Here is a 72,089-nt window from a genome sequence, read left to right on the forward strand (position 1 = left end):
CCGATAAGTAGGGGGCGACTTGACTTGGTATGCGCTCTTAGTATTTTGAATTTCAGTGTTTTAGCGAAGTCGCTTCTTCTATGGCGCGGTATCTTAGTAAAATTTTCTGTCAGAAGTGTAGGAGGCCGCGCTGGCTTTGAAGCTGGCACGCTCTCGAGTTCAGATTTGCAAAAATGAAGTCGAAGCGTGGGAATCGCGGGTGTGAAGGGTGAGTGATGGAGTTTAGGTATAGTGTGAGTTGTGAGAATAGTTTGTATCAAGTTTATATAGGTTTAAAGTTGCTAAAAGGATCGGAAAGTTGCCAAAACTAATTCTGGCGGTTCAGGAAATCCTAAAATTTCCAAACTTCGAAAGCGGAAACAACTCATAACACGGATTCTAATTAAAACCCGGTATCTTTTAGGTTGATTTTATGATAGAATGTACCTATTTAATCTAGATTTCATCCTACAATGATACTTGATCATATTTCTGCCTAAACAACCATATTTTCACCTTGACTCCGCAATTAACTCTAATACGAGGGTTATACAAAAATAATGCTTGAATTGATAAAACCACCCCCAAACAAGTTGGGAAGGTGGGGTCAATATGAAACAACCATGCATAATGAAAATATGCCCTTATATTAAAATTTCATTCGGAGTACCACTACAAAATTCAAATTACGGAAATAAAAGTTACATTACAATAAAAACAACAAAAATAAATAAAACAACAACCACTATCAATCCTCAGACTCTCTAAACAAAGCTCGCCACTGGTGGCGGAGGGCACACTCTCTAGTGGTGGCTCACGGGCTCGAAGGTCCAAAGAAGCGATCGTCCTTCGTCGACGGCGGCTCATGCCTAAATATTTGTGTCCTCGAGGCGAGTGCGTATGAGGTGGGAAGCGTGCAAGCATATCCACTCTAAACTGGGCTGGGCTTCCATCTCAGCCCTCGCCTGCTCCCATCTCTCATCCTCTCTCTGGGTGCGGATCTCGAAGTTGTGATGAATAGTCGCCTGTCGAGTCCGGAGGTCTGTACAGATAGTGTTTAGTGAACGCATGCCCCTATGAAGCACAGCCATGCGTTCTGCGTCAGACCAACACCTCTGGAAGGCATCTGCATCAAAGCAGGTCACGTCCTCCTCATCCTCGGAGGCATCCTCATCCTCCTCCTCTTCATTCTCAGCTCCTCCATCCTCTTCTTCTTCTTCTCTATCCTCAGCCCTCCTCCAAACTTGTTGGACACACTCCCTATAGATACGCGTGTTACGGTGCAGGGTAATGTAAATCCTCTCAGACACCGGAGCTGCTTTCATCTTCAGCATGATCTTGGTGATTAACACAGGAAGAGGTGCCAAAGACCTTCCGACCCCCCTAATCATGCTCAGCAAAAACTCCAGGATACAGAAATCGTGCTTACGCTCTGGAGTACCCATAGGGCGATGGAGGCGGTCGGGACCGATGTCGCTGACCTTGTCCTTCCCTAGGACATTCCGACCCAATCCAACGGGTCGTAGCCGGTGGTTGGTCTGAGGATGCTGGCGAACCACAATGGGAGTTTGTATTGTAGCTCCCCATTGATGATGATGCGCCCATCAATGGCTCTACCCGTCAAACTGGGGCTCTGTAAAGTAGCCTCGGATGGATTCTAGGCGGAATGCCTAGAATCTCGACCAACGATCCGTAGTCAACTCCGCTTCTCTTCTTCCTTACCCATCACAAAATCCTACTCCCCTCCAACTCCCGGTGTTGTAGAACCGTCGGACCAAGTCTTCGTGGTAGAAGGCTTCGGTCGAAAATACCGAAGACTATTCAGTCTCTACTAGCCATTTCATCACCGTAAAAGCGGAGCGAAATGGTCGGGCGATGAAAACTTGCTCGGTATAATTCGGCGTTGTTGAGCCATTTAGTGTTTGAAATGGAGTGAGGGTTTAAATATGATGTGGTGGTGGTGGTTTGACTTGGCCGACTGAAAGAACGGTGGTGGTGGTGTGGTGGTGGCGCAAAGACCAAATTTTGAATTTTTGGTGGTTTTAGTTATTTAAATCGGTGGGGGTTGTGGTGGTTTGGTTTTAGAAGATTTGGGGTTAGGATTTGATTTTTTGGCGTGGGTTTATGGTATTTTCTTTTTAATTTTTATTTTTCTAGGTTTGGAGCTTGTTAATGGCGGTGGAAGATGAAAAAAGCGATGAACTGTTGCTGAAGAAGGTAAAGTGGCCGGTCGGGTTGGGTCGGGTTGCCTGGGTGGGTTGGGCCCAAGCCCAAAATCGAAATTTTGATTTTTTGATTTTTTCGCGAATTTCAAATCAAAATTGCCGCCGTTACCGGTCCGATTTTTGCGAATGAGATATGGAAATGATCAGGAGGAATTTCCTATCAATGATCCATAAAACACTCTATTCCGACTTCGGATGACATACGAGATAGTGGAAAATGCCTCGAAGTGCGTGCATGGCGTAAGTTATCGCGAGCGAATGAACTCTAAATTAATAGATTATGTCAATCCGAATCGTAATACAATAAAACGGCCTAAGCAACTCTAATGGGACATAAAACATTTTAGTATACGAAACACGAACACCCACCCCAAACAATTTTTTTACAACGAAGCTTAGAAAATTTGTTTTAGTAATGGGTCTTTTAAAGTCGATTCGAGACTTCCTAGATTACTATGTTTATTTTTTTTTTTTTTTTTTTTTTTTTTTTTTTTTTTAGAAGGAAAAGCGATAAGCAATAAAGACATAATTCACACCATAGAGAAACATGACTCAAAATCCGAGAAAAACATGCAAGAGTGGAAAGCGTGAACTATGTGAACCGTGGACTTAAGATCGGTACTTACAGCCACACACTCCATAGGGAGGGCCGGTTACCTTAATGGTGCACTCACCAATATATTAAAGTGAAAGGAAGTGCACCAAACACAGAAATTGAGTCGTTTATAGTCGGATACTTTCGAGACTTTATCTAAAACATATGTATGAACATGAAGTTGATCATATATCAACAACCGAAATAGTTGTGGATCATTCCATAAATAAATATCACATAAAACATATCCAAACACAATGAAACACCAATTTTCCCTATGACTCAACCTAGTGAAATGAAAGCGAAGTCGGATTACCCTATTGTGTAACCTATCATGCACCTTATTTTTCATTTTGAATGAGTGGGTGTTCTAGTAAATAAGTGTGGAAAAGTGAATGGTTGTGGAGAATATGGTAGATATGGATAAGTTCTAGAAAGACAGCTTGTACACAATGAGGATGTGGTTTTAGCACGAACTCATTCATTGTGTGTGTAGGGAATTTGTCTCAATTCTGAAAATGAAGGTGTCAAATAGTTTGTCCTTACGAGTATCTGTTTGCTAGGAGGATTTAAAAATTATGAAGCACGGGAGAAACAAAAGGATCGAGTGCAAACTTCGAGATTTCTTTGAAAGGGTGGAAGGAGGGAATCGAGGTGGATGTTGTGCAAGGTAGATCTTGATAGGGTGAATCGTCACCTACTCGAAGAAACTCATCAATTCCTCATCTAGATTGGTCATATCCACATTACTATGGTAGTCCTCTACATCTTTTGAGAAAGTCATCTATCCCGTCCTCATCAATAACATGTGTATCGACTAGTGTAGGAATGAAAATGTTGGAGTCCGACTTTCCAAAGGAAAGAATTTTGGGCATATGACTATCGGGGAGCGTGTTGTTGAAATAATCTCGAGCAAAGCTCTCGATCATGCTAACCTCTCCATCCATAGACGAATCGGATAAAATGTGTCCTTGTTTTAAAAACATTGACTTCAACACAAGATGGCCAAAAGACATGGACATTGAACCATCACGGCAATTAATGGCGCATTGGCGGTTGCCAAGAACGGGCCTTAAAAATAATCGGGATAGAGTCGTTAGCGACTACGTATCGAGGACTACAAAATCACCCGGATAGTAGAAATCACGAACTTTTACCGGCACATTTTCGACTACACCCTTAGGATACTTAATTGACCGATCGGCTAATTGCAGCGTCATTTTAGTGGGTTGCATCTTGTCTAGACCTATTTGTCTATATAAATAAAATGGGAGTAAGTTAACACTAGCCCCCGTGTCTAATAACGCGGTCGTCAGTATAGGAATCTCCTAAGGTGCATTTCTGATGGGGCGACCCGGGTCCTTGTACTTAACAATTCCATTATTTTCAGATAAGGTTGGGAATTGTTCGTTAAAAAAGCGTCTTTTGGTATATTTGTCTTACGCCTAGTAGTACACAATTCCTTAAGAAACTTAGCATGATGTGGTAGCTTTTTAATAGCTTCGAGGAAGGGAAGGTTTATAGTTAGATTCTTGAAAACGTCCCTAATCTCTCCTCGTAATTTGTATCCCTAGTTAACATGGCTAATTTTTGTGGAAGCGGTGGTTTACGTCTATATTTAGCAATGGTATCACTGGATGTTTAACCGTGGCTTTCTCGTTTCTTAGGTTGTGTTGTGGCGGTACCTCTACCGTGGTAGGCTCTTCAGTTTCTATGTCGGTATCTAGTAAAGTAGTAGGTGTGTAGGTTACTCTTGGTGGGGTAACTATAGGCATAGTTACCTTGTTATCAACCACTCTGCCGAGCGGAGAGTGGTGATGGCATTTATCTCCCTACATTTTCAAATTCATTACTAGTATTATCCGTTACCTCAAAGGCTGTGTTTGTTGTTTTAGGATTAGGTATTGCGTGACCTGGCAACACACCTTTGGTTTGGGCTTTATCTTGAGCCAACTGTTGGGTTAAATTATTAACGGATTGTAGAAGTTGTTGGTTAGATTGAGCCATAGTTTGGAAAAGTTTTTGGCTCACTTGTATGAAAGTGTCAAGGCGATCCGGTTGTGTGGGTGTAGTAGTCATGGGTGGTGTGACTGGAACTATTTCACGTGAATTATTTATAGGTGGATTCTGATAATTATTATTTACCGGAACGATACCTCTATTAGCATTATAATTATTATAATTACCTTGACCTTGTGCTTGACCTTGTCGAGGTTGCACTTGGTTGTTATAATTATTAAAATTACCTTGACCCTGTCCTTGTCGTAGTGGAGCTTGGTTAAAGCTATGCGTTGGCCTAACATATTGATTATTGTACCCTTGAGGTGTGACTTGTTGGTTATTTCTCCAACCGAAGTTGGGATTTTGTCTCCAAGGGGCGTTAGGTTCACTATTAATGGAAGAAGCCTGTTCATAGGCTATAGGACAGTGGGAGTCGGGATGCTCAGGACTCCAACAGAAACTACATGGGTTTGAATTTACATTAATGACGGGGATAGGCTTTTGTTGTACAGAAATGGCCTCTACCTTTTTAGTGAGTGATTCGATTAGAGTTTTAAGCTCGAATCGTGTTTAATTTCAAACATACCGTGACCTTAAGCTGTATTAGTAGAACTAGGGGCGGGGATATCATCACTACCCCCAATTATTATTTCCCTTAGTTTGGTCCTCTAAAATTTATAAGCCTCAGGGCTCCTTTACTTAAGAAACTACCCCATTCATTATGTCAAGGACTTCTTTATGGTGATGTTGAAGTCCTTTGAAAAGGCACGAACTAAGCGTGTCTTTTGCTAGGTTATGGTGTGGACACTCTATAAGCGGATCGGTGAAACGATTCCAAGCCTCACGAAAATGATTCATGAGGATTTTGTCGAAAAGAAATGAATCTTGGAAAGCATCTCATCCGTCTTTAGGGGTGGGTAAAATGTTCCATAAACAAGGTGAACAAGTTTAGCCCACGAGTCCACAGAATTAGGTGCTTGGGCGTTAACCAAGGCGCCGCCTTTATCAGCTAAGGTGAAAGGGAATACCCTTAATTTAATTTGTTCCGCACCAACCGTAGGATGGTGGAATGTTGTTAAGACTTGTTCAATCCACGCGTGTGCCGATAAGGTTTTTCATGGTCTAAACCATGAAAAGCGGGTAACAAATTAAAAATATTTGGAGGGATGAAATCCCCCATTTGGTCTGCTAGAACGATGCAAGATTTGGGGCTATCGCTCAAGGCTTTGTAGAAGTCCGAGAGAGGAGTCTCTCTTTCTTCCCCCATTATATCGGTGGTGTGTGTAAAATAGTAGCTAGAGGTGTAGTGTGTGGTATACTAGATAGATTTGTTTGTTGTTGTTGTTGTGTATATACGTTAGGTGTTTTTGTTCTACCAGACCTTAATCTCATGCAAGACTAAGTCGAGCTTAACTAAACATGCAACACTCCAAACAATTCGATATACTAGTATAAAACCTCTAACGGGGAGATCGCGAGGTTTGGAAGAAAGGAAACCTGATTGCGTCCTTGCTTCGCTTATGAATAGCGTCTTGTTTACGCTTTGTTAGGTGTATATAGCGAGGTTAGAACACGAAAAATATGAAAGAGCAAAGTTCGAATCAAACCGGCCGAAACCGAAAAATTTAACCGTATTTTCAAGCTCAGAGGTATTTTCAATTTTGCAGTGTTTTTTTTAGGGTGGGTCGGCGCTTCGGTGTCCAATAACATAGGCTGGTCGAGGCTCAAGGAGAAGGATAGCTTCGATCTAAATTTTGCTCGGAATTTTTCAACTCTAAAATGGACAGCCACAGTATGATTCAAACAAGGGTGGGTGGGTGAAATGGGACTTTAAAAACAGTACTAACACTATGAAAACAATACGAAAGTGAACTAAGATGGCAGCGGTGCCATTTGATAAGAGTGAAATGAATAGTTTACCTACGAAATGAACGATGAATTCACAACGTAAGTAAACTATAACTATTTTTTGTTACTTGTTTATCAAAGTTTTCTTCTACTCTCAATCCTATGAGATAAAGTGGAGTACGAAGTTCGTTCCACTCTTAGTCCTTCCGTATGCTTGTATTCTAGTCTCAATACTCTACTTAAAGTCAATGAGAGCTTTTACGAAAGGGGACTAGACTACGATGCAACTACCCCGAAATGCAACTAGTCGGTTATCGGAATATTAAGGGAATGCTACGTTGATTCGATGTTAAGGAGTTAGAGGGGATTGATTCCACCTTAACTCAACTTAATCCACTAGCGGCGAAGTCGTCGTAATCGAATTGAACTGCTATGTGAGAACAATCGGTTCTTCCTAATCCCTAATTACACATGGCATTTCTACCAATTTATAACTAGCATGTGAACAATTAAACCCATTCTCATGGTGAACTAATTATTTCTGGCGTGGAATAGAAATTACGGCGATTTCTACGATAAACGGAATCAAGCTTTCATCAAGGCTTCTCAACCCCTCTAATGGAGGTTTAGCCTTGAATCATTTCATAATCATTTCCATTTAGATTAAAACTAAACATAATATAAAGCATTAAAATTTACTTAATTAAACAATAATGAAATCTAAATTAATGACTAAAATGAAATAAGAACAAGAATTGAAATTAGATATAGAAATGGAAATGACAAAAATCGAAATTGATAAAGAATACTACTTTATTGATCTAATCAAATTGAAGAGCAAGATTCAAAGGTTTAATCTAATACTGAGGATTTGAAACTAATTAAATAAAACAATTAAATCTAGATCTAGAAGCTATTTTAATGGCTACTTTCTATTCTAAGCTATCTACCTAACCTAACTGCTCGACTCCATTAACACCGAGTCAAGCTTTTGTTTTATACATCCAGATCCAAAATCGTGCATGGGCTTGGAGCCATGTTTTGGGCCGAGAATCGGGCCCAAAACCCAATTCTTTCAAATTCAAAAGGCCTCTTCAGCTGCAGTTGGCTTCCACAGACTTTTCGTCCACTTCTGCTCTTCTGATTGGGTCAAGGCTTAGACCATTGCAAAGCTCTTTCCGAGCCGGTCGTTTTGACATAAGGTAGGCCTCAATCCGAGGTCCGAGTCCAAAGATATGGCATTCGGAAGTTTCTGTGACTTTTGCTCCTTTATCTCGCTAAAGTGGCACATTTACGCACATAATGGACTTTGAAGCCTGAAATGCATAAAAACACGTAATCAGTATTAACTCTTACTTATTATTCACATAATTGGTCTAACAGTATGATTATTAAGGGGTTAAAACTACAGTTTTGGGCTCTTATCAGCCACCACCGTGTCTTTGGTTGTTTTACATCAAACTCGCCTCCCCCACCGTCTACAACCCATTGGTTGTTTCAAAAACTTCAATGGCGCTACGACAAAGAATTTTGCTGGAGCACGCGTTTGTTACCGACAGCTTCGCGCCATTTTACGACGCATAGATGATTAGGAGGGATTGGAACGGACTGTGGTACTCGACTGAGGAGTTCTATCACTATGATTTGGTAGAACAGTTTTATAAGAAGCGAGAATTAGAGGGGAATAAGATTTTCATTAAGGTAGCAGGAACGCGAGGAAGTAACGGGCGGTTGTTCGAAATGTTAGGAATTACGCGAAAGCAACCTAGAAAGCGACCATTCGGGGAATCCGATTATACCGAGTTCCGCTTTGATGAAAGATATCGTCGCCGTGGAGGGTGAATACAATCCGAAATCTCATTCGTCCGCCAATCAACCACGAGAACCAATCAATCGGGTCAGAGCTGTCGCTGGATTGGTAGGAACGCCCTCGGGAAAGACAAAGTCGGCGATATCGGTCCGCAATGTCCGCGTTCTCGGATTTTGCAAACAAATAAGTATAATTTCTGCATCCTCGATTTAATGTTTAATGTGATTAGAGGAGTGGGAAAGAGCTTGGCGCCTCTTCCCGTATTGATCACTAAGATCATGCTCTCTTTTAGAGCTGTCGCAAAATCTGCTCCTATTAAGATCAAATTGCATTCTAATGCAAGTATCTATACGGATTGCATCCAAGAGACTTGGTCGTTGTCCGATGAAAAGGTGGTTGAGTCGGAGGATGAAAGGGAGGATATGACATATCTGGATGACGATGCATTAGATAGTTGTAGTTCTAATTTAGAACGCATGCAAGTGTTGCAAAGTACCTTGCGTTGAGTTTATGGTATTTGTGAAAATATCCGAGATAGACAGATTGTAGTTCGAAATAAGCAAACGAACCTTCAGACGAGACTTGAAATGCTCGAAAGGGATCAGGATGATATCTTGTCTAACTTGGAGACTATCCACCAGCATCACCTAGCCCAAGATTATCGCGATTACTTTCGGGTGAGATGGAAGCACAGCGCTTGTTCCGAATAGAGATGCTACGACGCATGCCACCCGTGGAAGATTCTGTTTTAGCCGAGTCGGAAAGGCATGAGCGTCGTCGCCGAAGGACAGATGGTTCAAGCCAATCTCCATCTCAAGGTCCATCTTCATCACATAACTAGGTGTTCGCCATCAGTTTGTGCTCGTTGTTATTTCATGATTTTGTTTTATTAGTTGGATTTTAATTCAGTTGTTAAATTTAAATATTAAGGTGTTTGTTTTATGTTGTTTGGTTTTAAATTTTAATTTTAATATAATTGGTTATTTTCGAGTTCTGCTTGTTTTTATCATTAATCTCACCTTCCCGACTTGATTGGGGGTGGTAATATTTATACCCGAGCATAATTCGTCGCTATATGATCATCTCTTCGTAAAGTTGTCTTTGGGGAAGGTTGAGAATTTGGCCGATATCGGCATATCTATGATTTTGTGTGGTGGTAGCATGAAATCTAGGAGAGTTTAGAAGTTACTATTCTAAATCCATTGTAAAAGATACTAGGATTTTTAGAAAATCAAAAAGATGGTTTGTTTCCGTTTTCGGGTTTGGAATTTTTCTATTTCCGGAAATTGCCTTAAAACAATTTGGCAACTTGCCGATTCGTTTTGGAAGCTCAGAACCTATTTAAACTCCCTTCATTCTACACTAACAAACCACACTACACCCCACCATCATCCCTCACCTTTCACTCCAAGCTTTTCCTTCTTTTTCCTCTAAACTCCGCTTCAAAGACTTACGCTGTGCCTCGATGAAGCGACGCATACATGTACACTTTCAGAAAGTTTACTCAGAGTGCGACCCGCACCCTCCTTGAGCGCGACTCGCGCCCAAACACCGTAATTCAAAACCCACGAAGCGACCGCTTCAAAGCTGGCGCACCGCCCGCCATCTGTGAACACGGTTCCAATTTTCTGAGGGTCATTCCAGGATTTTTGGAACTGTTCAAAGAGTCATTGAGATGACATCTCCTATAGTCATACCTGAACAGTCTTTCGAAAACATGTTGGGAACCGAGACCTATGGACATTGGTTCGGACACAGGATCCTATAGTTAGGATGGCGTCATCTACTGGTAAGTGATGACGATTCATATTCACCATAGCTTACTGCTTATTTCTATGACCACGTTAAATTCTATTGTAATCAGGATGGAGAACAAGAATTCTCCATCATAGTCGATGACACGACACATAAATTCAATAAAAATGTGGTCGCTTTAGTTTCAAGATTACCAATACCTGATCCTGTTCACACATGGGCATATATGACCGATAATGCATACCTTTATGATTATACATATTTCCATGAGTATTATGGGGGAGGGTATTTCGAGTAATGGACCAGGGGCGATATAGCATTGCCCTTAGTAGCCTTTCCCTAAACGTAGGCACCACCATGTTATTCATCCTGATGAATATTTTGGGGGAATGGCAGTTCATTTCTGCAAACAGTACTACTGGTGACATTTTCCTCGCTTTAGTTGAGGGACGTCGCCGATATGACATTCCCCGAGTTTTAGTCGCTAGTCTTAAGAGAGCCCAAAGCATGAGGCGTAAGTATCTTCTTATGCCTGTTTTAGTAAGCCGCATCATGCGTAGTTGTTATTGTCAGATTCGTGCACAATTCCACAGATTGGAAAAGGGTTGAAGTCATGAGACCCACCATTGGGTGGTTCGCTCATTGCGAATAATGACTTGGCCGGGATGGCAAGTGCAGCCACATTTGGTCGCCCCGTACATCCCATCAGACATAATAACACTTAACAGGTTAGCATTAGTAGATGATAAATGCCGGCAAGCTTGGCAAGTTATAATGGACTGGCAGGATGCAAAGGAACCTCATATCTTTAATGAGGAGGAGCATGTTTAAGCGGGAGATAAGGTAAGTTTTTAAGTTTTGTTATTGTCTGTTTATGTCCCAAGCAATTTAATTCTGTTAACCCTATAATGGGTGGAACTCTTATAGAGTTGCGTCAGTATTTTTATTTCCTATATTTGTATGTTCTAACCTTGTTCCCGAATTTCACGCGTTCCATGGTATTTTTCTACCCTATTTATTTAAATGCTTTGAGGACAAAGCATGCTTCTTATTGGGGGCCATAGAAACACGTGTAATTAAGGCATCTGTTAGGATATAGATATGTATAATATGCATTTGTTTTCAAGTTAAAATTTTCAAAAATATAAATAAATAAGTTTATGTTATACACTTAGGAATATTGGTATTGTTTCTTTCTCTATGCTCTTAACAATCTAGAAGTCTCACGTAGCTTTTGCATCAGAATAATTGTTAGAAACTTAGGTTAATATGTAGGTAATAATCTTTGCATCTATCTATAAATATATTACATGAGTATCTATGATTGTTAGCAGTAAGTTTCTGAAATCTAGGCTAGAGTACTTATTCTACAAATCCTGTGAGAATATAGCCTAAAGCCTTATATGAGCGAAACATTTGAGAAATGACACAAGGGAGAAGTAAAATCCGGATAGAGAAATCACACGTCCACTTGCTTGATCACTATGCCATATTCTAAGCGAGAATTTATGCCCTCTTTGGATCGATATAGCCAGAAATTCAAACCTATGAATTATTTTCCGCTAGTCGCCCCTCTGAGCCTTTCTTTAGCCTTCCATAAACCAAAATTCCTTGACCCTGTTACAAAAACAAAACAAAATAAAAAAAAAAAAAAATCAACCTACCCAATCTAGAATAAGTCTGAGAATAGAATGAGGAAGAAAGAAGAAGAGAAAAACCTATGTAAACAAAAATTAGTTAGTTGCTTCAGAATAAAGAAAAGAAGTTTCCATCAAAAGAAAAGAAAAATAAAAAATAGAAATAAATAAAAACTCCAAAAATAGAATAAAATGGAGTCAAAAGCCAAAGAAAAGAAAAATAAAAAAAATTGCTAAGGATGGAAACAAAGTATAGAAGCAAAAGAAAATAACAAAGTTTTCTCTAAGTTACATAATATGAAGACTCTATTATCTCAGACTTGTCCTTTTGAATATCAATTTCCTTCCTTCTTAAACCATCTCCTAATCCCCATGAACACCTAATAAAGACATCTAGCTCAATTAGGAATAGGTTAGTGTGATAGTAAGTGGCAGATGTGTTTGATCGACTCGGCTTCCTTGTTTGTCATTGAGATTGTAAGGTAAAGTGTGCCCATGCACATTGGAGTAGCTTAAACTTGAGCGGAAAAATCGAGTGGTTTTTGTCTTGACATTTATGTGAGGACCTACTTAAGGGGCTTATTCGAAGTTTTCAGAAATGAACACGCTAGGCATTTCATAGTATTACGATAGTGTATATATTTGTATCATAGATGATTGATTATTATGCATATATTAGTTTAGGTTTTGACTTGGTTATTCTTATTCAATTGCTAGTGAGATGTATAGGTAGTTGAGACATGAATGAGGAAACAATAGTTTATTTCTTAGTCGTTATAGTATAGATGAAGTTTGTGAGTACCTTCATGGAAAACTCTCACGAGGCTATGACTAGATCCACTAGAATTCCTAGTGGTTTAAGGCCTTGTTGCGATATGGTCAATGCAATCACTTCAATAAACGAGTAGTTAGAACTCCATTTTTGGTCACTTATTCTAATTTCTCATATTTGCTTGAGGACAAGCAAAATGCTGTTTGGGGGTGGTTTGATAAGAGCCCAAAACTGTAGTTTTAACCATGTAACAGTCATACTTTTAGACCAATTATGTGAGTAATAATTAAGAGTTAATACTTATTACGTGTTTTTATGCGTTTCAAGCTTCAAAGTCAATTATGTGCAGAAATATACCACTTTGATGAGATAAAGGAGCAATGGTTTGTTGCTAAGGAGTTCAGTGATTAAAGGCCAAGATTCAAGAAGACAAAGCCTCTGTAAAGCCGGTCAAAAGATGAAAAGTCAAAGTCAATGCGGGCAGAAACAGCACTCAAAATCAGCAAAACTTCCGAAGGCTGTATCTTTGGACTCAGACCTCGGAATTGGGCCTACCTTATGTCAAAACGACCGGTTCGGAAAGAGCTTTCCAATGGTCTAAGCCTTGACCCAATCAGAGGAGTAAAAGTAGACGAAAAGTCTGTTGAAGCCAACTGCAGCTGAAGAGGCCTTTTTGGACTGAAAGAATTGGGTTTTGGGCCTGATTCTCTGTCCCAAAACATGGCTCCAAGCCCATGCACGATTTTTGGATCTGAAAACATATAAAAACAAAAGCTTAGCTCTTTGTTAATGGTAGCTAGTTAGACCTAAAAAATATATATAATTCTAGATCTAGTTCCAGTAGAGTAATTAAGTTTAAGTTCCAATTTCAATTCTTGTTTTAGATTAAGTCTTGAATCATTGTTCTTGATTGATTAGATAAATAAAATAGTTATTTTTATCAATTTCGATTTTTGTCATTTCAATTTATAGATCTAATTTTAATTCTTGTTGATTATCATTTCGTAGTTTAAGTAGATTGAAACATTGTTAGTTAAATTAGTTAAGTTAGAATTTTAATATGATGTGTAGTTATAATTCAATGGGAAATGATGGTTGATGTCTCAAGGCTAAAACCTCCATTAGAGGGGTTGATGAAGCTTTGATGAAAACTTAGTGGTATAGTGTAGAAGCATTGTAGAATCTATTCCACTCTAGAAGGTCGTGATTCGCCATGAGAATGGGTGGACGACCTCACATGCTAGTTAGTATTTGGTAGAAATGCCATGAACACTAGGGATTAGAACTCGAAATTCTTGCCGTAAGAACGTGAGAATCGAGATACAAGAATCTATGCTAGGTTATTAAGTTGGATTCGAGGTGGATTCAATTCCCCTCTAATCCTTTATCTAGATTCAAAAACAATCATATTTCCATAGCATTCGTAGTTTAAATTCAACATAATCAATTTCATATTGTATCATAGTATAAAACCCTTTGTAAAGCTCTCATTAGACTTAAGACCGATTAATTAGACTAGAAAACATTCCATGCTAGAGAACTAGGACTGGAACGAATTTGTTACTCCACTCTATTTTGATAGAATTGAGAGCAGAAACTTTGATAAATATAGACACGTAAAGAGTTTTAGTTTACTTACGTTTTGAGTTCATCGTTCATTTCGTAGGTAAACTATTCATTTTATGTTTATCACACTCCGCGAAACGAGATTAGTTAGGACCATATTTTTTGCCACTTATCTGTTTTTATTTCTCATCTTTGCTTGAGGACAAGCCAAATGCTATTTGGAGGTGGTGTGATAAGCACCCAAAACTGTAGTTTAAACCCCTTAATAGTATTACATTTAGGCCAATTATGTTTATAATAAATAAGAGTTAGAAATGTTTACGTATTTTTGTGTATTTCAGGTCTTGAAGTTATTTATATGCTTAAAGATGTCATTTTGCATGGAAAACGACTCAAGATGATTGCTAGAAGAGTTATGTTTAAAGCCCAAGAATCAAGAAGAAAAAGCCTTTTTAAGCCCAGTCAAAGTCAATTCGGGTAGACTAATAACAAAAAGCAATCAAAACTTTAAAAGGGCGTATCTTTGAACTCGGGCTTCGGAATTGGGCCTACTTTATATCAAAACGACCAACTCAGAATAAGCTTTCCAATGGACCCAGACTTTCCCCAATCAAACCTTTAAAAGAAAACATAAAGGGCACTAAAGTAATTTCTAGCAACTTTGGCTCCTTTAGAGTTAACCTAATGGACTTTGGGCTCACATTAGAGACCTAAAGTCTTGCCTTCAGGCCTATGCACAAAAATATAACCCTAATCCTCTCCTATATAAATTGGATTAAGGCTAAATAAAACTTGGCTACTCCTTTTTTAGTTTAGCTGTAATTTAGGGTTCTCTCTCTCCATCTTTCTTTAGAATAGTTTAGTTTAGTATAGTTTATAATTAGGGTTTGTAGCCGTCATTAAAACCATCAATAAAAGCTTAGTTCTTTTACTTTAATGTCTTCTTATTATTGTTTATTTAATAAGAATCCGATGACACAAGGCTAAACCTCCATTAGAGGGGGTTTATAAAGCCATGTGAGGTTGATAGTTAGTAATTTGGTTGTTGTTTTGTAAATAGCATTTCCATTTTGATTCTTATGATTGTTTAGAGATAAAAATTATAAGAGTTGAACTAGAGTTTAGAGCCACCATCAAAGAGATTTGTGGTGGAGTTAAACTTTAATGCTAGTGGAACCTTGATCCGAGACGACTTGGTGTTCACTAGGGATCAAACAAGCGATTCGATAACTAACTAATGGTCAATTGAATCGCGTGGTGGATTGCCCCTCTCTATATCCTTTTTCTCATCATTATATCTACTATTTTAGTATTATAATTTTCTATTTTCCTAGCATATTACTCTCATCATTAGTTAATAGTTGTTTAGTCTAAATTCGTGTCAAGTACATGAAAGCAAGAGTAGATCGAAAACGATTGCTCTCCTATATCAGCACTATTTTGAGAGTGTTAATATGATTGATAGAATGATTTTTGTATTTTAAACAACCTGTTTTCACGTCTAATTCTCTTTTCTTGTCAGTAACAATATGCTCGCGCATTACAAATCAACTCGGAGATTAAAAATTCAATCTTTGACATTTATTGTTAGATTTTCATAATCACGTAGTTAATAATCACTATGTCAAAACAGGTGATTTAGGACGGCTTATATCTATCGAGATTGGTCAATCTCGATGGCTACAAATTGTCTCATAAGCCGTTGTTAAAAATGTCGTGGTATTGATTCTCGACAGTTAGTGGTTGTCCATTATTTGAAATACAAAGACAGCTAGTAGCTTTCGAGAAATGAGTTTTGTGGACGGCTACTGGCCGTGGTTTAGGGTTTAAAACAACAGCTTCACACTGTCTAGAGCTGCATCCTGCTCGATCAAAACACGAAACTGAATTGTTTCAATTCCTTATTGTAGACGGCTAATGACAATAGAGTATTTGAAAATCTAATTTATCGAATCCACCTACTGCTTCAATATGATTGGCTACCCAAATAATTTAAATTCAAACTGCACTATAATTAAGAAGCCATAATCAAACTTAAGTACCAAAACATCTTTATATTTATCATTCCATCCAAAATGTTTACATTGCAATACCATATACTATAAAACTTGAAGTCTGACAAAATACCAAAATATTTGAACTCAATCTTGTTGCTCAAGTATTCAATAGCTAGCTAGAAACATTATCCAAAAACCAAAAAACAACTATGTACTTGGATTTACAAGGCACACCAAAAGAAGATAAGTTTTTGTCGATTTAAAAGCTTCATCGATCAATGAAAAACCACGTAATTTTTTGGCCAAGTAATCACGTCACCAAGCACGATATCTCCAAGTCTTCCATCTCCTTCATACAACGGTGCAAAATCATCAAGTATCTCATCGATTCAGACATTATACAAACTTGGAGGTGTCGTTAAATAGGTGCAGACTTCTCCAAGTGCAACCACAATCTTTGTTATGAAACTCTTCAAGTGACAAGTTGTAGATTGATCTCGGATATTGCAAGAATCATCACGAACTAGTGATTGCTGTACTTCCTAAGAAAAAAACAATGAAATTAATGTAGAGTTAGAGACTTTAAATAGATTACTGAACACAAGAACCAAAAGCACCCAAGTTTGTTTTTCCTAAAATTCTTAGAACAAATAAAATCGAACACATGTAGCAATAGGATCCGAACAAAAAAAAAATCAACATAGCAAATAGGACCTGGACAGAAAACCTAAAAGAACACTAAATATGAATACTTAAATGTAGCTATGATAGTTACCATGAATTGTTTGAATGCATCCAGTGAATTAACTAGGCCAAAAAGAACTATTGAAAAGAGTATAAGACAGCGTGTTCACAAAGTCCACAAACAAAAAAAAATGCCTTAATTTTCACTTAGAAATTATCCTGGCCATACTGAACGAAATATATGGCATTGTCTACAAGAAAATACATGATCAACAAAGCATATTCAGTGACAATCCATAGTTACCAGACAAGATAACAGGTGTTGGTAAAGACAAGGCAATCTAAGAATATTGTGTTTGGAAACATCCGACTTCCAATAAATTCTTTCTAAGTCCCTACATTCCATGCACTTCTGTCCATATGTTATGTTGAGTGGTTAACAGACAAATGACACCAGTAGAGAAATAAAACTCAACCTGCAATTCCTTTAATTTCATATCGGGTAAAATTTTAAGAAACTGTCTTACTGATGGTATCTTGTCTCGGGTTAAATGGCATCGACTCCATTTGGTTTCGAGGGTGCTTCCTGCAAGTGTATAAATCGTAACCCAACAATCAACTCTACCCACCAAGTCTTACGTTATTGCGGCACAACCTAAGGTTCCTAAATTATATTCACATTGCAAGGGTATTGGGCACTATGTTTCGGAGTGCAAGCACCTGAAAATCGCACTAGACAAGGAGAAAACCAAGAGTTCTACAGTACAACACTTTAAGCCTTTAAGTCGTTGCATCAATAAATAATCTCCCCGGTTCGATATTGTCTTATTTATAGGAAGCAGAAATGAAAATAATATAGAAAGACTTATTGGTAGGCCGAGGTTTGGATAAAGATAATGAATTGCATACAACACCTCTCTTCTTAGTCCGGAGTCTATCAGCTCCAACACACGAAAGCATGTTAATCCACAACAAAATAGGGAAAATGTGCACTTTAACTCTCAAATGAAAACATCTTTCCCAGCAAACTTAGTCATATACTAGTTACAAGCAATGCCATGACTTGGGGGTACATGGTACAAACAAAGTAAAGTTTTGGTGCATGCAGAAAAACAGTTCTTCATGTTAGAGCAGAAAGAAATCTCTATGCATTAAGAGATGGTATTGATTGAGTTCAAACAGCCAAGTTTCACTGCGTTAAAGTTCAGTTTATTTTCTTAAGTTAGTCCTAAATCATAATAAACTATGTTCAAGCTCAGTCGTCCAGTAACAAGAACAAGCTTGGAAAGGTAGAACGAGCCAGAATTGTTCACCTCATTTTCTAACCCATGTCGTCCAATTTTATAGTGACTCTATAGAAGAAAAGTTCACAAGATTTAATGATATTACTTCGTATCTCCGAATTTCAATAAGAGATATACCTGAAATTTTGACACTAATTGTATGACATTTGATAATATCACTAGTATCTCAATTTCCAAACCTCTAAAATGTCAGTCGCAATCCAGATTTTCAACTATAATAATCCCATGCATGGAGGCCATACAGAACTACGCTGTAAGTATTCCTTCGACTAAATAAACCCTATAAAAACAAGAGAATTAGAATCGTTGTGTACTGTAGTTGGAAAGTGTACCCATCTCGCCATAAAATGCTCGAAGGAAATACTTCTCAGATTCACAAATATTTTACTAGTTTGCTCCAAAAGCATAGAAGGGCATTTATTATTGTAATGGCCTAATGGAAATCCATTGCTTTGCCCTCAAATTGTTGTCTGTTATGCTCCAACCATAACCCCCACATGATCGCAAATGACACCATATTCCAAAGTATGTTGCGATCTGTTAGAAAAATGCCCCGTATAGCACAGAGTAAAGAGATCCACCACCCAACAAGGACCGACCCAACTAGACCAGAATTATCATAAAATACGACCAAACTTGCCAAGAAAAGGGACAATACAACTATACAAGAGTAAATGATTAACTAACTCTAGAACTGTAGCACAGGGAAAAAAAAACTGTAGTACAGAAAAGACACTGATCCTAAGGTTTGACCTATGGATGATATTCAAGTTTTGCTCTTATTTTGTTTTGCAATCTTCTTTTAGCTTCAATCCAACTTCTCTAGTAATTATTGAATCATCCAATTATTAAAAATTTCTGGGGAACAAAAGGGTAAAGTTTTGATATCTACTTCCGGAAAACGCTGAGACAATGATATAACTTAAAGGAGTGTCTTACTTGTATCTTGACATCCACTTGTCCACACTATCTATTACTCCTGTGCCAGTTGTTTTGGCTACTGAGGCGTTTGTCAATGATTTGTTGTTTAGGTAGATATGCACTTTTAGGGTGGCTCAAATGCGCAGCGCCGGACTAGTGAGGAATCTCAAAAGTCGTCTCATGCTAAGCAAAACAACTCTGAGAATTTCTGGTCCTCTATTAATCTCAATTCAGAATCAACTGAACTACCCTGGCCAAGTGTAAGTAAGAGTTTATTATGTCTGAAGTGACAATCGGAGAAACATGATTCATTTAAAAGTTACAAGATCACCCTACTTAAATTTCTGTACTGATTAACCCTGCTTAAATTCAGGTTTGTGATCGTAAAATTCAATAAATAGCAGCCCACACCTTGTTCCTTTTTAGGTTATTTTTCAAGTTATCATTGTTACCAAAAATAGCTTTAATACGTACTAGAAAAATGTACACGTATGTGCAAACTTAAATGAAATACTGGTTTTAGTTGTTGTCATTAGATCAAGAAAATAAAATAGAAAATAAGCAATTTGTTTCTTAGTTGGTATTTTTAATCAACAAAATGACTCATTTATTGTGCTCTTGTGCTAAAATATGGAATAACTTAATGACCAGTCAATTGAGATGTACCTCATTCTAAATAATGGAAGTCAGATGGCATTCGAGGTAAACCAAAGCCAGCAGGTTGTATAATGGAAGTCAAATGGCGTCCTCCTGATATTGGGTTTGTTCAGGCCAAAACAGATAAAGTGCCTAAGTAAAAATATCATGGCTCTTGGCATCCAAGAAGCTTGGCATTGACACCAGGCACAATCCTGTTCGCCGCCTTCCATCTAACATAATCAATGCGAGAGAACTTGGTGAAACGCCATCCACTTCTTCCTAACTTAATAAGGGTTTGGGAAGACAAGACATATGCTCTGTTCATATTCTTAGTCTAGACATAATTAAATTAACAAATTATTACCTGAGATGCATTTCCAAGCCCTGAAGATTGTCGCTTAAGGTCTGCAACTTCATCCTCAAGTATCTTTATGAGCCTTATGCGCTTCATCAAGTCTTTCCATGACCGCCTCATAACCTGACTCACTGCTTTCACGCGCTCTCTTCTCTCTTTGAGCAATCTCCTTATAAGGAGATGAAGCATGGTAAACAGTCTTTGTGACACCACCACCTAGACCGCAAACACGTCCCCTTCCATCACGACCAATAACCTATTAAGCAAACAAAAGTTTAGGTAGAACTTTGAACAAAACCCATTTGAAAAACCAAAACAAGATGAGAAGCATCATACCATTGCAGCGGGGTCATTGTCTAGATCCTTTTCCACTATGTCAGGCTCTACGCTAACAAGTCTGTTAATTTCCTCCTACAAAAGAAATCAAAGTCACCATTTCTTAAGTACATAATAGCTGGTCATACAAACATAAGCAATAGCTATACAAATATGTCTTGTTGTCTCTTACAAGAGATTGCCTCGTTTCCGTGTTGATGAAACTCCCATCTCTCCTCGTATGAGTGGCCACATATCCCTGTGTCCTCGAAACCTCACCAGTAGGGCTATCCTTTTTCTATAACATATTAAACAAGTACGTAGATAAAGACTAATAGTTTAGTGTATACGATAAATTTTTAAGCACTAAATAGATGTTTACCAACTGCTCAATAACTGGAGTTGCTCCCATTCTACCAGTTGTATATGGGTTCTTCATGTTTTCCCTTGCCAACTTGCCATTGCATCGCTTGATTTTATCCTCTTCAGTTGAGCACATGTCGACAAATGCCTCCCATTCTTCCTTTTTCACCTTTTTAGGACCATTTCTTTTTCGCTCTGCATCTGTTGGATACATGTCATAAACCTTACGAAGTTCATACTTTTTTTGTTTCCAAGCTGTATTAAGCTTATGAAGAGTGCATTCTTTTCGGATGAGTGGAAGATCAATTTCTTCTTGTAAATTGGACATGTCAAAGTCATTAGTAAACAAATTTGGATGCAAAACAAATTAAATTCAAATGTCTACTTAAATAAAATCAGGTGGAGTGATTTGCACTTACCAAGACATCCTTCCACAACTCATCCTTCGTTAATACTGGAACTTCTGCCCAGTCCTTGTACATAGGTGGGCAGTGTGTCCTAGCCACCTGCCCGACTACTGTGGCATACTTTGCTCGATATTGTCTAGTAGCTTGTCCATCAGCAGTGAACTCCACTTGGAATCTTGGACCAAAGTGAATGAATATACATAAACATATTACAATGCCAATAAGTAAAAAAAGGTAAGAATCTTGGACCTAAGTGAACACTGGGTGATAAGATGATTTAATCTGTTGTTATTGTTACACTTACCAAAGGTGTCCTTTGTCCAGATTAGTTCGGGTTCAAAAAAAAAATTAGACGAAAGTATTTTGGCATGTCAAGGAGAATTCTATACTTGTTGTCCTGAATTATCCGGATGGGTTACTTAACGGGAGGATGGTTTATCAAATGAAAATGAACTCGGTCATGTGCGCTGAAATTCTTCTCCTTCTAAGATCATCATTAAGGACACATAGCTGCACAAAAATTCCCATATTGGTGGATCTTATCCTTCGCCGGTTTCATTAGCGGTGAAAAGTTGCGGACTATTATTCAATTATGTATTTTAATTCATGCTCCAAAATTTTGTCAGAATACCATCTTTCGTAATCAAGTTATTTCAAATAAGTCATTTAATGACACATCAAGTTACAAGTTCAGACCCCAAGTTATTTGCACACCCACTTTTGTTCACTTCCCTAGACCTATTGATCATTCTACTTATATTGTGTGCTAAGATAACTGGGTGGCAAAAATTTCATGCTTCAATGTTTCGCTGCTAAAATCTGTCTAAATGACGTTCTCTACTGAAGCTTAAGATTTGATATTATCCAGTGCAAAGTATTCCTCAGTTCATCCTCGTTGGCTTACAGATAAGAGAAGGATAATAAAAATATCAACTTCTTTTCCTCATCAGTTATCCCATATAAGAAACAAATACAGGTGTACCTATATTAATCACCGAATTCCTATTTAATACTGCAACTAACCACATACAAGTTAGCAGAACAACCAACCAAGTTATTAGTGTTAACACAATAACAAGAACCAAAATCTTCGGTGTAGTTCCCATATAAAACCACAGCAACATGACTCAACAACGGTAAATGAAGATCACAATCCCATGAAGCTAATATTATTTAATGTCAAGAGCAGCAAATAGGGGAGGTTTAAAGGTCACTAAGAGGCTAAGAGCATAGAATACGGAAGGTTTACAACGCCAATTAAGTATGCAATAATCAAATCAAACTTATTACTTTACCTTTTGGTTTCATCCTCGTCTCACTTGCTTCAGAGTCACTTGCTTCAGATTCATTTGCCTCAAATGCACTTGCTTCAGATGCTTCTGACATGACTTCTTTTTACCTAAATATAGAGTTCAACAAAATGGCTTAAATCTAAGGAGACATAATTAAACATCTGCGTCATACATTTAAGGTGACAGAATTAAACTCATCATACAAAGCACGGAATTAAACTCATCATATATTGCACCATTCAAAGAAAAAAATTAGAAAAAAAAACCACTCTGTAACTCACCTGTACCATGCTGAGAATTTGAAATATGAAAAGAAACAAAAGATACTTAATTCAAAAAAGAGATTATTTCTTGATCCTAAACAGACCCCTTGTCTAGCATTTAAAGAAGAGGATAAAAAAAAACAGTTGAAAAATGACCAAGTCAATAATATATTGATAAGTTTCCTAACACGGAGGATTACACTTTTAACTTGATGTTTTAAGATTAAAATTAGTCTTCGACAACTTCTAGAACATCCTCAAGTAAAGTTGTTAACGAAGAATCATTAGCTCTTGTTCTAGCCTCAAAGACCAGTGGGTCTTCGTAAGCATCTATCTCTTACTTAACCTCTTTGGAGCATCCAAGACAACATGCCAATTATATCTACTCAAATCCCTGCAATAAAAAACTTGTTTAGCTTCAGAAGCGAGAATAAAGGGCTCATCAACTACATTTGTATTCCTCATGAACCTCCCAAGATTTACAAATACCAAGTTTGTATCCGGATCAACTATGCAACCATTTGTTTTATCCTCAATTCGCACCCAATCATAGTAGAACACAGTTTTTTTGAATTCTACATAATCAAGTTCAAGAATTCTTTTGACAACTCCATAGTAAGTGACTTCATCATCAACAAGATTCATATCCTTGGCACTTTCCCTAAAACTAGTCACAACCCTCATTGAGACCCCACTACTTTGTGTTGTTGTCATTGATTCAGAATCTGATGTATAAAAAGCATACCCGTTCACTATGTATCTATTATATGACATCGCTGTAAAAGATGGACCATCAACAATCTTCTTGAAAATAGATTCTTCTTCATTTTTTAGCTGTAGTCTTAACCAAGGAATGTAATCTAACTCTTTTTCTTGACTGCCCCTACAATTTTTACCCCTTGATTTATGACTTTGGAGGCATACTTGGTACTTCCTGTGAAAATAATAAAAATTCAGGATAATTGACATGTAGAACTCAAGTATTAACTACCAAAACAGTGGTAAATGCATGACTTAGTTTTCCCACTCAACATTTTTTGGAGAATGCGTCAAAACCTACTTGCGAACTTGTTGATACTCTACATTTGGAAGAACGTATTGCTTTCCCTTTTTATCCATAGGGTGTGCACTTTCGATATCATCATTCATGATCACCCTTCTCCCATTCTTATGGCTTCCCAAGTTGCCATCATGAATGTACTCCATGCAGTACATCATCGCCTCTTCCACAAGGTATTGCTCTTGAATGCAACCCTCTACAAAAGTCTGATTGGTCACATACCTTTTATAAGTCTTCATCATCTTGTGCATGTGCCATTAATTAATAAAAAATGACATACTAATCACATAAAAAGAATATTGTGAACTTTACTCACCTCTCAAACGAATGCATCCACCTATATCTAACAGGTTCACAAATTTGTGCCTCTTCCGCTAAGTGCACAACAAGGTGTATCATTGAAACAAAAAATGAAGGTGGGAGTATTTTTCAAAGACACATAAAGTTTCCACGATGAGTATTCTCATGGTTGAAAGCTTTGCACGACAAATAACTTTGGAGCATAGGATGTTAAAGAATAAAGACAATTGGCGAATAGCTTCACGCAATGGCTTGTGTTTTTTGAATAGATGCATCAATAACACAGGCAATAAATGTTGTAAAAGGATGTGATAGTCATGCGATTTTAGGTTCTTGAGTTGAAAGTCCTCCAAGTCCACATTATGTTTCCAATTTCCACTATATCCAACAGGAACCTTCAATTGGTGCAAAGTTATACAAATCAAAACTTTCTCTTGCCGAGAAAAAGAAAAAACACCTATTGGATAAGACCACTTGTCATTCTTCATTACCGGCCACAAGTGTTTCTTTATCTTCCTAGCCTTAAGGTCCAAATGGGCTTCGAGTCCATCTTTACTCTTACCTGTACCCATGATTGTTGCAAACAGAATTTCTACAACATTTTTTTCCACGTGCATCACATCTAGATTGTGGCAAATAGGCAGATGCTACAGGAATTAAATATGTAAGTGAATATATGGATATGTATACATAAAGTTACATGATATACTACTACACAAATGTTAAAAATACCTCCCAATATGACAATGTAAAGAAGATAGAATCCTTTGAAAATGCTGAATTTTCTAGTTCTTTAATTCTTTTTCTCTTCTTCTTCCTTCCTTCCAGTGTATCCGGCACCTTACCAAACTTGTTCATAATTTGACTCATTTTAATTTTTACTTGAGAACTCTTTAAACGAATAGGACGCTTACCATGTTCTACATTGCCATTAAATTGTGCCCTCTGGACTCTAAAGCGATGATTCGGGTCTGCTAGGAACTTTCGATGACCCATATAAGCAAACTTTTTTCCGTGCTTCAGCCAAGTAGAATTTGTATCTTCACTACAAATAGGACATGCATACCTTCCCGCCGTTTTACGTCTAGAAAGATGGTGAAACGCAGGAAAATCGTGTATCACCCACAAGCAAATTGCCTTCATAGTAAATGTCTCTTTAACATGGGTGTCATATGATTCAACTCCAGCACCCCATAACTATTGTAGCTCTTCGATTAAAGGCTATAAGAAGACGTCGATATTATCCCCTGGGCTACTTAAACCAGGAATTAGAAGTGTCAACATACTAAACTCTTTCCGCATGCACAATGATGGAGGCAGATTGTATGGAGTAATCATAACAGGCCAGCAACTATAAGTGTTGCTTTTGTTCCCAAATGGATTAAATCCATCTGTTGCAATCCCCAATCTAACATTACGTGGCTCTGCAGCAAACTCAGACCATTTAAGATTAATTGAGTTCCACATGGAAGAATCAACAGGATGACGCATATAGCGTTGGTCAGAAACTGCATTTGCTAGCCATTTCATATTCTCTACAATCCATGGTATGCTATACATCTTTTGCAATCTCTTGGTCAAAGGAAAATACCTTAGCTTCTTCCATGGTTTAATCTTAGCCTTCGATTTTAACGGGTTCACTGGTTGCCATCTCTTTTTACCACAAGTGGGACAACTAATCAAATCTTTATATTTGTCACCCCAGTATATAATATAGTCATTTGGGCATGCATCAATAATTTCGCACTTCATGCGAAGAGGTTTGATCAAGTTCTTAGCAGCATAGGTCTTCTCAGGTAGTGTATTCTCTTCTGGTAGAGTCTTTTTAAGGAATTGCAGCAACTCTATGAAGCTACTATTAGACCACTTGTGTCTAGCTTTCATGCTTGATAAATTGTAAAATGAATAGTTTACCTACGAAATGAACGATGAATTCAAAACGTAAGTAAACTAAAACTGATCTTTTAGTCTCTTATGTTTATCAAAGCTTCTACTCTCGATGCGAATTGCACTAAGTGGAGTAGGAAGTTCGTTCCACTCCTAGTTCCCTAGCATGGATTGTTTTCTAAGTCTAAGAAATCAGTCTTAAGTCTAATGAGAGCTTTACGAAATGTTATGCTAACAAGACGCGTTAATTTAAATAACGAGATATAATAAATAACAAGATAAAATATAAACTAAAGTTAATCTACAAAGCTACGGAAATACGATTGTTTGAATCTAGATAAATAAATTTAGGGGAATTGAATCCACCTCGAATCCAACTTAACGACCTAGCGTAGAATGTTGTATCTCAATTCTCACGCGTTCTTCACGGAGAATTTGAAGTTCTAATCCCTAGTGTTCATGGCATTCCTACGGATACTAACTAGCATGTGAGGTCGTCCACCCATTCTCATGGCGAAACACGACCTTCTAGAGTGGAATAGATTCTACAACCAATTCTATACTAACCACTAAGTTTTCATCAAGGCTTCATCAACCCCTCTAATGGAGGTTTTAGCCTTGATTCATCAAACTAACATTTCCCATTGAATCTAAACTAAACATAATGTAAGAAATTAAGATTTACTTACTTAAACAATAATGAATCTAATTTAATGGTTGGAATGAAATAAGAACAAGAATTGAAATTAGATCTAGAATGGAAATGACCAAATTCGAAATTGACAAACTAACTATTTTATTTATCTAATCAATTAGGAACAATGATTCAAAGATTTAATCTAAAACAGGAATTGAAATGGAACTAAAACTTAATTAATTAATAAAACTAGATCTAGAATTCTATATATTAATTTAGGTCTAACTAGCTACTATTAACAAAGAGCTAAGCTTTTGTTTTTATACATTCAGATCCAAAAATCGTGCATGGGCTTGGAGCCATGTTTTGGGCCGGAAGAATCGTGCCCAAAACCCAATTCTTTCAAATCAAAAGGCCTCTTGGTGTAGTTCACTTCAAGAGACTTTTCGTCCACGTCTGCTCCTCTGATTGGGTCAAGACTTGGACCATTGGAAAGCTCTTTCCGAGCCGGTCGTTTTGACATAAGGTAGGCCCAATTCGAGGTCCGAGTCTAAAGATATGGTCTTCGGAAGTTCTGTTGACTTTTGTTATTTTGTTTACTTTGCGTGGACTTTGACTTTTCATCTTTTGACCGGGCTTTACAAAGGCTTCGTCTTCTTGAATCTTGGCCTTTAATCACCGAACTCCTTAGTAACCAACCATTGCTCCTTTATCTCATCAAAGTGGCACATTCCGCGCATAATTGACTTTGAAGCCCGAAATACATAAAAACACGTAATCGGTATTAACTCTTACTTATTACTCACATAATTGGTCTAAAAGTATGACTGCTAAGGGTTAAAACTACAGTTTTGGACTCTTATCAACCACCCCAAATAGCATTTTGCTTGTCCTCAAGCAAATATGAGAAATTAGCATAAGTGACCAAAAATGGAGTTCTATCTACTCTCTCGTCTCACTGAAAGCGATTGCATTGACCATATGCAACAAGGCCTTAAACCACTAGGAATTCCCTAGTGGACGAAGTTATAGCCCTCGTGAGAGTTTTCCAGTGAAGGTACTCACAAACTTCATCTATACTACAACGACTAAGAAATAAAACTATTGTTTTCTCCTTCATGTCTCAACTATCTATACATCTCACTAGCAAATACATAAGAATAACCCAGTCAGAACCCTAAGCTAATATATGCATAATAATCAATCATCTAAAATAAACATATAACAATGAGTAATACTATGAAATGTAATAGCAGGTCCGTTTCTGAAAACTCGGAATAGCGTCCTTAAGTAGGTCCTCACATAAATGTCAAGACAAAAACCACTCTGATTTTTCCACTCAAGTTTCGCTGCTCCAGTGTGCAGTGGGCACACTTTACCTTACAATCTCAATGACAACAAGGAAGCCGGAGTCGATCAAACACATCTGCCACTTACTATCACACTAACCTAATCCTAATTGAGCTAGAGGTCTTTATTAGGTATTGTGGGGATTAGGAGATGGTTTAAGAAGGAAGGAAATGGATATTCAAAAGGACAAGTCTGAGATAATAGAGTCTTCATATTATGTAACTTAGAGAAAACCTTGTTATTTCCTTTTGCTTCTATACTTTGTTTCCATCCTTAGCCATATTTTTCTTTTTCTTTTCTTTGGCTTTTGACTCCCTTTATTCTATTTTTTGGAGTTTTTATTTATTTCTATATATTTTTTTTTTTCTTTTCCTTGGATGGAAACTTCTTTTCTTTTTCTGAAGCAACTAACTAATTTTTGTTTACACAGGTTTTTCTCTTCTTCTTTCTTCACTCATTCTATTCTCAGACTTATTCTAAATTGGGTAGGTTGATTTATTCTTTTTTTTTTTTTTGTTTTGTTTTTGTAACAGGGGTAAAGGAATTGTGGTTTATGGAAGGCTAAAGAAAGGCTCGAGAGGGGCTTACTAGCGGAAAATAATTCATAGGTTTGAATTTCTGGCTATATCGATCCAAAGAGGGCCTAAATTCTCGCTTAGGGTATGGCATAGTGATCAAGCAAGTGGACGTGTGATTTTCTATCCGGATTTTACTTCTCCCTTGTGTCATTTCTCAAATGTTTCGGCTCATATAAGGCTTTAGGCTATATTCTCACAGGATTTTTAGAATAAGTACTCTAGCCTAGATTTGAAACTTATCGCTAACAATCATAGATACTCATGTAATAAATTTATAGATAGATGCAAAGATTATTACCTACATATTAACCTAAGTTTCTAACAATTATTACGATGCAAAAGCTATGTGAGACTTCTAAATTGTTAAGAGCATAGAGAAAAGAAAACAATACCAATATTCCTAAGTGTATAACATACTTTTTATTTATATTTTTGAATGTTTGAAATTTTAACTAGAAAACAAGTGCATATTATACATATCTATATCCTAACAGATGTCTTAATTACACGTGTTTCTATGCCCCCAAACAAAGAAGCATGCTTTGTCCTCAAAGCATTTAAATAAAGAGGGTAGGAAAAATACCATTGAAGCATGTGAAATTGGGGAACATCCGCAAAACAAGGTTAAAACATACAAATATAGTAATATAAAAAAAAACCGGACGAACTCTATAAGAGTTCCACCCATTATGGGGTTAATGTAATGAAATTGCTTGGGACATAAGCAGACACTAACTTAACTAAAACTTACCTGCACCCCAAAGCATTTACTCGTCATCATCCTCCTCTTATATATGGGTTTTCAAGATCCCCGCCATGCCATAACAACTTGCCACGCCTTCCGGTAGGTGTATCATCAACTAGTGCTAACCTCTAGTGTTACTTGGTCCGATGGGGTGTAAGGGGCAACCAAATGGTTGTTGACCTGCCATCCCGACCAAGTCATGGCTCGAATGATCTTACCACCACGATTGGTGGGTCTCATGGTTTCGACCCTTTCCCAACTGCGGTAATCGCGGTACGAATATGGGTAAGCAAGCCAAGATAATGCGGCAAACCAAGACAGGCATAAGAAGGTACTTATGCCTCAAGGTATGGCCTCACTTCAGAGTAGCAACTAAAACTTCGGGGAATGTCATACCGACGACGTCCCTCCCTAAAGCAAGGAAAACGCCACCGGCGGTATTATTGGCGTATAAACCTGCCGTTCCCCTAGAATGTTCATCATGATGAACAACATGGTTCAGGCCTACATTCAGCGATAGGCTTCTGTCGGGCGATGTTATATTGGTCTTGGTCCATGATACAAACACCCTCCCCATAATACTCATGGAAATAGGCATATTCATATAGGTATGAGTAATCGTCATATATCCCCACGTGCATAGGGTGGTCGTAATGGCAACCCGAAACCAAAGCTATCAATTGCTTACTGAATTCCATAGTCGTGCCATCAATAGCAAGGGAAAATTTTTGTTCTCCTTCTTGGGTACAAAAAAGTACTATTATTATAGAAGAATTCAGGTTAGCTTAGGTGAAAAGAATCGTCATCACTCACCGGAAGATGCCGCCATCCTAATCGCACGATCCATTTCGTGAACGATGCTCCATAGGTATCGGTTCCCATCAAGTCTTCAAATGACTGTTCAGGAATCACTATAGGAGGTGTCATCTCAAAACTACTCAGAGAACAGCCTCACGAAAACACGGAAGAAACCTCGAAAATCGGAATTTCCGGCTTACGGGAGGAGGGTGCTGGCGGCTTCATTATATTAAGAAGTCGCTTTCGTAAGTTTTGGAATTACAGTGTTTGGGCGCGGGTCGCGCTTCGTGCTTGCCGAAAGTCGCTCGAGGTTTTTCGATTCTGATGTTGTAGAGGCGAGTTAGTCGCTGCTTTCGCTGGGCGCCGAAGTCTTCGTAGGTTTTTCGATTCTGATGTTGTAGAGGCGAGTCGCTCTGCTTGAAATTGGCTGGCCTCGAAAAAAATTTATGGGTGTATAGTGGTATAGAATAGCGCTTCTTCGAGGCGCGGGCGCTCTCGTAAGTGTAGAAACAGTGTTTACAAGAAAAACAAGCAGAAAAAGCTTGGAGTGAAAGGTGAGAGATGATTGTGTGGGGGGTGTAGTATGGGTTGTGAGTGTAGATTGATGGAAGTTTAAATAGGTTCGGTTTCCAAAACAATCGGGCAAGTTGCCAAATTGTTTTAAAGGCAATTTCGGAAATAGAAAACCGCCAAACCCAAAACGGAACTAACCATAGTTTTGATTTCCTAACAACCCCGGTATCTTTTAAACTTGGTTTAGAATAGTAACTTCTAAACTCTACTACATATCATGCTACCACTACAAAAATCATAGATATGCCGATATCGGCCTAATTTTCAACTTTCCAAGACAACCTTACGAAAGATGATCAAAATAAATTATATTAAAATAATATGAAATCCAAGCAATCGAAAACAAACAACTTAATATTCAAATCTAACTACTGAAATAAAATTCCACTAACAAAACAAAAAAAAACAATGAAATAACAGACAATAACCTGAGTGATGGTGAACACCTAGGCGTGTGAAGAAGATGGTCCCCGGGATGGAGACGGTTCTATGGTGAAGAATGGCTTGAGCCATCCGGCTCAAGGGCGACGACGCTCATGCCTTTCGGTTTCACCAGGAGACGGACTCATCCACGAAAGTGGCATCGCGTCGTAGCATCTCTATCTTGAACAAGCTACCGTGCTTCCATCTCGGTCTTGAGTATCGCATAATCGGGCTTGGTGATTACGGTGGATAATCTCCAAGTTAGACAAGATATCTTCCCGACCCCTTTCGAAAGCATTTCAACTCTCGCCCCGAAAGTTCGCGTTTTGCTTATTTCGAAAAGTACAATTTGTCTATGTCGGATATCTTCACAGATACGATAACCGCATCGCAAAACCAGTTTGCGATTATCATTCGTTCTAAATTAGAAGTATGACTATCGAAATTATCCTCAACCAACTATGTCATATCTTCCCCTTCATTATGCGACTCAACTTCATTCTCTGCGGACAACGCCAAGTCTCTTGGATGCATTCCTTATAAATACTTGCATTAGAATGCAATTTGATCTTAATAAGAGCAGATTTAGCGGCGACTCTAAATGAGAGCATAATCTTAGTGATCAATATTTCATGGGGAAGAGGCCATGCTCTTTTCCCTCCTCTAATCACATTCAAAATTAAATCGAGGATGCAGAAATTACACTCATTCGTTTTGCAAAATCCGAGAACGCGGCATTAATCGAAGTCCAATGTCGCCGACTTTGTCTTTCCCGAGGGCGTTCCTACCAATCCACCGAAGCTCTGACCCAGTTGATTGGTTCTCGTGGTCGTCGCTTAACGCGAATGAGATATCGTGATTGTATTCACCCTCTATGACCGTGATCTTTCATCAAAGCAGGAACTCCGATTATCTTCGATTCCCGAATAAATATCTAGGTGGGTTAAAGGCGTGATTCCTAATAGTTCACCAACAACTGCCTCGTTACTTCCCTCCTCGTTCCTCGCTATCCTAATGAAAATCCTATTTCCCTCCAATTCTCGTTTCTTATAAAACTGTTCTACCAAATCATAGTGATAGAACTCATCCGTCCGAATACCACAGTCTGTTCCAATCCCTCTTAATCATATTGGCGTAAAATGGTGCGAAATGGTCGGCCTCAAATCGTTTCAAAGCAACATTCTTCGTCGTAGCGCCATTGAAGTTTGAACTGATTTGGGGTTTGTAGATGGTGGTGGATGCAAGTTTGATGAAAACCAACTAAACACAACGGTGGTGGTTATGGTAGGTACGGTGGCAGGTTTGAAGACTTGAATTGGTGGGTGTTTTCTTGGTGGAAACGGTTGGAGATTGTGTTGGTGTTTCACAAGGGCGTGGGTGGTCTTTCTATTTTGATGTATTCTATTTTTATTTTTATTTTTTTTATTTTTGGTTGCTAGGGTTTAATTTAAATTAGTGAAGGATGGTTTGAGAAGATGAAGTCGCGATAATGTTTTGATGGATGGGCGCGGGCACGCTGTAGGTGAGCGCGAGTTGGGCCCAAGCCCAATTCGATTTTTCGACTTTAAATGCCGATTTTTAAGCATAACTTCAAACTAAATTTCCCGCCGTTATCGGTCCGATTTTTTGCGAATGAGATATGGAAATGATCAGAGAGAATTTCCAATCCAATGATCCATAAACTACTGTATTCCGACCGTGGGTGACATATAAGATAGTGGAAAACGCCTCGAAGTGCGTGCATGGCGTAAGTTATCTTAACGAATGAACACTAAATTAGATGACGTCAACCCCAATGAACTATACTAATGGACCTAAGCAACACAAATAGAAAGTTCGAGCAATCCGGATGGAAAGACTGATTTCCCACCCCCAAACAAATTTTTAAACACAAAATTTGTTTTAACATGGGTCGTTTAAAGTCAGATTCCCAAGACTTGTTGGATTGCTAGTTCTCTGGGTTTAGATATATATCTATACCTAAAAATGAACACAATTATTATTATTATTATTATTATTATTTTTATTTTTTTTTTTTTTTTTTTTTTTTTTTTTATTTTTTTTTTTTGGAAAAACAATAAGCAAATAAAGACATAATTCACACCATAGAGAAACATGACTCAAACATCCGAGAAAACATGCAAGAGTGGAAAACGTGAACTATGTGAACCGTGGACTTAGGATCCGGGTACTTACTACCACACACTCCATAGGGAGGGGCCGGTTACCTTAATGGTGCACTTACCATTAAATGGAAGTGAAAGGAAGTACACCAATGACAAAGGGTCATTCCTCATATATAGGGTCCCGTGTAAAGGACTTCCTCTATATCAGGGGAAAGAAGTTCGTGAAAATGTTTTAATCGTTGACCGTTAACTTGAAAGGTACTGTTGTCCTTGGGATTTACCAAGGTAATTGCCCCGTAAGGGGTGACTTCAGTAACCAGAAAAGGACCAGACCAACGGGTTTTTAGTTTCCCTGGGAAAATATGTAGAATCAGGCCCAAAACCCAATTCTTTCAGTCCAAAAAGGCCTCTTCAGCTGCAGTTCGCTTCAACAGACTTTTCGTCTACGTCTACTCCTCTGATTGGGTCAAGGCTTGGACCATTGGAAAGCTCTTTCCGAGCCGGTCGTTTTGACATAAGGTAGGCCCAATTCCGAGGTCTGAGTCTAAAGATATGGTCTTCGAAGTTCTGTTGACTTTGTGCTTTGTTTACAATTTTGCGTGGACTTTGACTTTTCATCTTTTGACCAGGCTTTACAAAGGCTTCGTCTTCTTGAATCTTGGCCTTTAATCACCGAACTCCTTAGTAACCAACCATTGCTCCTTTATCTCATCAAAGTGGCACATTTCTGCACATAATTGACTTTGAAGCCTGAAATACATAAAAACACGTAATCAGTATTAACTCTTACTTATTACTCACATAATTGGTCTAAAAGTATGACTGCTAAGGGGTTAAAACTACAGTTTTGGGCTCTTATCAATGCTCAACAACTTAATCGTTGTCGATAATTTCGAATCTTCACCCCGACATGATGGATATATTGGTTTTAAAGCATTCTCCATCAACTTGTTATATTGAACATCCTGCGGTATGGCATTGGGTGAATCTCCATCATCATCTCCATCATCAACTTCGTTAAGACATGCATCTAAGTCAATAGGATGACTTCGTCCAAATGTGTCATCGACCATCTCTTCCATCCTTGGCAACATATTTTCAGGACCCCTAGTAGAAGAACTAGTAGGAGCTTCAACATAGTTACTACTTCTGGAAGATGGCTCTCCATGATGTATCCATGATGTATATGTCTCGTCTATACCATCAAAGATAAGATGCTCAGCAATATTTTTTGATGTTGACTTCCCCCCTAAATTACGACAATTAGCACAAGGACAACAATACCAGTCAAGTTCCTTTTCTAATTTCTCTTGTGTGAATTGGATGAATGATTTAACACCTCGAAGGTATTCAGTAGACAAAGTCGGTGCTTTCATCAAGTTCTTGTTTGGAAGCATTGAAGACATTTTCTAGATAAATACATCAACATATATAATATTAGTACGATTTCAAAAAGAGTATTCAACTTGAAACCTAGGAAAGGTATATATCATAGAAAGTGGTACTCAAATTCTTTTCTGCCTCCTAACACATTTAGCACCCCAACAACCCACCTACCAAGTCTAAATGGTTTGCTCAAGATTGGAACAATTACAGTAACAATGCAAACAATATATATATATATATTGTCCTATATATATAGGACACTTAGTGATTTCATGTTAATAGCAACTTCCTTATTCTCTATGGCCAAGACCAATTAATGCCAAAGAAGTCATATCATATACAAACAAGAAACCAGGTTACTTGAAAATATAAAGTTTGAAATAAACTAATCCAACTCAAACTAAAATCTGTAGATATATATTCTAAATTAGGCTAGTTGAGACATGCAAAAACCTATTCTTAGATAGAGAATTCTTGTTACTATTTTGAGCAAAGCACAAAGAAACTGAAATGCACATGGCTAGTGCAAGGCCCAACATTAGTATCGTTACACTATGCATATAACGCTTATAGTGTCGGCACACCAATTTTCCAAGTTCCAAATATATGTTAGTTTTATTATAGTAATAAGACAGTCCCAATGCAACCACTAATGCCATGACATAAAGAGCCTTATCGAAAAAATTATAAAAATTCATGATATAAAGAGGGCATCAGAAAACTCTTATATAACATAAACACTCGTGTAGGGAGAAACCATCACCATGCCACGCAGTAAAAAACAATAGGACCAAGTAATAAACACAAAAATCATTGTTATACATGATGAAATATCAAAATCCAGCTTGACAATGAACCATTAATTATCACCCCATAAAGCTAGCTCATCTCAATGGAGACAATATAAACAAATGAATACAACAACAACCTAGACCAAATAATATATTCCAAGTTACATCTACTTCTATCATCACTTAATAACATTTTCTTCAAGTACCACATAAAAAAATAGCAACCTTTACCAAATCATCATCATCTATTATAAGTATAAATAAAGTTAAGCCATTTATACCTTGCCTTAGAGAAGCAGTGAGAAAGATTCACCCTTTCCTTGAAGAAAAATTACAGCGGGAGAAGAACCTATCAAATAAAAACATCTCCCAAACTTGTTAAACTGAAAAATAAGTTCTATAACAGTATCTAGACCACCAATTTGGATAGTTTGGGATTGGTCTTGCTATTGATTTGCTTGGACTATATTTGACCAGTTTGTAAGATCATGGTTATATACCTATCCTTTTTAACCACATTAGGCAAGTCTGCCCGACTGCTTGTATAGTGGATCTTAAATGAGCATTTCATGCATATTGGATATATGCCTATATCATCGGTCTATTTTTGCGGGAAAATATGTGGTACAGAGTTCCCATTCAAGTCAGGGTCTCAGGCAGACCAATCAAAATAACATTAGAAGCTAAAACCACTGGATCTGTGATGGTTATTGAGATGCGCATGTAATGAAACAAGGCATATGTTTCTCTAGAACCATCATAGTTCTGACTGCGCCTATACATATTTTGTTACACCTACATTTTTTAATAATCCCATTCTTTAACTATGAAGCAAATTACCTAGAAAAAATTGTTTCATTGGTTAAGGTGCATTATTGTTCAGGTTTAGACAATGAGACCTGAGTTCTATGCATATATATATTCTATATTTCAACTAAGTATCATCTTCTTTAGTTCTTTACCAGGAAAAAAAAAACTAGGTATCAGCTTTAGTTCGGAGGATATAATACAGTGTAATCAGGCCATTGAACAACATACGAATACTTTGCACAAAATGGAAACTCAAAAAGTGAAGAACAAACTAGTAAAACCCATAAGAAAATCACCTCGATTTAACTGAGAGTGTATTAAATTTCGTATACCCCTTCAACCCTAAACTTTTAATTCCTGGATTAAACGACCCAATGTACAAAACGAATTTTCAGTATCAATTTCAGTGAATAGAAATAAATAAAAACCTAAGAGAGAGAAAGTACGTACCTTTGTAGAAACAAATAAGTGAGAAAAAAATAGTGTGATGAGATAATAGTATTTGGGTAAGCTATGAAATTTGAGGGAGAAACACAAAATTAGTCAATTTTTTTGGTGGGAATGGTTTTGAGGTGCTCAAAGTAGAAGTCTCGACAATGTGTTAAAAGGAGGAAGTAGATAGACAAAGACCGACGAATATAAACCAACTGGTAACAGCTGTCTAATACAAGAAATTAGCCGTGGTTTAGACAGTTAGAAGCCGTCCTATTATGGGGCGTCATGCTTGTCATAAATTCTCTCTTTTGACGTAGTGAGTTAAATTACGTTTAGTTAAGTTTTGTTAAACATAGTTACTTTTTGCATTACATTTCTGTCAATTTAGCCCATGAAGGCAAATTTGTAAACCTATTGGCTTTGCCATATTTCGACCCGACTTGTGGGTCATAGATAGATTAAACTTGTAATCGTAAGGAAATGCTCAAATGGTGGATTAACAGGCAAGACACCAAACACTTCGTCAACCCCACCATGTCGCCTTCATCCAAAGGGCCGTGTACGCACACCTTGGGCGGTACTTTCTAAACCTCCCCACTCCAAAGTGTTAGAGGATACTTGCATGTTCAAGTCATGATTGTATGACTATGTGATTTCCGATTTAGTCTTGTCTTTACATTTAACATTAAGGCTAAATCCGAGCCATTAAAGAACAAAAATGGGATTAAACCCCACTTAGAATGGACGTTGATTGCTCAAATTGATACATAGACTTAACTAAAACTTAAAATCAATCAAGCAAAGCCAATCTAGTCACATCCTTCAGGACAAACATTTAGCACGAACATGAAGAGTAGATAGCTACCAGATTCTAGTGGACCAACCACCTTACTCACTCCCCTCCCCCAGAAATACCGAGAGTGAGATTCTTGGTGACACACCATTTGGTGAAGTGGCAATCTTCCCTCTTGATGCGTGTAAAGCCAAAATCCTAGATTTACGCCCAATGTTCGATTCGAATAGAGCATAATATCTAATCTACAGACATTGCATACAAATTTTTCAAAAACTTCAAGGCACAAATGAATTTCTACAGATTGTGCATCATTCTTGTTTGAGCATTCATGGATTACCAATATATGGAACAACCGTCATGGGATTACAATGCAAACACATAACCATATTCTTGTTATGGTAGTTCGTATCATTGGACGTCTCAATGCACATCATATACTGAGGTTGAGTATAGTATGGAAAATCCTTACAATTTTCAATCTCAATTTTCAAACTTTCATAGTACCCAATACACCCCAGAGTTTTCTAATCATGCAAACAATTCATGGAGTTCCATCACAGATAGTCAACCACCATTCATGTATCCATATGGTCAGTCAGAGTGTGGTTTCACCCAAAGCCCATTACCATTAACATCACCATCCATATCTAATTCATATCCCACTCCACTATCTATCACAAACTAACTTTACCAAGAAATGATCGAGCAAACAATTCAAATACAACAAATAACAAAGACCTTCTATTCTCTCCAATCCATTTCAATCAATACCATGTCTAAGACTAATGTTCTTCCCACCAGTCCAAAAACCAACCAACAAGAAGAACAAGGTATTGTTATAACAAAACCAATTGCTAAAGGCCATCTTGATATTTATGACCAATTAAAACCCCATCACCATCCACCTGACTATCATGTGAATTCCAATTTTTATGATAATTACATGCCTAAAGTTACAATTTCTCCCATTTGTCTTAGTACACCCTTAGATGAGAACACTCCGGCAGAAGAAAATCTAGAACATGTGTTGGAAAATGACTCGACACACTTGAACAATGACAAAGAGGACAAAGAAAATCACGTGCATGGAGAAGAGGATATAAATTCTATAGTGGAAAATGGATCTAATTTTAGTTTGGCCGTTAAAGACTTATCAATGGAACAAATTTGTGACATCCTTAATATTGCTAATATGAACCACAAATTTGTGGAAACGCCAAAGCTAGATGAAGAGTTTTCTGAGTCATCAAGATCATATGAAGAACCACCACCCGACCATCATTCCCCCGAGTTAACACCTCTCGAAAGCCAACCTCCATTCATCAAAAATCCACCAAATTCTGAAAACTGGACCACTAAACCATTTCAAAGAAACCTCAAGCTCGCACTTAAGTCAATTGCCTTTGAAATCCTTCATAATTTTCTAAACCCTCCAAGTAAAGAGACTTTGCCTAACATACAAACTCCCGAGACTATTATTCCAGTTGAGAAGAGCCCCGTATTGATTGAAGTGCCAGAAAAAGAGGAAATAGAATCTAAGGTGGAATATGAGTTCTTGAGAGCATAAGATGATCCCCTTATTCAAGTGGTTGAAAAACCCAATTTGACATATGTTGTATCATCTAAGCCTCATGAAGAACAACAACTACCATACTCACACTCTCTTGGACAAGTCAAATATGACGGGTTATTGCATAAATTCCATGATGCATTATATAAGCTTTCTTTTATCATTATGCATATTACACTCCAAATACATCATTTCATTCTATTCGGGGGTGTATGCTTCCATATATTTTTCTATAAAGATCCCCAACTATTTAGACTATTAGTATATAGTTAACAGCATATCATCCATCTGATCAAAAAAATATCATCCATCTTATATGTTTCGACCCCACCAACGTGGCAAACGTCTATTGGTAAGGGTCTCTACCTTATTCGTTTAATTGACAGGGCTAAAGCCCAATTTGCAATACCATGGATCAATGTTTAGTCCCATTAACTCATGTGTCTAAGGCTGAACCTTAGCCACATGGCTTGCCACTAACGTACATTAATTTATGTCCAGATTCATTTCTTATTAGAGAGATAATTGTCAGTTGAGAGTTATATTCAATTACAATTACTTAAGCTACAAGAATACTTGAGCTACAAGGAGTCTCTACTCTACCTATATAAATACCAAACTATTTTTCATACAGAACTACGTTCTTGAGACTTGATCCCATCGATAATTTGGATACGTAGGCAACCGAAAGGTACAGTCTCATCATTAATTTTCTCGATCACCATCGCTTTTCCCACTACTTTTCTACGTTCTTCCTCTTTTTCGTCACCACTTAGTGTTTTGATCATATTTGGTTAAAACATAATTGGTGCCGTCTGTGGGGATTATTCAACACCCTCGATCACGTTCTGCAAAAATTATGACAAATACTAGAAGAGCTCAAGTTCCCGATACAATTATTGTCGATCATCGCGTACATGATGTTCAAGGTCAAGGTGGTGATAACGGACTAATCCTTCCTACTCCTTTTCAACAACAGGTTGCACGTGATCTTACTATTGTTCCACCAATGCACCAAATTATTTAGCATAAAGTTATAGCCTCTGACGATTCTCCATCGTTTGATGCGGATAATGTAAGTCCAATATCTCGCGCAACACTTCTTCAATAGTTTAAGTGTGTATGGAAACAAAGTAATTACTACAAGTGTCGTCTGAAACGAACCATTCTTCTCGAAGATGTCGCAGTTTTTTTGTAATGTCTACAAATCGAATCGCAGAATGGAAAAGTTACATTAGTGCTTACAACATTGTTTCTGACACTCATACAGTTAAAAAGAGACAAACTTTGGTTTGCTAATGGTTGATTTTCTTATTGATGATATTTATCTGTCGAACGCATTACTCGATGAGAAAAACATTGATACCTAATTGTCATTACCTCCCGGGGGCGATGACTGGCAATACTTATTGGCTATATTAATTGATTATTGGATTTACGCCAAAGGTTCCCATAATAAGTCTGCCTCCGATCTTAGTTTTGTCATCTTGAAGCTGAATGAAGACATAATTGAGAGGTCTCTACGTTTGGGTTTTGACGCTTCAAATAATATGGCTGAGTACGAAACTGTTATTTGCGATATACGCACAACTCTTCAGCTGGAGGTGACTAAGTTTCGATTAATTATTCTAAGTTAGTCGCTAGCCACTTTGAATGATAATATGCGGCTCGCAATAATAGAATGGTCATTTATTTGGACTTAATTAAATGAATTGCATGAAATTTTACATCTATCAATATTGTGTAGTATCAATGTTATGATCTAAGACATCTTGATTCTATTGTAACTTACTTGTGGAAATCAAGTTGTCACTGCCAAGACAACACTAGATTAACCACTTATGCTGTCAGATGGTTCCAACGAGCTTGGCACTGATAATGTCTCGGTATCTACCGACGATGATCATGTAGCTGACGATGCTCCAAAATTCCTGATGACCAAAAACTCTATCGCAGTGGCACAAATCTCAATCATACCCTTCGTTGTTTGGGCAGAACGAACGATTTACTAGGCCTCAAAGAAATTCATCCAGGACTATGTGAACACCCCTCGGGGGGCGAAGTCTCACTCACATAACAATGACCCAATAGTATTGGTGGCCATACATGCCAAAGGATGTTAAGCGTTTGTCCGAAAAGTGTATTCCTTGTCAAAAACATGATATATGATATGGGTCAAACTTCCTGCAATGAAGCATCATCCAATCCATAAACCTTGGTCATTTGCAAAATAGGGTCTTGACATTGATGGTTAATTTCCGACAGCCCCTGACAGTGTTTGTTTCTTGCTCGTCGTAACAAATTATTTTACTAAGTGAGCGGACAAAATAGACAAGTTAAACAAAAAATCAGACAAAAATTTGTTAGTCTGTTTCCAATTCAATAGTTTCTTTTCCGTTATTATCTTTGCACTTTTCAAGATTTGGTGATCAATAAAGTCTTTCTTTCACTTCAGTTCTAATGGTATCATTTTGTTTCCATCGCATATGACAAAATCTGACGAAGTTACCACCTTTAGCTTCGTTAGGCTCAGTTTGAACGCTTTTACGCTCGCTTAGTTCGTTACTATCGCTTCGACAAAATCTGACGAAGTTACCACATTTAGCTTCGTTAGTCTAAGTTTGAACGCTTTTATGCTCGCTTAGTTCGTTACTATCGTTACGACAAAATCTGACGAAGTTACTACGTTTAGCTTCGTTAATCTAAGTTTGAACGTTTTTACGCTCGCTTAGTTCGTTACTATCGCTACGACAAAATATGACAAAATTACCACGTTTAGCTTCGTCAGTCTAAGTTTGGACGCTTTTACACTTGCTTAGTTCGTTACTATCGCTACGAAAAAATCTGGCGAAGTTACCACATTTAACTTCATCAGTCTAAGTTTTGAATGCCACTACACCATAAATGGTGTTTAGGAACAATTATAATCGTTTCTTATATTGTTACTAATGCTTATATCCGTTACTTCTGGGGTGTTACAGTCATTTAGGCAAATTTAGTAACGGATATATTCGTTACGTATATTAATTTAGTAACAGTTATATTCGTTGGTAATTATTTTGTAACAGATAGTCAACCGTTGATTGTCCATAGAAATCTTTCATTTCTAACAGATACAAGTGTTAGTGAAGCTTGGGTCCCTTTCATTACTAACATTTAGCGTAACAGATATAACCGTTACTAAAAAATAATCCAGTGCAAAAAAAAAATTTCTAGCGCCAAAAGATTTCCACCCTGTACGGAGCTACATCACATCTGATTATCCACAATCCATCTTACATACAAAAATATTACATTACATTACAACTCAAGTAACAAGTGAATAAAAGAAAACCAGACTCAGTTAATATTATAGAATTAAAGCCACTAATCCAAATCCAAATTTACAGAACAAACACTTGTAAAAATGAATTAACCTAATCGTATCCATCCAAAGTTACAACAACAATTGTAACACAATATAATAGAAACTGACAAACACTAACAAGCTGACACAACTACCAACTCAACCATTGAGAATATGCCGAGTACCAGTCAGAAGTAGCACCACCATCTTCACCCTTACATTGTTCGATGTGTATACCTATTTTTTCCAAAAAAATGACACCTTAATCTCATACTCCCCACATAAAAGAATAGAACACAAAAAATTGAAGCCTAAAATGTAGTTTAATACCACAAAATGACGTAACGGGCATATTATTACCTCAATGAAGACACTAGGATGTGCACAGTTTCGTTTCTCTGATAATCTCAAAGTGTATTATGCAGCAATGTCGCAATATCAAATGTACCTCTCGTATTGCTTTGAGAACAGCTATGTCTGCATTCAAATTCCTGCATGCCAAAGAAGTGTTTATCCATCATAAAGTAATCCGTTGATTACTAACAAATAAGGATACAAGCAAGCAATTAAACTCATGCACCTAAGAAACAACCGAAATTTAGATGTCTAAACTTGTATTGTGAAAAATAAATCTCCTTGTCCGATCACTTATTAAGCTTAACCTACACATAACCAAATCTATTTTACTTAATTCACCTTCCCTAAAAGATCACATGGATTCAGCATGGATATCATGAGTCTGCCATGGTAGAAAAGAAATTAGACAAAAAGGTTCTCTCACCAAGGCTTAAAACATAATCTAAAAAGTACTACCTCGACATTATCACACAATTCTTATAACACCTTAACAACACCTCGTCCTTACCACGATGATTTCCACAACGTATTAGAAATGTAGAACAACTACCACTCAAACACCATAATGCTAATGGGTCATCCATTTTCCAAGTGAATTAAATGCAAAAAACAATATCTAAACACTACCAACAACCCATTTCCTTCATAAGAACAAATTTAGTTTGCAATAATTTCTTTCAGTAAGGCAAGTAATTTCTTTTTTCTAATGACAAAAAAAAAAGTACACAAAAAACTAACCTTTAAGGGTATTAAAAGAACTTCGCTACACACCCAAGATTTGAGCAAGAACAATACCTAAAGGTGAACTTGGATTTCATTCTTCTAAATCTGATGACTCAAAACTAAATTTACCATGTCTAGACAGAATAGATTATATCAACGTAAGAAGTAAATGTACCATGTCTTTGGATTTCATTCTTCTAAATCTGATGACTCGAAACTAAAATTTTGCCTTCTCGTCATCACAGAAATAGTCATTGTTTCCCACACCCTTTAAAACATAAGGAAATTAGTCAGTGTGCCAATTCTTCACCCTCTTCAGGAATGAAATAAGAGAAAGAAAAACAAATATTAGAGGCACACACACACTAAATCATTCATAACAAGTTATTGTAGTGTAAGGAATTTCATGCCGTCATAATAAATGAATACCAAAAGGAACAATACATAATGACGGAATATCAAGTACTCAAATTGCAAATAAAACTAACTAGTGAAACTCTTGAAATTGACATTGATACAAACCCGTTACTTGCTAAATGAAACTGACTACAGTCTATAGACAGTGATATAACCTCGTTACTTGCTAAATTCATTGCAGAATACCAGACTAGCTAGTAACATACTAACATGGTCCATAGACATAGTTCACTGACAAACTAGTGGCATATGGTCAAGTCGCTCCTAAGTTGTTTGTGTATAAAAAATGAAAGCAGACACGACTGGGCCATTACCTCACACTACTCGAGCTGCGTTCACACTAATAAGGCACTCGATGTCTAAATTACTTAAAATTCAAATCTCAGTCTTGGCAATTGCTAGCAACTTGTAAATGATTATTTTTTTTTAAATCGGCATAGTAGATGCAAGGCTAAATACATAATTGAAGTCAATTTTTAGTTCACAGAAAAATAAGTATTTATAAACAAGTTGATACCTTAATCTGTAGAGCACCACATTTTCCAAAGAATCCCAGAATAACTAAAACCCCAATTAATGAAAGGGACTACTGTCCATCACCTGCAAAGATTGCAAAAAAAAAAACTCATTAAAGCAAACAATAACCAATAAAATGACATGGTGTTAAATATGGTGTCATGGAGGGTGACCTAATATAGTTGAATAGGAGCTATAGAATAGAATGGGAGCACAGCTTAGAGGAGTTGCAAGAATCCAGAGCACCTGCAAATCTGCAATCAACTTTAAATTTAGTGAGGAGACATCCATTCATAAGTCAATTAGCATTTAGCTCACATTCAGCATAATTCTTTAAAGTTTCCACAATACAGATGCAATACACAACAAGATACTACAAGTTAGATTTCCAATGTATTCAAAATTCCTTGAGATTTTAGCTAGTCAAACTATTTGATCAAAGTGATATATTTTCTATGTGAATGTAAAGCAACAAACGTATGTTAGTTGTTGAGCAAATATGTTACACATAGTTCTGTACCTTTTCAAACGTATGTTAGTGAAAAGCTTCCTAGCAGCAGCCAATGTACACATCTTAAACCCATACTGTAAAGTGCACAATAATCTGTTATAACAGGAAGTTGAAGCAAGTACCTTATGGTATCAGTAGGTATGAATGATGATGATGATAAGAATGTGTTATTCCAGCCACGGGTAAAAATTAAGTTCTTAGGCAGAAAACAAACCTGAGTATCACGAATTCCTGAACCTCCAGTCAAGAGAACCACAAAATGAAAGCCCTTCATTAGGGAATTCCAGTACCACATCTGCTGAAACATCAAGCAAACATAGAAAATTTTCAACAAAGTAGATGAACAATGAAACTACTTTAAGAGGTGAACAAAAATAATATAAGTACTATTGCTAGAGCCTTCTTCTCTAGATGAGCTCGAGAACCAAATGCGAAGAGAGAGATGACAGATCAAGCGAGAGCTTACCTGGTTCGTCTCCATCCTTAGAGCTCTATAAAAGAAACACTTTTTTACATGAAAAACCACTAAATTATGAGCAGGTTAAGGTGTTTTTTATTTTTGATTAGCCAAGCAATGAAATCATCCCAATCGTGAGCATAAATTTACATTCTAATGTTACAATTCCACACAAAACTTAAATTACCCAAATTTATCAGCAAGCGAAACAAATAAACTTAATTTGACTAGTTCATGGAGCACAATTAAACCAAAAAACTCAGAAATTGACTAGCTAGTTTTTTGGGTAGGAGAGAGAAAATAGATCAAGAGATTAAGAGAGAAAGCATATATAGCTGGTGTTTTTTCATCTTCGTCAACGAGGGTTTGACAGAGGAGACAATACATGGGATAGTGTTTCATGGAGTCTTGTGGACTTGAGATAGACGAGCATTTTTTTTTTCGATAAAATGAGAGACGAGCATGGGAGGGGCACAATTGTTTTATTTACTTTTGTTTATTCTGTTAGTTCCGTATATACCCTTTTGGTCTTTATTTTAGTTTGTTTCCTAACGGACACAATTGTTACAAATGATTTAAATATTGCTTTGATAATAATTGGAAGAATAAATTGAAATATACTAACGGATACCAAAGAACCTCACACTTATGTCCGTTAGAAAGGTTGTAATAGATATATTCATTACAAATGGAAATTTTGCCCTGTTACAAAATGACCCCTTATGGTGTAGTAGCTTTTACGCTCGCTTAGTACGTTACTATCACTATGACAAAATCTGATGAAGTTACCACGTTTAGCTTTGTCAGTCTAAGTTTGAACGCTTTTACGCTCGCTTAGTACGTTCCTATCGTTATGACAAAATTTGGTAAAATTACCTCGTTTAGCTTCATTAGTCTAAGTTTTGAATGTTTTTACGTTCGCTTAGTTCGTTACTATCGCTATAACAAAATATGATGAAGTTATCATGTTTCGCTTCTTCAGTCTAAGTTTGAACGCTTTTACGCTCGCTTAGTACGTTCCTATCGCTACGACAAAATCTGACGAAGTTACCACGTTTAGCTTAGGCAGTCTAAGTTTGAACGCTTTTACGCTCGCTTAGTACGTTACTATCGGTACTACAAAATCTGACGAAGTTATCACATTTAGCTTTGTCAGTCTAAATTTGAACGCTTTTACGTTCGTTTAGTCTAATTTTGTCAAGTTACATTAGCATTGGGGGCGTTTTTCTCTACATGGGGGCATCTCGTTCTATTCCATTTCAACTACGTTAATCAACAACACTATCAGTTTTCTGCAGGTACATTCTCTGACACAACAACAATATTCAATAGCAAGCCCATACTTTATTTTTATTTTCATCACAAGAATTTTTAGCTCTATAGTATTACGTTCACACAATCACATAATCATTGGTTTGGAAAAATCCAATGGTTCCTTATTTATTTTTTTCTTATACAACTCGTACAACTCTTTCCGTTTCAAGCGAAACTATCTGCTAACTTCATTATTTTTTCGAAGGCATTGTGCCGATCTTTCTACGAGAAATTTTCCGAGCGAAATTTTTTGACAACTTAATTATTTTTTCTAAGGCATTGTGCCGATCTTTCTAAAAGAAATTTTTCGAGAGAAAATTTTCATCAGCTTAATTATTTTTTCTAAGGCATTGTGCCGATCTTTCCACGAGAAATTTTCCAAGCAAAATATTTTTACAGCTTCATTAGTTTTTCTAAGGCATTGTGCCGATCTTTCTAAGAGAAATTTTCTGAGAAAAAAATTTCAACAGCTTCATTATTGTTTCTTTAGCATTATGCTGGTCTTTCTGAGCAAAACTTTCCGAGCAAAAAATTTTGACAGCTTCATTATTATTTCAAAGACATTAAGCCAATTTTTATGAGCGAAACTTTTCGCGCAAAAATTTTTCGACAGTTTCATTATTTTTCTAAAGCATTAAGCCAACATTTCTGAGCGAAACTTTTCGAGTTAAACTTTCAAACGGCTTCATTTTTTTTTTTTTTTTTTCCTAAGACATTGAGCTGCTTTTTCTGAGCCAATCTTTCAGAGCGAATTGAAAGTTTCTAACAACTTCATTATTTTTTCTAAGGCAACGAGACGATCTTTTTGAGTGAATCATTCTGACAGCTTCCTTGAGCCAATCTTTCTAAACAAAAATTTTTCGAGCGAAACTTTTCTCCCGCTTCTTTATTTCGTTTAAGGCATTAATGCAATCTTCTGAGCAAAACTTTCTTAGCAAACCTTTATGTTAACTTATTTAATTCTTCTAAGGCATTAATCGGAACTTTTCTTCGAGGACTTTTCACTCGTATAACACATTCGTTTCTACCTGCGGCAAAAAGAAAATACATTTTCATCAGTCTTTCAGACTTAACCAAAATTTTAAGATAACTAATACAAAATACTAAAGCACGAGCAGCTAAAGCACCAGAACAAGAAGTAGTTATCAACGTCAACAACAAGAACACAAAGAGAATTGAAGATAACATTGTTTTGTTTTTGAGAACATAATGTCAAATGAGAAAGGCATTGGTGCCTTCAGTATTCTTTTATAGCGGAAGCTATTTGTCTTTGTCCGAACAGGAATTGGTGATTAAAGGCGAAAGCAATTATATTTCCTTGTTTATAGTCGTTGACAATAAGAGTGAGTCCGGAAGTTGAGCGGACTCCTAATGAGGTAGTTGCAATTGAGGAAAAGGCAGCAAACATTGTGAGTGTTTCCTCCAAGTTATACTTAAAGGACCACATATCTTCAAGGTGGGGCAACAGAAAGCATGAAGAACGTCAAGTGCATGGATATATACTTACCTTGTATTCGCCAACCATTGAAGCTATCATCTTATTGGACAAGGTCAATGGCTACATACCAGCTAGATCTTTATCAATATTGAACCAAAGAGCATCATCACTAGCCCTGAAATAGAGTAAACCATCCATGAAAAATGCCCTACCAGTGACCACTGATATGCTAGAGATTTTGACCATTTCCTCTGATTTCCTCCACACCCCAATACTTGAAGACAACAAGTCAAACCCATATTCAATGTGTATTTTTTTTATCAACCCTATAGGGGCATAATAGTTTGTAATATGGACCAAGAATTGATGGACTAAGATCTAATCCCCCGATATCCGCCTCTTAGGATTAAGGATAAACCTCACCTCCTTAGTTACTGGGTTCCAAACAAATATTTCAGGCCAAATATCTTCTCTAAATTCATGGATAGGTCCATTGCATGAGTTTGTGATAGATACATGACTTCCCTGAAAACTAAGATTTTGGTCTGGAAAGCTCATTCGTCGTCCATCTGTTGAGAATGTGTTGCATCATTAGTTTCAGTCTTTCGTCGATCTAGCTTTACATTGCCGGTTGGACTCTTATCTAATCTGAATTCTTATCTACTCTACACTCTTATCTAATCCGAATTCTTATCTAATTCAAATTCTTATCTAATCCGAATTCTTATCTAATCCAAAGTTGGCATCCAGTTTTAGTCACTAAAGTCTTCACCTTCAAATCCAATTCGTCTTTAACTTCTTTTTCTTCCTATTATTACTAAACTACCCCTACATTTAATTTTAATTGTCCAACCCTAATATAAATCTCTCACTGGCATGAGTCGTCAAAATCAATTTTATTATTATCACGTAATTATTTCGGTACAATTTTTGCCATCAATTTCTTTTGCAATTTTTTCTGTGCCACCCATTTCAATTCTCACTTCAGCCTTCCTTCATTTAACTACATTGCATCCCATATAAGTTAGTTTGACATTTTTTTGTTCACAATAATTCACAAATTTTTCCTGACAGTCCATTTTCCTATCGTTTACATTCACACGACACTTTGTTATACATTCTACTCACTCTTTTCTTATTCAATTTTTTGCTTGATTTTTCTTCTCTTCTTTGCCATATGAACTTTGTTCGCATGCCGAAGAGGGGGCGGTATTTCGACCCCCACCTACGTGGCAAACGTCCATTGGTAAGGGTCTCCACTTTATTCGTTTAATCGACAGGGATAAAGCCCAATTTGCAATACCATAAATCAATGTATAGGCCCATTAACTCATGTGTCTAAGGCTAAACCTTAACCTCATGGCTTGCCACTAATGTACATTAATTTATGTCTAGATTCATTTCTTATCAGAGAGATAATTGTCAGTTGAGAGTTATATTCAATTACAATTACTTAAGCTACAAGAATACTTGAGCTACAAGGAGTCTCTACTCTACCTATATAAATACCAAACTATTTTTCATACAGAACTATGTTCTTGAGACTTGATCCCATCGATACGTTGGGTACATAGGTAACTGAAAGGTATAGTCTCATCATTCTCCCGATCACTATCACTTTTCTACATTCTTCATCTCTTTCGTCACTACTTAGTGTTTTAATCATATTTGGTCGAAATATTATGCATAGTCTTGTGGAATCTGACTTAAAATAACCCCACATATAGTGTTGAATATCTGACTATAAAAGATTTATATTATGTTTTCTTGATGCATTCCATGGGAGTGCATCCTTAGGTAACTGGACCCTCTACTTGGAGTGTATGGTTGTAAGTGCCAGAGCCTTGAGTCCATGTATACCTTGCATATTCCTTATTAGCACTTTTACTCGTGATTTGAGTAGTGAACCTAATAAGAGCCCAAAAATGTGGTTTTAACCCCTTTAACAGTATCGCTTTTGACCAAATTATGTGATTAATAAGTAAGAGTTAGTACTGTTATCATGTTCTTGTGTATTCCAGGCATTGGAGTCGAATATGTGTAGAAATGCGCCCCTTTCGTGAGATAATGGAGCAAAGGTTGGTTGGTAAGAAGTTCTATGATTAAATGTCAAGATTCAAGGAGAAAAAGCCTTTTTAAAGTCCGGTCAAAGCTGAAAAGTCAAAGTCAACGCGAGCAGAAATAGCGCACAAAAGTTAGCAAAACTTCCGAAAGCTGTATCTTTGGACTCAGACCTCAGAATTAGGCCTACCTTATGTCAAAACGACTGCCTTGGAAAGAGCTTTGCAATGGTCCAAGCCTTGACCCAATCAAAGGAGCAAAAGTGGACGAAAAGGGCTGTTGAAATCATTTCCAGCTAAAAAGCCTTTTGTGGATTAAAGTACTGAGGTTTTGGGCACAATTTTTCAGCGCAAAATATGGCTCCTTAGCCCATGCACGAATTTGTGGATCTTGTCTCCTCCATATAAGGGACAAAGACTTAGCTCTTAAGCAATCGGAGTTTTTACTTAGCAAGAATCCAATAACTTATTTTAGATCTAGTTTTTTACATTGAATGGAATTAGTTTTAGAACAAAGAATGAATATTATTTAGAATCATATTTAGTTTTATAATAAAGAATTAGTTTTTTATTTCAATTTAGTTTATGATTCAATTCTTATTTAGCTTTAGTTGTCTTAAATTCATAATTAGTTTGTCTTAATTTGATAATTAGTTAATCATAATCTTAGTTCTAAATTAGTTTTAAATCCAGTTTTAATTCATTTTCAATCTTAGACTATTGTTCAATTAGATCTATAAGTTTAATCATTTATTCAATAATGAGTTATTCTATTTGTTCTTGTTTTAGAAATGATAATATAATGATTCAAGGCTAAAACCTCCATTAGAAGGGTTTGAAGAAGTCTTGATGAAACTTGATTGTTGTTAGTGTAGAATAGTTCGTAATATTCTATTCTATTCTATAAAGTAATTAGTTCACCATGAGAATGGGTTTCATTGCTTCACATGCTAGTTGTTAGTTGGTAGAGATTACCATGAACAATTACGGATTAGAAACACCCAATTGTTATGCGAAAGCATTGCAATGCGGATTACGACATTTCTTCGTTAATTTATTAAGTCGAATCAAGGTGGAATAAAATTCCCCTAATTCATTATCATATTGTCAATTTAGTATTTCCGTAGTTGAATTATTGTATCTTGATTAGTTGAATTACCATCGTAGTATAAATTCCATCGTTACTCTCATTGACTTTGACAGACTGATTATCGTAGTTAACATTGAATTCTAAAGAACTAGGAGTGGAATGAATTCTCTACTCCACTTATGGCAATAGCATCAAGAGTAGAACTTTGATATATAAGTTAGAAAACAGTTTTAGTTTTACTTACGTTTGAGTTTCATTGCTTATTCGTGGGTAAAACTAGAATTTTACCTTTTATCACCTCTTAATTCAAATGGTGCCGCTGCCATCTTAGTTCTATTTAGATTTGTTTTCATTCATATTGTTAGTCTTCCCAAAGTCCCATTAAACCCACCCACCCTTGTTTGGTTCTAAAAGTGATTGTTTGGTTCATAAACTAAAAAAAAATTCCAAGAGAAAGCCTGAGTGCGCCCTACGCCCATCCTAGGCAAAGTTCGAGCGCCCCCTGCGCTGACACGCCTGGAACTTGAGTTACACAAGGAGCGCGCCTTGCGCCCATCCCAGGCAAAGTTCTAGCACCCCCTGTGCTGACACGCCTAGAACTCGAGTTACACAAAGAGCGCGACCTGCGCCCTTTTCTGAACAGCCAGATTTTCACCGGTTAGTACAAACTTTAATTTCTTAAAGTTATTCAGTGTTTCTAACTTGAAAAATACACTGAGCTCGCGTATACAAGACACTATTCATAAGCGAAGCAAGGAGGCATTCAGGTACATCTTTCTTCCACTCCTCGCATCTCCTATTAGAGGATTTATACTAGCATATCAGGGTTGTTTTGATTGTTGTCATATTTCTTCAATATTGAACTTAGCCTTGCATGAGATTAAGGTCAGGTACAAAAAAAATGATTAACATAATCTATCGTGAACATCAACACACAACCCTATCTAGTATACCACACACTACACCATAAATAATGGTTGAAGAAAGAAAGTCTCCTCTCTTTGGCTTTTACAAAGCCTTGAACGATAGCCCAAAATCTTGCATCGTTCTTGCAGACCCAGTGGGGAATTTCCGAATCCCCCCAAATATATTTAATTTGTTACCCGTTTTTCATGGGTTAGACCATGAAAAACCTTATCAGCATATGCGTAGGATTGAACAAGTCCTTACCATATTCCATCATCCTACGGTTGGTGCGGAACAAATTAAACTGAGGGTGTTTCCTTTCACCCTATCTGACAAGGCGGCGTCTTGGTTAACTGCCCAAGTGCCTAATTTTGTGGACTCATGGGCCAAACTTGTTCAACTATTTATAGAACATTTTTACCCACCACTGAAGACAGATGAAATGCTTTCCAAGATTCATTTCTTTCAACAAAATCCTCATGAATCCTTTTCAGAGGCTTGGAATCATTTCACTGACCTGCTTATAGAGTGTCCACATCATAACCTTGCGAAAGACACATTAATTCGTGCCTTTTTAAAGGACTTTTACACCACCATAAAGAGGTCCTTAATATAATGAATGGGGGTAGTTTCCTCAGTAAAGGAGCCTCAGAGGTTTAGGTTTTTAGAAGATCAAACAAAGTGCAATAATAACTGGGGGGTAGTGACGATATCCCCCGTTCTGCTAGTTCTTTTTCAACAGTTAAGGCTGCTGGTATGTTTGAGATTAAATCCTGAGCTTAAAACTTTAATCGAATCTCTCACTAGAAAGGTAGAAGCTATTTCTGTTCAACAAAAGCATGTCCCCGTTATGACTGTCAACTCTAATCCATGTAATTTCTGTTTGAGTACTGAGCATCCCGACTCCTATTGTCCTCTCGCCTACGAGCAGCAAACATCACAAACAGATAATGTTTGCTCCATTAATAGCTATCCTATTCCTAATGCCCCTTGGAGATAACATCCCAATTTCAGTTAGAGAAATAATTAACAAGTTACACCTCCAGGGTATAATAATCAAAATGTTAGGCCAACAAACAATTACAACCAAGCTCCACCATGACAAGGACAAGGACAAGGACAAGGGAATTATAATAATTATAACAATAATAATTATAATGCTAATAGAGGTATCATTCCGATTAATCATAACTATCACAACCCACCTGTTAATAATCAACGTGACATAGTCCTTGTCACACAACCTGTAACAAACACTCCACAACAACCGGATCGTTTTGATGCCTTTATGCAAACCCAACAACATATTTTACAGTCCATCCAACTTTCCTTATAGCAGTTAACACAAGAGAAAGTACAACCTAAAGGTGTGTTTCCAGGTCAAGCGATACCTAATCCTAAAATAACAAACACAGCCTTTGAGGTAAATGGTAATACTAGTAATGAAAATGGACACGTAGGTGAGCTAAATACCATCACCACTCTCCATTCTGCCAGAGTGGTTGATAACGCTGTAACTATGCCTGTAGTTACCCCACCAGTAGTCCCTACACCTGATATTTTACTAGATACCGAAGTAATAACTGAAGATCCTACCTTAGTAGAGGTACCAGTTAAACCACAACCTAAGAAACAAAAAGCCAAGGTTAAACATCCTGTTGATCCATATGCTAAATATAGAGAGAAACCACTATTTCCCCAGAGATTAGCCATGTTAACCAAGGATACGAATTTCGATGAAATTAGGGAAGTTTTTAAAAATCTAACGATAAACCTACCCTTTCTTGAAGCGATTAAAAAGTTACCTCACCATGCTAAGTTTCTTAAAGAGTTGTGCACTACTAGACGTAAAACAAATATTCTAAAAGACGCCTTTCTAGCTGAACAATTTCCAACTTTATCTGAACATAATGGAATTGTTAAGTACAAGGACCCTGGTCGTCCTACTGTACAATGTACCTTAGGAGATTCCCACACGACGACCACGTTATTAGACCTGGGGGCGAGTGTTAACTTACTCCCTTATTATTTATATAAACAAATAGGTCTACAAGAGATGCAACCTACCAAAATGACGTTGCAACTAGCCGATCGGTCTATTAAGTATCCTAAGGGTGTTGTTGAAAACGTGCTTGTTAAGGTTCAGGATTTCTACTATCCTACTGATTTTGTTATCCTAGATATAAAAGTCGCTAACGACTCTGTTCTGATCATTATAGGGCGTCCTTTATTGGCAACTGCCAACACAGTTATAAACTGCCACGATGGTTCGATGTCCATGTCTTTTGGCCATTTTTCTGTTAAGGTAAATATTTTTAAAACGATGAAACAGTTCCCAGATACGACTCGATGGAGAGGTTAGCATGATCGAGAGCTTAGCTCAAGATTATTTCGATAACACGGTTCCTGATAATCAGAGGCACTAATTTCTAACCTTCGGAAGTTCCAACATTGATGCCATGACAAAAGAAGAATTTTTTGCCCACTATCCTAGTGATTCTTCTAACTCACCTATTGAAGAATGTCTTGCATATCTAAAAACTTCTGATGATATAGACCTGAGAGCTCTAGCAGAGCACCATTCACCCACCTCACATTACTATGTCACACATTCACCTTCCATCAATGTTCCCTGCCTTTCACCTTTTCAAAGGAACCTTGAGTTTGCACTTGACCCTCTTGCTTCTCCTGTGCTTCATAATTTTCTAAATCCTCCTAATACGGAAATAATTCCCAAGGAAAAGGCACTTGACACCTTTATTTTCAAAATTGATACAGTTTCTACCTACACCATGAATGAGTTTTGTGTTAAACCCACATTCCCATTTTTTCCATTATTTCCTTCTAAAACTTATACATATCCAACATATCTTCCACAAACATCCATTTTCTCACAATCATTCACTTGGACACCCTTTCGTTCAAAGATGAAGAAGAAGGTGTATGCTCGGTTACATTTTAGGTCTATCAGACTTCGCTTTCATTTCACTAAGTTGCGTCATAGAAAATCTTGGTGTTTGATTCTGTTTGGGGGTGCATTCCATGTTAATTATTTATGGCAAGATCCACAACTATTTCGGTTGTTGATATATGGTAAACTGCATGTTCATTATATACATATGTTAGAGATAAAGTCTTGAGTAGCTGACTATAAAATACTCGTTATATTCTTTGGTGTACTCTATTCCAGTCTTATAATTTGGTAAGTGCACTATTAAGGTAACCGGGCCCTCATATTAGAGTGTGTGGTTGTAAGTACCAGATCCTAAGTCCACATTTAACATAATTCACGTTTTCCACTCTTGCATGTTTTCTCGATTTTCAAGTCATGTTTCTCTATGGTGCGAATTATGTCTTTATTGCTTTCTTGTTTTCCTTATATTAATCCGTAGTCATAAAAAGAAAAAAAAATATTAAAACCATAAAAATATTAATCTAGGAAGTCTCGGGAATCTGACTTTAAAAGACCCACGTTTAAAACAAATTTTCTAAACTCTGTTCTATAAAATTTGTTTGGGGGTGGGGTGTTGGTCTTTCCGTCCTTGATTGTTCAACTTTCCATTTTTGTTGCGTATGCCGTTTAATCATATTTTGATTCGGGTTGACATTATCTATGAATTTAGATTTCATTTGTTCCCGCACTACGAGGTATTTTCCACCTTTTTATATGTCAACCACGGTTAGAATAGAGTGTTTTATGGATCATTGGATAGGAAATTCTCTCCTGATTGTTTCCATATCTCATTCGCAAAAATTGGACTAGTAACGAATCAACAATTTTAGTTTGAAGTTTGCGCTCATAAAAACGGAATTGTTAAAAATCGAATTGGGCTTGGGCCCAAATATCGCACGCATGTGCCGCGCACGTGCATCTCCTTCCTCAAACCAAAAACAGATCGCGAGTTCATCTTCTCAAATTCCGCCATTAACAATAACCAAACCCTAACCAAAAAAAAAAAAAAAAAAAAAAAAAAAAAAAAAAGAGAAATCCAAATACCACCACACCAAAAAGGTTTGCCCCACTCCAAATCTTCTCCACAACATCTCCACCACCATTATCAACAGTTTAACCACCGAAAAAATAGAAAAAAAACCAACAAATTCAAACACCACCGCACCCACTCCAAATTTTTGAGTGAGTTTGATCCAAACTCATTCCCCACATTGCACTCAAGCCCACAAATCGACTCCAGACTTCAATGGCTCAAAAACTAAGACTTTTGCCGAAACAGGTTTTTACTGCTGACCACTTTACGCCGTTTTTTAGTGACAAGATGATTAGGAGGGATTGGAATAGGTTATGGTATTCGGAGAATGACTTCTACCACTCTGATTTGGTGTCGCAATTTTATAAGAAGAGGGAGTTGGAGGGTGGTCAAAAAAAATTTGTGAAGATGACTAGGAAGAGGAAAGAAGTTTCTAGAGATTTGTTGGCTAATATTTTAGGTATTAAGCAAGAACCCCATCTCAAAGCCACCTTGTAGGAATCCCAGTATGCTGGAGTTCCTACATTGATGAAAGACATTGTCTTGGAGAGATAGTACAATCCGAAATCACATTGTGTTCGACAGTCATCTCTGTGAACCAACCAGCTGGCTGTAGCTCGGTGGATTGGTAAGAACTTCATTGGGAAAGAGGAAGTCAACGACATCGGTTTGAACTGTCTACACGTTCTTTGGATATTCCAGGAGAAAAGGTATAAATTCTGCATCCTCGATTTTATTAAATATGATTAGAGGAGTTGGAAAAAGTATTGCACCCTTCCCTATATTGATCACTAAGATCATGATGTCTTTTGAGGCTGTACAAAATCTGATCGTATTATGTTAAAGTTGCATTCAAATGTAACTATTTATACGGAGTGTATCCAGAAGACTTGGAGGTTGCCAGAGGATAGGGTAGTTGATTCAGATGATGAGGAGGAGGATATGGAATGTTTTGGAGGCATTGCCTTGGAGAGGTGTACTTCCGATTTAGAACGCATGTCAGCATTGCATTGTGGCTTGCGTTCTATTAATAATATCTATGAAGACTTACGGACTAGGCAGGTTAGAATTCAACTTAAACAAAAGAACCTTCAGACGAATTTTGAATTGCTCAACGATGGTGAAACGGATCTCCAAGCTAACATGGAGACTCTCGTCTAGTGTGAGGATACGCATTGGGTAGAGATGAAGGCATTTATGGAGGCACAACGCCGATTCCAAGTGGAAATTCTAGAACACATGGCACCCATGGGTGGTTCTCCTCAGAGGAGTCTGTGAGGCATGAGCATCGTTGCCGAAGAACGGATGGCTCGGGCCCATCTTCATCCCAAGGCCCATCTTCATCTCGTGGCTAGTAGTTTAGGAAATTTGTTGTTTTGATGTTGTTTTTATTGTTTTTAGTAGATTGGATGTTAAGTTGTTAAATTCAGTAGTTAAATTTGAATTCTGTAGTTAATTATTATTTTAATTTCTATTTTAATTTAAATTGGGTTTTGTCTAAGCATGCAATGATTTTTGCATAAATCCCACCTTCCTGAACTGTTTGGGGGTGGTATTATTGTTTTTATCTGATCCACCATTTTAGAATTAATTTTGCAATGAGCTGGTTGAGAATGTTGCCAATATTGTTGTGGCTAGGATTAGATATTGTGGTAGGATGAAATTTCAATGAGTTAAGAAGTTGCTATTCTAGATTCTATCTAAAAGATATTAGGTTTGTTTTGGAATAATGAATCTGGGTTATTTCCGTTTTAGGTTTTGGAAATATTTTGTTTCCGGCAATTGCCTTAAAATTTTTGGCAACTTGTTAATTCATTTTAGAAACTAAAACCCTATATATACTTGATTCATTCTACACACAAAACCCACACATCTCACTTTCATCTCTCACCCTAAACCTCTACATTTTTCCTTTTATTTTTCACTTCATCCTGCTCTTCACACACAGAGCGCGCCCCACGCCCAACATACCCCATTTATGAGCGCACCCTGCGCTGCAAACACTGTAACTCGAATTTGACAAGAACGCGACCTGCGCCCTACCAAGACAATTTCTGAGCGCACCCCGCGCCCTAACCTCCGCAGCCACTATAATTTTTTGATTTTTTGTGAGTGTTCTAGGGTTGTTTGCGGCACTTCTAGAGAGTAGTTATTCTGATGAAATCTCCTACAGTCATATCTGAGCAGTCTTTCGAAGACTTATTGGGAAGCGAGACCTATGGAGGTTGGTTCTGTGATAAGATCTTGCAGTTAGGATGGCAGCATCTACGGATAAGTGATGACGACTTGTATTCACCTCAGCTTACTACATATTTCTACAATAATGTTAATTTCTTTTGTCAACCTGATGGAGAACAAAAATTCTCCGTTGTAGTTAATGACAGGACAATGGAATTCAGTAAGAATTTGGTAGCGTTGGTTTCGGGATTGCCTTTGCCTAATCCTACAAACACGTGGGGATATATGACTGATAATGCATACCTCTATGACTATGTATATTTTCACGATTATTATGGGGGAGGGGTGTTTCATGTAATGAACCAAGGGCGATATAACATAGCCCTTGGTAGCCTGTCCCTAAATGTAGGCACCACCATGTTATTCATCCTAATGAATATTTTAGGGGAGTGGCAGTTTACTTCTGTAAATAGTACCGCTGGTAACGTTTTCCTTGCTTTAGCTGAGGGACGTCGCCTATATGACATTCCCAGAGTTTTAGTGGCTAGTCTTAAGAGAGCCCATAACATGAGGCATAAGTATCTTCTTATGCCTGTTTTGGTTTGCCGCATAATGCGCGATTGTTTACCTTAATTCTGTACCCAGTTCACGAATTGGGTTAGGGTTGAAATCATGAGACCCACCAATTGCGTGGTTCATTCATTTCGAGTTATGACTTGGCCAGGATGGCAGGTGCAACCTCATTTGGTTGCTCCTTACACCCCATCAGACCGAGTAACACTTGACAAGTTAGCACGGGTTGATGATACATGGCGAAGAGCTTGGCAAATTATCATAACGTGGCAGGACGCAAAAGAACCTTGGTCTTATGAAGAGGAGAGTGATGACGCTTAAACGCTGGAGATAAGGTAAGTTTTTTTTTAGTTTCAGTTAGTGTCGATCTGCTTATGTCCCAAGCAATTTGATTCTTGTTATCCCTATAACAGGTGGAACTCATATAGAGTTGCGTCTATTTTTCTTTATCTATATTAGTATGTTTTAACTTTGTTTTGTAGATGCTCTAAATTTTCACACATTTCAATGGTAACTCTTATCCTCCTTAATTTTTTACTTTGATGACAAAGCATGTTTTTGTTTGGGGGTGGCATAGAAATACACGTAAATTAAGGCACCAGTTAGAATATAGATATGTACAATATGCACTTGTTTTCTAGTAAAAAGTTCAAAAATTCAAAAAAAAATAAAAAAAAATAATAAAAAATAAAAAGTTATGATATACACTTAGGAATATTGGTATTGTTTTCTTTCTCTATGCTTTAAATAATCTAAAAGTCTCACGTTAATGTTTGCATTAGAATAGTTTTTAGAAACTTAGGTTATATGTAGATAATAATCTTTGCATCTTTCTATAAATATATTGCATGAGTATCTATGATTGTTGGCAGTAAGTTCTGAAATCTAGGCTATAGTACTTATTCTACAAATCCTGTGAGAATATAGCCTAAAGCCTTATATGAGTGAAATATTTGAGAAATGACACAAGGGAGAAGTAAATTCCGGATATAGAAATCACACGTCCACTTGCTTGATCACTATACCATATCCTAAGCGAGAATTTAGGCCCTCTTTTGATCGATATAGCCAAAAATTCAAACCTATGAATTATTTTCTACTAGTCGCCCCTCTGAGCCTTTCTTTAGCCTTTCATAAATCGCAAATCCTTTACCCTTTTACAAAACAAAATAAAAATAAAAATCAACCTACCCATTCTTTGAATGAGTCTGAGAATAGAGATGAAAAATAGAAAAGAGAAAGACCTTTGAAATCAAGATTTTGTTAGTTGCTTCAAATAAGAAAAGAAAGTTCCATCCAAAAATAAAAAATAAAAATAAAAATAAAATAAAGAGTTAGAACTCCAAAAAACATAATCAAATGAGTCAAAAGCCAAAGAAAAAGAAAAAATGGCTAAGGATGGAAACACAGTGTAGAAGCAAAGCAAGAACAAGGTTTTCTCTAGTTACATAATATAAAGACTCTTTTATCTCAGACTGGTTCTTTTTGAATATCCATTTCCTTCATTCTTAAACCATCACCTAATCCCCGCAACACCTAATAAAAACTTCTAGCTCAATTAGGAATAGGTTAGTGTGATAGTAAGTGGCAGATGTGTTTGATCGACTTCGACTTTCTTGTGTGTCATTTAGTTTGTAAGGTAAAGTGTGCCCACTACATACTGGAGTAGCGAAACTTGAGCGGAAAAATTAAAGTGTTTTTGTCTTGACTTTTATGTGAGGACCTACTTAAGGACGGTATTCCAAAGTTTTAGAAACGAACCTGTTAGTGCATTTCATAGTATTACTCATTGTATATATGTTTATTCGTAGATGATTGATTATTATGCATATATTAGCTTAGGTTTCGACTTGAATATTCTGTATTCATTGCTAGTGAGATATATAGATAATTGAAACATAAATAAGGAAAAAATAGTTTTATTTCTTAGTCGTTGTAGTATAGATAAAGTTTGTAAGTATCTTCACTAGAAAACTCTCACGAGGCTATAACTCGTCCACTAGGGAATTCCTAGTGGTTTAAGGCCTTGTTGCATATGGTCAATGCAATCGCACTCGGCGAAACGAGATTAGTTAAAACTCCATTTTTGGTCACTTATTCTAATTTCTCATATTTGCTTGAGGACAAGCAAAATGCTGTTTGGGGGTGGTTTGATAAGAGTCCAAAACTGTAGTTTTAACCACTTTAACAATATTGCTTTTGACCAAATTATGTGATTAATAAGTAAGAGTTAGTACTGTTATCGTATTCTTATGTATTTCAGGCATTGGAGTCGAATATGTGCAGAAATATGCCCCTTTCGCGAGATAATGGAGAAAAGGTTGGTAACTAAGAAATTCTATGATTTAAGGCCAAGATTCAAGGAGAAAAAGCCTTTTTAAAGCCCGGTCAAAGCTGAAAAGTCAAAGTCAACGCAGGCAGAAATAACGCACAAAAGTCAGCAGAACTTTCGAAGGATGATCTTTGGACTCAGACCTTGGAATTGGGCCTACCTTATGTCAAAACGACAGGCTTGGAAAGAGCTTTCCAATGGTCCAAGCCTTAATCCAATCAGAAGAGCAAAATTAGATGAAAAGGGCTGTTGAAGTCATTTCTAGCTAAAAAGCCCTTTGTGGACTGAAGTACTGAGGTTTTGGGCTCGATTTTTCGGCCCAAAACATGGCTCCTCAGCTCATGCACGAATTTGTGGATCTTATCTCATCCATATGAGAGACAAAGACTAAGCTCTTAAGCAATCAGAGTTTTTACTTAGCAAGAATCCAATAACTTAGTTTAGATCTCGTTTTTTACATTGAATGGAATTAGTTTTAGAACAAATAATGACTATTATTTAGAATCAGATTTAGTTTTATAATAAAAAATTAATTTTTCATTTCAATTTAGTTTATGATTCAATTCTTATTTAGCTTTAGTTGTCTTAAATTCATAATTAGTTTGTCTTAATTTGATAATTAGTTAATCATAATCTTAGTTCTAAATTAGCTTTAAATCCAGTTTTAATTCATTTTGAATCTTAGACTATTGTTCAATTAAATCTATAAGTTTAATCATTTATTCAATAATGAGTTGTTCTATTTGTTCTTGTTTTAGAAATGATAGTATAATGATTCAAGGCTAAAACCTCCATTAGAGGGGTTTGAAGAAGCATTGATGAAACTTGATTGTTGTTAGCATAGAATAGTTTGTAATATTCTATTCCATTCTAGAAAGTAATTAGTTCACCATGAGAATGGGTTTGATTGATTCACATGCTAGTTTTTAGTTAGTAGAGATTACCATGAACAATTAGGGATTAGAAACACCCAATTGTTATGCGAAAGCATTGCAATTCGGATTACAACATTTCTTCATTAGTTTATTAAGTTGAATCAAGGTGGAATCAAATTCCCTTAATTCATTATCATATTGTCAATTTAGTATTTCCGTAGTTGAATTATCGTATCTTGATTAGTTGAATTACCATCGTAGTATAAATTCCATCGTTACTCTCATTGACTTTGATAGACTGATTATCGTAGTTAACATTGAATTCTGAAGAACTAAGAGTGGAATGAATTCTCTACTCCACTTATTGCAATAGCATCGAGAGTAGAACTTTGATATATAAGTTAGAAAACAGTTTTAGTTTTACTTACGTTTGAGTTTCATCTCTTATTCGTGGGTAAAACTAGTGTTTTACCTTTTATCAGTACCCCTATGGAGCAAGTATACATTTTTTTATTTCTTTATTTTACATTCTTTTTAAAATAGTTTTCTTTTCATGTAATTTACTTTACATTTCCTGCTTTCTGTTATTTCCCAGTTTTCTGTCTTACATAAGTTATTTCATTCAATCTTCACTTTTGACACTTGAGTAGTTTTTCCTCTATAAAGAAGAGATGTGAAACAAAGCAAAGGTAAGATGGTGATTGAGTGGAGGTGTCTTACGGTTGCCTTTCGTAGTTGTTTAGCATGCTCTGTCTTATATAGGCATGCCAAACCATGGGATGGTTGGCAATTGGAGCCATTTTAATTCAAAAAAAAAATCCTTTTGTGGGCGATTTCATGTTGTTTCGAGTTTTGTCTTTCAATCTAGTTGGAATGGCCTTAACAAGGGCTAACTAGATAGTAGGAGAGGAGAGACTAGATTATCTAGAAATAAAGCTAGTCCTCTTCACAAAATTTGCCTACTTACAAAACAAGAGGTGGAAGATCTAGAGAGGCCAAACCATGGGATGGTTCGCAATTCGAGTCACCTAAATTAAAAAAAAAAAAATCCTTCTTTGGGTGGATCACTCTCATCAAAGTGCTTTTTCTTAGTAGTTTTCTTTTTTCTTTCTGTTATTGTTTTAGGTAATTTAGAATTAGAAGAGTGACTAAAGCTGCTCTTGCACCGCTAGTGGACGGAATCAGAAAAAAGGCTTCAGGGTGGGCTGGAAAGATGCTATCTTTTCAGGGCAAAGTGGTTCTTGCAAGACATGTGCTTAACAACATTCTGGTCCATAACATGGCTATCTATAGATGGCCAAAATTAGTCCTGGAGGAATGTGAGCCCATCATAAGAAACTTCATCTGGAGTGGCAATCCAACCGAGAGAAAAATAATAACAGTTTCTTGGGAAAAGACATGCAAGACATTAATCTTGCAATGCTCATGAAACAAGCTTGGTGTCTACTAACAAAAGACAGTGACTGGTCATCATTTATGAAGGGCAAGTACACTAACAGAGTTGGGGGATGGTCCAAATACAAGTCCTCAACAGTTTGGCTAGGAATACGATGGGCCCTCAAAGAAATGGCTCCACTTCATGGATGGATCGTGGGGGCAACGAGATAAGCATATGGAGGGACAATTGGTTATTGAGGAAACCTATCTGCGATTTCTTTTAGGAGGAAAGAAAATATATTATAAAGCTTCAAGCAACTCTGACTGATTGCATCCATGGAGAGGCCTGAAATTTTTCTACCAACATGACACAAGTGCTAAATCACATTGGCATTGAAGCCGCAGAACTTCAGCAACCACACAGCTCCAGAGAGGATGAAACAATATAGATATCAATGAATAATGGACAATTCAATATCTCGGCAGCACATGAAGATATAAGAACCAAGCCTACAAGCCCGTATGGTGCAAATTCATATGGGGTGCACATATCCTACCAATTCAAGGACGAAAGGAATAGCTTGGAAGTTAGCCCATGGTGCCGCAAGAACAGATGAGCAGCTGAAAAAACAAAAATTCCAGCTGGCCTCGCGATGTTGCATCTGTAGGAATCAGGAAGAAACATTAGATCATCTTTTATTCCAATGCAAGCTGGCAAGGTGGGTGTGGCAGTATGCAGGTTATTACTTTGATCTCAATCAGAGCATGGAATCACTTAACGACATCCAACAATAGGGTAAGCACTACAGCTCGTTAATTCTAGATATGTTGAAGGCATGTTCCCTGACAAGTATAGTGAGTCTATGGAAGAATTGGAACAAGGTACTGTATGACAACAAGGTTTCTAACTTCAAAGAAATCTATTTCTTGATTCGAAGGGCAATAGTAAGGGCTTATCAAAAGTCCTTGGGACACATGGAGAATTCGATGAGAGATCTGAAGATACTCCGAGCATTCCAACTTCACCACAAACTTTGAAAATCTCGAAAAACTTCGAATGTTATTGGAATCTTCCCCCGCCTGGAATTTTAAAGATGAATGCGGATGGAAGCTCCAGGGGTAACCCAGGTAACTCAGGATGGGGTGTTGTTTATAGAGATCATAATGGGGCTTTCGTTAGGGCAGCAGCGGGTGGTTTGGGAATCACTACCAACTACATGGCTGAAACCTTTGCGATTGTGGAAGGAGTCACAAAAGCTTTGGAAATGGGATGGAGACATATATGGGTGGAATCCGACTCTTCTGGAGTAGTCCAAGCTTTTCAAAAAGGTAACATGCACTGGAGAGTTAGGGCACGATGGCAGCTACTAAACTCGCAAGCAACATGGATTAATATCACCTCAATCGGGAAGGAAACTAATTCGGGAGCAGATTGTTGTGCCAGACATGGAGCAGGTTTAACTAAAAGACAAAGTGTATGGTGGCAAACTCGTCCTACATTCATGAGACATCTTGAGAACCACAACACTACGTACTTTAGATTTACTTATTAAGAACTTTTGTATTGAGAAGGGTACACATATGATTTATCCTTCTTAGTCCAGTCATGTCATAATGCTCTTATTTTTTCTCCTTGTAACCTTTATTCTTTCAAGTTAATCATTTACCTTTTAGCAAAAAAAAAAAAAAAAAAACCCCCTTCTCTCACCCTTTCATAAATGTTGTTTTCTTTGTTCTATTAATGCAAGATTCTCGATACATCAATAGTTATGTGATTTTCCAAAAACAAAACGGGCAATGGATTCCATATAAACCAACCCTTAGAAGTACGCAATCTCCATTCTTCTAAGGCCAGTTTGAGGATCAATTATGTGTTACTAAGAGTTGCCCATATCACTATGATATTCGTACAAGACATATTATGGCTTGCACAATAAATCCCCCAACACACATAACTGAAGCCACAGTCTAACGGGATTGGCTTCAATAAATAGTCGACATGAAAATTGCTTAAGATCACATTTTATGGCTTGTTTTCAAACTTAGCTTTAGAAATCACAACTTTTGTACGAGTTATCTTTATAACATCTCTATATAGTTTTTCAAAAACTTGAGGATATAAAAATCAAAATCTTACGCCCCAGAGTAACCAAAATGATACTGGATAAACGTATAATTTTATTCTCTTGAAACCCTCTATATAGTTAGAGATACATTTAGATTGAGAAAAACAATTATTCTAAACACACACACACACACACACACACACACACACATTACATATACTTTAAAAAAAAATCATATAGAATAATTACGTTTTTACCTTTTAGTTAACCCATGTACATCTTGTTCTATATATATCAACTCACGCTCAAAACTTGTTTGGGGGTGGTATATTCTCATCACGAAGAATAGAGTACAGGTTACTACCATTTTTGCTCATGTTCCTATGGTAATCTCTTTCTTTTTCTTCATACTTTGAGGACAAAGCATATTTCTATTTGGGGATGGTATAGTAACATTTTGCAAAAACTAGGCATTTATTATATATCAATTCTTATATTAGATATATTAAGTATATTTCTATATTTTTTTCTTTCTGTAAAAAATTTTCAAAAAGACCAAAAAAATATTTTTTTTTTAGTACTAAAAGTCTTGTTTTCCATTTTTTCTATGATGAACAAATAGTTTAGAAGTCTCATTATAGCAATAGAGTAAGCATTCGTTCTTCGAACTTAGACTAATATAAGTACAATAGTTTCTACATCTTTTCATGAATGGTATGCATAAGCATTTGATTGTATATAGTAGTAAGTTTCCGAGACCAAGGTTAGAACAGGTAAGTTCCATATCTTGTAAGAATCTAGCCAAAAGCCTCAGCTGTATGTTTATTGAGTGATGACATAAAGGATGTCCGGATAGAAAGACCACATGTCCACTTGCTTGATCACTACGCCATATCCTAGAAGGGAATTTAGGCCCTTTTTTGGATAGATATAAGCTAAAGAAACGTTAAAAACCTTTAAAAAAAAATATTTTTCCTCTAGTTACCCCTTTTTTAGCCTTCAAAAAACTTCTAAAAGCCTTTTTGTTCTTTTCCATCAATCCCTAACCTGTTGCTACACACAATAAAAAGCTTACCCAGCTGACGAGTTGAGAATTAGATGAACGGTAAAAATAAAATAGAAGAGCTTGTATAGAAATGGAATAGTTAGTGCTTTGAAAAGAAAAGAAAGATTCATATAAAAATAATCAACACTCCCAGAAGTTCAAAATCAAATGGAGTCAATTTAAAAAGAAACAAAAGCAAAGTTAGATCTCCCAAAAATCAAAATCATATGGAGTCACAAAGCCAAACGGCTAAAGAATAAATCACAAATTCGGAAGAAAAGAACAAAACGAAGTTCTTCTCTAGTTACAAATATCATGAAGACCTGGTTTCTCAACTTATCAGAGTTTGCTTTACCTTCCTTTTTATTTCTAAACTACTACCTTTGCCCCGTAACTCCTAATAAAAGACTTATAGCTCAACTAGGAATAGGTTGGTATGATAGTAAATGGCAAGTGTGATGAATTGACCCTAGTTTTCCTTGGACGTCATTCGTGTATGTGAGAATTATAAGTGCCCTCTGCACTTGAGAGAACGAAACTTGAGTGAATCTATCAGAGAGTTGTGATTACAACACACCCATGTGAGAACCCACCTTAAGGACGCTCTCCAAAAGTTTACGGAAACGACTCTGCTTTTGCATTTCACCGCTCTTGTTTGCATGTTTATCTTTAGATGATTAAATTATTGTGTATATGTTATTCTTAGTTCAAAGGAGCTTTTCCTTATTCCCCCGCTAATGAGATGTATGGACTTCTGAGAATAAACAAGAAAACAATACCCTTTGTACTAGATAAAGGAAGTTTGTGAGTACCTTCTATGGAAAACTCTCACGAGGCTTAAGCTCGTCCACTAGGGAATTACTACTGGTTTAAGGCCTTGTTGCATATGGTCAATGCAATCACACTCCATGAAGTGAGACTAGTATAATAAATCACATATTTGTGATCTTAGTTTTTTTTTTCTCTTATCTTTGCTTGAGGACAAGCAAAATGTTGTTTGGGGATGGTTGATCAGTCCCTAAATGTGCGTTTAACTACCTTTACAATGCTTCAAATATGTTCTCCATATGCTTTATGAATAGACAACTCATAGCTTTTGCTACCTATTGCAGGATACATGCCATTTAGGACTTATACTCTTAATACGTGCATTTTAGCGCAAAAAGGAGTGCTATTGACATTGCTTGGGAAGATTCCAACTTAGGAGAAAAAGTGCTAAAAACTCAAGGTCAAAGTCAACGTTCAACAGTTAGGGGCTCAAAACTAAAAGACGGAAGATCATGTGCTTAACCCAAAAAACCAAAGATTATGTCCTCAACTCAAAAGTGGGCATCATTAGCAAGTTTGTTCAAGAAGATACCTAAAACATAAAACAACCCTAATGAGGTGTCTCATTTCTAAAGGATGAGGGAAAACTTGTAAAATGTAAAAGGTGTAGTATATAAGCAAAAGTGAGAGGAGAGAGAACTTACCCTAGAATTAATCTTTGGTTATTAGGAGTAGATTAATATATTTTAAATTAATAGTTTAATTGTTATTTACCTTATTTTCCATTTTCATTACTTAAAGTTTGAAGTTTTATTGAATCTTATTGTTTTTCTTCCATTCAAGTTGTGTTATCTTGTTTTTCATAACAATAGTTCTTTAAAACATCTTTTATTTCATTCATTCACCCAACCAAAGTTGGTTATACTCATTTGAATCAATCAAATGAGTATAACTTCATAACCAAGTTACCTTGTTCATATTAAGTTCTTCATGTTTTTCATTATCAACACAACTCTTATTTCCATGTTTTTAATATCAAAACAACAATAGCTAGTTCTCAACATCATTATACATCAAAAACCAACCCAAAAACAATAGAGGAATCAAGAAAAAGGTGGGGTTTTCTCCATCACCATGCTTCCCACTTAGGACTAAGATTAACATCAAAAACCCCAACTCAAACCACGATCTATAAAAGTCAGTAAGTTACTTTACATATCTATTGCTTGTTTGTGATAGTTAATTTAATAGCTTAGGTTGTGGTTGTTGGTTGTATAGTTTAGATTTTTTATTAGAATAGTAGATTGTCCAAGTGCAAGCTATCACAGTGGGGATTGAAGAAGTTGTAATAGTGGTGTTGAGGGTTGTCATGTTCATCTTGAATACTTTGTTTAGAGGATGGGTTTGATGGATGGAAACTACTCTCTCTACTATTTTCTAATCTTTCTTATGGTTCTTAAGTTCTAATGGTGGAAACACTAGTTCTTATCTTAACTTGTTGAAATCTTAAACACATTCAATAGAGAAATATGGAATGAAATTAGGTTTGATGATTTTCTTACTCATAAAGTTATACTCATTTGAACTTGTCAAATGAGTATGATTTATGTTTGTGGGATTAATCAATATGAAATAAGTAGAGAAAACTTGTATATAAGAGAGGATGAAAAACTTGTCTTGAAAGATTAAGAACTTGTATTGAAAACACTAAAGCTTGAAGAAAATAAAAATGGAAAACAAGTAAATAACAATTTAAATTAAAACATTGAATCTACTTCTAATGACCAAAAATTAGCTTTAGGGTAATGTTCTTTCTCTACAACTTTGGTTTATATAGGACACCTAATTACATCTTTGCCCCTTCTAAAAACAACCTTGTGGGCTTTTGACCTAAGCCCATTAAATAGAATTCTTGAATTTGGTTTTAGGTCCCTGAGTCCATAGTTTTCAGCCTTGAGTCCTTCAGTCTTTGACTTTGACAGTTGATTTTGACTTTTGACTTTGACTTTCTGGCACTTTTGCTCCTAAGCTGGAATCTTTCCAAGCAGCATAAATAGCAAGCTTTTTTGTGCTAAAATGCACGTATTAGGAATATGTGTCCGGAATGGCATGTATCCTGCAAACGATAACAAAAGCTATAAGTTGTCTGTTCATTAAACATAAGAAGGGCATAATTGAAGTATTGTAAAGGTAATAAAACGCACATTTGGGGACTGATCAACTACCCCTAAATAGCATTTTGCTTGTCCTCAAGCAAAGATGAGAGAGAAAAAATTAAGATCACAAATGTGTGATTTATTATACTAGTCTTGTTTTGCAGAGTGCGATTGCAGTGACCATATGCAATAAGGCCTTAAACCACTAGGACTTCCCTAATGGACGAGCTTAAGCCTCGTGAGAGTTTTCCAGAGAAGGTACTCACAAACTTCCTCTATTTAGTACAAAGGGTCTTGTTTCCTTATTTATTCTCAGAGGTTTATACATCTCATTAGCGGGGAATAAAGTGATAAGAGCCCAAAATTGTAGTGTTAACCCCTTGACAATAATACTTTTAGACTAATTATGTGATAAGAGCCCAAAACTGTAGTTTTAACCCCTTAACCATCATACTTTTAGACCAATTATGTGAGTAATAATTAAGAGTTAATACTGATTACGTGTTTTATGCATTTCAGGCGTCAAAGTCCATTATGTGCAGAAATGTGCCACTTTAGCAAGATAAAGGAGCAAAGGTCGGTTGCTAAGGAGTTCTGTGATTAAAGGCCAAGATTCAAGAAGATAAAGCCTTTCTAAAGCCCGGTCAAAAGTTGAAAAGTCAACGCGGGCAGAAACAGCACTCAAAGTCAGCAGAACTTCCGAAGGCCGTTTCTTTGGACTCAGACCTTAGAATTGGACCTACCTTATGTCAAAACGACCGGCTCAGAAAGAGCTTTCTAATGGTCTAAGCCTTGACCCCATCAGAGGAGCAGAAGTGGACGAAAAGTCTGTTGAAGCCAACTACAGCTGGAGAGGCCTTTTTGGACTGAAAGAATTGGGTTTTAGGCCTGATTCTCTAGCCCAAAACATAGCTCCAAGCCCATGCACGATTTTTGGATCTGGACATATAAAAACAAAAGCTTAGCTCTTTGTTAATGGTAGCTAGTTAGACCTAAAAATAGAGATTAATTCTAGATCTAGTTTTCAGTAGATTAATTAAGTTTAGTTCCATTTTCAATTCTTGTTTTAGATTAAGTCTTTGAATCATTGTTCTTGATTGATTAGATAAATAAAATAGTTATTTTGTCAATTTCGATTTTTGTCATTTCAATTTATAGATCTAGTTTTAATTCTTGTTGATTATCATTTCGTAGTTTAAATAGATTGAAACATTGTTAGTTAATTTAGTTAAGTTAGAATTTTAATTTGATGTGTAGTTATAATTCAATGGGAAATGATGGGTTGATGACTCAAGGCTAAAACCTCCATTAGTGGGGTTGATGAAAACTTAGTTGTATAGTGTAGAGTCGTTGTAGAATCTATTCCACTCTAGAAGGTCCTGATTCGCCATGAGAATGGGTAGACGGCCTCACATGCTAGTTAGTATTTGGTAGAAATTCCATGAACACTAGGGATTAGAACTCGAATTTCTTGCCGTAAGAACGTAAGAATCGAGATACAAGAATCTATGCTAGGTTATTAAGTTGGATTCGAGGTGGAATCAATTCCCCTCTAATTCTTTATCTAGATTAAAAAACAATCATATTTCCATAGCATTCGTAGTTTAAATTCAACATAATCAATTTCATATTGTATCGTAGTATAACACCCTTCGTAAAGCTCTCATTAGACTTAAGACCGATTAATTAGACATAGAAAACATTCCATGCTAGAGAACTAGGAGTGGAACGAATTTGTTACTCCACTCTATTTCGATAGAATTGAGAGTAGAAAACTTTTATAAGCAATCTAGCAATGTAAATAGTTTTAGTTTACTTACGTTTTGAGTTTTATCGTTCATTTCGTAGGTAAACTATCATTTTTATCGATTATCATTATGCGAGTAATAAATAAGAGTTAATGCTGATTACGTGCTTTTATGTCTTTCAGGCATTGAAGTCAATTATGTGCAAAAATGTGCCACTTTGGCGAGTTAAAGGAGCAAAGGCTGGTTGCTAAGAAGTTATGTGATTAAAGGCCAAGATTCAAGGAGAAAAAGCCTTTGTAAAGCCCGGTCACAAGCTGAAAAGTCAAAGTCAACGCGGGCAGAAACAACACACAAAAGTCAGCAGAACTTCCGAAGATCGTATCTTTGGACTCATGCCTCGGAATTAGGTGTACCTTATGTCAAAACGAATGGCTTGAAAAGAGATTTCCAATGGTCTAAACCTTGACCCAATCAGAGGAGCTAAAGTGGACGAAAAGTCTATTGAAGTCAAAGCCAGCTGAAAAGGGCCCTGTGGACTGAAGAAATTGGGCTTTGGGCTCGATTTTCCGGCCCAAAACATGGATCCTCAGCCCATGCACGAAAATGTGGATCTGGTCTCCTCCATTTCCACATAGAAGACTTAGCTCTTAAGTATCAATGAGCTTAGGATAGAAGGTAGCCATTAGAGCATAGTTTCTAGATCTAGTTTTGAGAATTTTAAATTAGTTAATTAATTAGTTTTCATACCTTGTTGAATTTAGATTATTAAATCATTTTTATTCTTTCATTAGATTAATAAAAATAGTTAGTTCTTGATAATTTCGATTTTGTTATTTAAAATTGCTTAGATCTAATTT

At 36.8% G+C, this 72,089-nt stretch overlaps 1 protein-coding gene and 1 long non-coding RNA gene across 2 annotated transcripts; both read right to left on the reverse strand.

The window, feature by feature from the left end:
- Positions 1-23,058: 23,058 nt before the first annotated feature.
- Positions 23,059-25,231, reverse strand: LOC147497063 (uncharacterized). The gene is made up of 4 exons (XM_086562746.1): positions 24,821-25,231; positions 24,651-24,735; positions 23,789-23,984; positions 23,059-23,662 (listed from the first exon to the last, which is right to left on the reverse strand). Exons 1-4 carry the CDS (start codon positions 25,229-25,231, stop codon positions 23,059-23,061), a joined length of 1,296 nt encoding a protein of 431 aa, XP_086418872.1.
- A 17,488-nt stretch (positions 25,232-42,719) lies between these two features.
- Positions 42,720-43,690, reverse strand: LOC147497064 (uncharacterized). Its single transcript, XR_015196538.1, has 3 exons — positions 43,595-43,690; positions 43,435-43,491; positions 42,720-42,830 (listed from the first exon to the last, which is right to left on the reverse strand). It is a non-coding gene; the product is annotated as an uncharacterized LOC147497064 (long non-coding RNA).
- Between the last annotated feature and the right edge of the window lie 28,399 nt (positions 43,691-72,089).

Source organism: Coptis chinensis, chromosome 5, assembly GCF_015680905.1.
Source record: "Coptis chinensis isolate HL-2020 chromosome 5, ASM1568090v1, whole genome shotgun sequence".
Classification (NCBI taxonomy): Eukaryota; Viridiplantae; Streptophyta; class Magnoliopsida; order Ranunculales; family Ranunculaceae; genus Coptis; species Coptis chinensis.

Bases quoted from the DNA above. Each gene is read 5' to 3' on its own strand.
- LOC147497063 (XM_086562746.1), bottom strand. From the start codon at position 25,231: ATGAAGGCAATTTGCTTGTGGGTGATACACGATTTTCCTGCGTTTCAC. The intron at 24,736-24,820 runs GTATTTTTAACA...TAATTCCTGTAG, and splicing joins TTACATTGTCATATTGGGAG to CATCTGCCTATTTGCCACAA. The intron at 23,663-23,788 runs GTAGGTTTTGAC...TTATTTTCACAG, and splicing joins GAGTATCAACAAGTTCGCAA to GAAGTACCAAGTATGCCTCC.